At 30.6% G+C, this 72,089-nt stretch overlaps 2 protein-coding genes and 1 non-coding gene across 3 annotated transcripts; all 3 read left to right on the top strand.

Annotated features, from left to right (window-relative positions):
* The first annotated feature begins 36,300 nt into the window (after window positions 1-36,300).
* On the top strand, window positions 36,301-38,449 carry LOC110649646 (cytochrome P450 81Q32-like). Its single transcript, XM_021804312.2, has 2 exons — window positions 36,301-37,460; window positions 37,677-38,449. Exons 1-2 carry the CDS (start codon window positions 36,528-36,530, stop codon window positions 38,289-38,291), a joined length of 1,548 nt encoding a protein of 515 aa, XP_021660004.2. The 5' UTR covers window positions 36,301-36,527; the 3' UTR covers window positions 38,292-38,449.
* Window positions 38,450-48,148: 9,699 nt separating this feature from the next.
* LOC131178016 (small nucleolar RNA R71) lies at window positions 48,149-48,255 on the top strand. The gene has a single exon (XR_009147147.1). It is a non-coding gene; the product is annotated as a small nucleolar RNA R71 (small nucleolar RNA).
* Window positions 48,256-62,085: 13,830 nt separating this feature from the next.
* Window positions 62,086-63,927, top strand: LOC110649644 (cytochrome P450 81Q32-like). The gene is made up of 2 exons (XM_021804311.2): window positions 62,086-63,052; window positions 63,234-63,927. Exons 1-2 carry the CDS (start codon window positions 62,138-62,140, stop codon window positions 63,846-63,848), a joined length of 1,530 nt encoding a protein of 509 aa, XP_021660003.2. The 5' UTR covers window positions 62,086-62,137; the 3' UTR covers window positions 63,849-63,927.
* Window positions 63,928-72,089: the final 8,162 nt, after the last annotated feature.

The raw sequence follows: 72,089 nt of genomic DNA, 5'->3' as shown, positions 1-72,089 counted from the left end.
TTATGTCCAGTCGCACTAAACCTCAAAACAGATTATCTAGGCCAATAGTTATTTCCTGTGTCTTCTTTTATTTCATTCATAAATTCCATTTATCGTCATTTAGTCTTCATTTCCTTTGAGAGTAAACGTTCAAGTCACAGGCAACTTGTAGATACTCAAAAGAATATAGGTAGGGGAGTTTCGACATGAGAGTTTTTGGTCTAAAAAATAATAAAAATGACAAAGGAAGATAGATGTAGCATAGGTCGGATAAGTTAGAAACAAGAACAGGTCAAATAAACAAGCTATGAGATCGGGCCTCGCGACAAACCTAGTCGACAGGACAATAGATCGGGTATTAAGATAAGTTCAGGTCCCGGGCGATTGAGTATCACTAACCTAAGAGGTCTAATAAAGTGACCATGTGGAAGATCGACAAGGATTTCAGTCTTTCGTCCTCCATCTAGTCATAAAGTTTCGTAGGTTAGGAAAAGCTTTACATAGGAATCTCCTGTGTCTTTGGTACTTTATTCCCATAAAAGGGGTCAAGAAGGACCCTTTACCAAAATTATTAGTTCAAAGTTCTTACAAAACGCAATTCTAATAGACATATTAAGAGTTCGGGGGAGAGTTCTTACCCGAACTCAGTCTAATTTTTAATGCAACACATTAAGAGATCGAGGGAGAGTTCTTACCCGAGCTCGGCTTAATTTTTAAACATAGTATATTAAGAGATCGAGGAAGAGTTCTTACCCGAGCTTGGTTTAAATGCAATAAATTAAAATCGGGGGAGAGTTCTTACCCGAGTTCTTAAATACACAAAGAGACCGAGGGAGAGTTCTTACCCGAGTTCTCAATCAAAATTCTCAACACTAAGAGATCGGAGGAGAGTTCTTACCCGAATTCTCGGCCAAAATCTTAATAAAATACGTGGAGATCAGAGGAGAGTTCTTATCCAAAATCTCCCGCTTAAATTTTAAACAGAATACACTAAGAGATCGAGGGACAGTTCTTACCCGAATTCTCGGCCAAAATCTTAATAAAATATGTGGAGATCGGATGAGAGTTTTTATTTGAAATCTCCCACTTAAATTTTAAACATAATACACTAAGAGATCAGGGGAGAGTTCTTACCCAAATTCTCGGCCAAAATCTTAATAAAATATATAGAGATCGGAGGAGAGTTCTTATCCGAAATCTCCTGCTTAAATTTTACACATAATATATTAAGAGATCGGGAGAGAGTTCTTACTCGAATTCTCTTAGCTTAAATCCAAACTAAAATATCATAACTTCAACATTTAAATTAACCCCCAACAAAATCCATTGTGCAACACCTATTCACTGAGGGGTCCTCTTGTATACTCGTATCCTTGGGCAATCCTAAATAGTGAAATATCAAATATTCCTTTTATCCATACAAAGGATTAACATTGTCATTCCAACTCCCCTAATTATCAGTTTTAATTTATAAAGAGCATAACATTAAATCTGCTTACCCTCGTTGAGGGATGAGGTGGGGTGCCTAACACCTTCTCCACCCGTATACGGACCCCGAACCTAGAATCTCTATTTTTGAAGTGATTTTTTTTTTAATTTTAATTTTTACAAATGATTTTCTTTAATTTTCCCCAAAATTAAAGTGGCGACTCCTTACTTTTCCCACTTCTGTGAGAATTCATCTAGGCGACCACAAAATCCCTTGCGACACTTGTATTTTGAAAAATACATTAGTTAGTTCATGTAATTTAGTTCTGTTAATCAATTTTAGTGAAATAAATTAGTTTAGTCCATGTATTTTAAAAAACATATTAGTCAGTCCTTGTAATTTAGTTTTGTTAACACTTTTGTAACACTCTAAATTTTTAAATAATTATTTTGTGTTGATACTGATGAATTCATTAATATAATTGTTTAGGTGATCGTGGTCAGTCATCTTCCTCCACCCAGCCACCACAATAGTCCTTGTTGATCAGTGAGTCGATATTGATTTTATTTATGATTTTAATATTATTATATATTCAAGGCATGCCCATGCATCATTTACAAGTATTTATATATAGCTATTACTAAGCACGCCTTATGTTACATTCTTATTTGATGAAATCGATGTGGGTGTCGCTTTAGGGTAATTTAGAGTCGTGTGTGTGTTGGTGCGTGTGGCATGGTACTGGATATGGGTAGGACGAGCAGATCGGCTTGAGCTAGTCTCGCTTGGGCCAGATCCTTTTTGTGATAAGTTGGAGTGAGTACAGTTTTGAGTTGATCTTGCTGACTCTTGCATTTGGATTATTAAGAGAAAATCCAGCTCGAGTTAATCTCACTGGTAGGCATTGGATTAAGAGAGCTGTATAGGGGATCAACTTCCATATGTATACATATGATGATGTGACATATAGGTGTGTGAGTGCTTCAAATTATTCTTTGTGTGAATATTATTTGAATTTAGTTGAATATGTTGGTATTTGTTACATTTCATCCTCAGGGATGCATTAGTCTTAGGTAACTATAGAAATTATATTTAAAATCAATATCTTACTCTATGAGTTAAATGCTCACTCCTATTTATCTTATTTTTTCAGGCTACAAGTGGATCTCTTTTTCTGAGAATAATCTATCTTCTTTCTCACAGGTTTAGTCAAAGAAGTTTAATTGTGTTTTCATTTTCCTTATTTTCATTCTAGAACTCCGCATATATCAGTAGTATAATATTTATTTGAATTTATAATAACTAAATTCTGGGGTTGTAATATTATTTATATGAATGTGCATGGATGCATAGGATGGATAGTTCTGAGGATGAGGGAGCTGAGCTCCCATTTGATTATGTGCTTGATTGAGGATTGTAGGGGTGAGTTGAGCTCCCCAATGTAATATATTTTGTGTTCATAGGTCAGGTGAGCTAAGAACTCCTTGTTGGATAGTCCAATTTATGATTGGACTTCATCTATTTGATTTCTTGAAATTGGACTATGGATGGGCTTTATGGTTAGGCTAGGAATAGTTAGGCTTACTATGGGTTTTAGGGGCCTTAAGCTAACCCAAGTCTTAGTGTCAGTTCAACCCATAATTCAGGTCATAACAAAGTTGATATCAGAGCTTAGGCTCTAGATTTATAGGAAATGTTATCTTGGGTTTGTCACATGCAGAGTATAGGATCCTGTTTTGTCTTTTTTGTAATTTCTTGCTTTTAGTTTCAACATTTCCCTTAGTAGTATTTCTTGGGTTGTGTCTAATGTATCGGTTCTCATGGGACTATAAGTGATATAATTAGAGTTAGCGGATGTGCTGATAACTGCCATAGTGATATGTGCCCCAAGAGATGATATGATTAGTCAGTATAGGGCCATATGGCATGTCTAATTAATGTACGACACAAGTACATAGAATGAGTCATGATAGTGTAGTTGCCTTAAGTAAGGGTGTGGTTACCACTGTGAACTGCCTAGTTAGGGCAAGTTTATGGTATTAATTGAGTGTTCTATCAGGATAGTTTTCCATATAGTTTTTATGGAGGTGTTAGAGATGACAATTTGTTAGGATGTACCATAATAACCTATGTAGTGCTCTCGTTATTTGTATTTTAAGCTGTAGATTATAATATAGATATGAAATTATTGTGTACAGCGGTGTACATCCTCATTGTGCTTTATGATAAGGTTTTGCAAACAGCTTTTTTTTAGTACAGTTGCGCCATAATGGAATTCTGTTCTTGTAGAGGAGTTAGGAAACTCCTAATTGTGATTTAAAACCCTTAGGATAGAGTATCAGCTGTTGCTTTTAGGCAATAACTAGAGTCAGTGACTTGGTTATCCTAACTTAAGCACAACGTTATAACTTGAGTTACCATGAGATTAAAAGTTTTAGTATATTTATAGTATAATGGACCATTTAGTTTCTTGTATGGGATCTTGGATAGTTTTGGCATTATGATGGACGTTTTGCTTAGAGTTTATTGAGGTAACATCTCCTTGGTGCAGCAGCGAGGTGTAGAGTATGGCTTTACTCCCTAAAGGAGATCCAAGGTTATGAATAATGTTCATAGCCTATGAAACGACTTTTTAGAAAAGTTTATAGCATGATAAGAGAGTAGATGGCCTTACATAATTGTGGTAACATGATAAATGTAGTACCTCTCTTATAATCAGTTGTGCTGCAGACTATGGTAGTGTCTTTTTAAGAGAGACAAAAGGTTACTATTAGTGTAGTGACCTATGGAATAATGTCCTAGATGGGACTGTAGTGTGATAGAAAGTTGTTGGCTTGAGTACCCTAGGGAGGATACAAGTTCCATTATAGGAGTCATAAGTGATCAAATCATGATAGATGTGTTTCTTTTGAACTTAAGGATGGGAATTGAGTACCTAGTACCCTAAGTTTTGACTGATTAAGTAGAATGGAAGATGACACTCATGTAGATCCCTTTCTTAAGGTAGTTAATGGTATGAATTTTAGGATCAAAATAGATAATGGTGAAAAGTCATTATAAGAAGGGTGCAGGATATTTAAGGTTTAGTGACTGGAGGGTGAAAAGCTCAGGTACTTATGGGGGACTAATCAAAATAGTCAGAGGATCAATTCTAAGTAACATAGAAGCATAGATGACACAACATATATAGTAAAAAAAATAGTCAAAGTGTTAGTGTGGACAAGGTAAACGAGGTGAATTGAAAAGTAAAATTGCAGAGCCTAGGATAGGACCACATCAGTGAGAACAATTGTCAACATATATAACCCAGAATTGCAAGACTCAGAGTAGGTCATAGTTGGGGCAATGTGAAGGGCCAGAATGTGGAGCTTGAAGTTATAAGATTGAATCAACCTCTACTTGCTCCCCATTCCTAAGGTGAAGTGGATAGCAATGGGGCAAGATTCCTTTAACCTGTTAACGAGGTGAATTGAAAAGTAAAATTACAGAGCCTAGGATAGGACCACATCAGTGAGAATAGTTGCCAACATATATAACCCAGAATTGCAAGACTCAGAGTAGGTCATAGTTGGGACAATGTTAAGGGCCAGAATGTGGAGCTTGAAGTTATAGGATTGAATCAACCTCTACTTGCTCCCCATTCCTAAGGTGAAGTGGATAGCAATGGGGCAAGATTCCTTTAACTTGTTAACAGTATCGAGAAGGTTAGGTGAAGAATACAACAATAATAAGCAAAAGCTAGAAGGTGTGCAATGCTGTTCTGAATTATCTTATTAGTCAAAGAAAAGAGGTTAGTAAGCAGTAAGTTGAATAAAACTCAATCTAATGGATCAAATAGGCATGATGAGAGAAGAGAATGATAGATAATGACACATAGGCTTTAGGTTAGACTTTTGAGATAGCGAGAAGGTAGTTAAAGGTTCGTTATGAATGTTAGGCGAATGTCTTTAGTGTGACCAAAAAAATCACTTTGCAGTAAAGCAATAATGATAGAACAGTAGTAGGGGTAGAATGGGAAGAGATAGGTATAAATGTTACTCACAAGTTACTAAGAAGTACAAAGATCAAAGTAATGAATGGAAAACTAGAGATAGTTCCAGAAGGATTTGATAGTGAGAGGTATCTTCCAGAATACTGTAGAAGATAAGAACACAGGATAATAATACTAGGTATGAAATACAAATAGAGTGTAAACAGATATAGTAAATTATGATTATATGCCAAGCAAAGCAGTGGTGCAATAAGGAGTTAGTGCACTAAAATCCTGTTGGTAGAGCACAATAATTATGAAGAGATAAAAAAAAAATTAAAGAGGAGGATCAAGAGATATGGGTAAATTTGAAATTGAAGTCTGAAAAACTATAAGCAATAGATGTGGCTATATTAAGAAGAATGAATGTGTAAAGTATCTTGTCTGGGATTGTGGTACAACACCCATTTCTCACTACCATGATAGTTCAGGTGGAAATTATAGGTTCAAGAATACCTATCCAACCATGGTGAGTAATTCCCTACAAAGGGAGTAGGGAATGATAATGTTTTGATAATCATGTTAAGAAGGAGATATAGGAAGAATCATCCATGGTGAATAGCTTGTGTTCCATAAAATGAGTAGTAGGTTAGTACTATAGTATGATACTATATGGTGGATGTGCTAGTGAAAACCAATTGCAGAGTTAGAATTTTGAAAGTAATGGAGTTAGCAATCAAGTTAGAATTAAAAAATAATAAAAAAGTGTACTTCCGTATTCCTGAAGTGAAAGAGTTTAGCTTTGATGATGATAGGAGTATAACTCCATATAATCTAGTGTCAGTCATAAGTGCCAGAAAGATGTTAAGGCATGGAGGTCAAGGTTATGTGGCACTAATGAGGGACACATCTATTGAAGGTACTTGTGTGGAAAATGTACCTATTGTTAGGGAATTTATGGATGCTTTTTCTAATAAGTTTCTTGGGATGCCACCTGATAGAGAGATTGAATTCTGCATAGATACTGTGTCGGCTACAAACCCCATCTTTGTACTACCCTATAGGATGGTGCTAGCAAAGTTAAAAGAATTGAAAGAATAGCTGTAAAAGCTTTTGGATAAGGGTTTTATTTGGCCAAACACATCACCTTGGGTTGCTCCTATTTTGTTTGTAAGGAAGAAGGATGGGTCATTGAGATTATTCATTGACTACAGACAAGCTTAACAAGGTGACAGTTAAGAATAAGTATCCGTCCCCTCAGATTAATGACTTATTTGACTAGCTATAAGGAGCAAGATACTTCTTTAAGATAGACCTATGATTGGGCTATCATTAGTTGAGAATAAAGAGTGAAAATGTGCCAAAAATAGCATTCAGGATTAGGTATAGTCATTATGAGTTTTTGGTGATGTCATTTGGACTCACTAATACACCAGCAGCCTTTATGGATCTAATAAATAGGGTGTTTAGACCATTCCTAGATCACTTTGTTATTATTTTCATAGATGACATTTTGGTATATTCTCAGATCAAGGAAGAATATGCTTGGCATTTAAGGATGGTATTACAGACCTTAAGGAAGCATCAACTATATGCTGAGTTTTTAAAGTGTGAGTTCTGGCTGAAAAGTATTTCATTCTTGTGATATGTGGTCTCTAGTGAAGGCATTCAAGTGGATCCCAAGAAAATTGAAGCAGTAACTAATTGGCTTAGGCCTAATACAGTCACCGAGGTACGAAGTTTTTTAGACCTAACAAGTTATTACAGGCGCTTTGTACAGATCTTCTCTAGGATAGTAGCTCCTCTGATATGGTTGACTAGAAAGAATGTCTTGTTTTTCTAGTTAGATGATTGTGAGAAAAGCTTCTAGAAGCTTAAGGACTATTTAATTTCAGCTCTTGTATTAACTTTACCTGTGAGTGGAGAAGGGTATACAGTATACTGTGATACTTCTAGAGTTGAATTGGGGTATGTTTTGATGCAGCATGGCAAAGTGGTGGCTTATGCTTCAAGACAATTAAAGAAGTACGAGCAGAACTACCCCACTCATGATCTGGAAATGATAGCTGTTGTCTTTGCACTAAAAATTTGGAGGCACTACCTGTATGGTGAGGTGTATGAGATATACACCGACCATAAAAGCTTAAAGTATATCTTTCAACAGAGGGATTTAAATTTGAGGTAAAGGAGATGGATGGAGCTTCTAAAGAACTATGACTACACTATCCAGTACCACCCAAGTAAATCAAATGTAGTAGCGGATGCTTTGAGCAGGGAATCTTCTGACAGCTTGGCACATATGTTAGTAGAAAGGAGATCGTTGATTCGGGAGTTGCATCAGTTGATGGATCAGAGTTTGATCTTGGACATAATTGATTTGGGTGCACTTTTAGCACATTTCAGAATAAGGTTGTATCTACAGGACCAGATTAGGGTTTCCTAACACAGAGACCCACAATTAATGTGGATTGTGGAAAGAGTACTGCAAGGGAAAGACTGTGAATTTGGGTTTAATAGAGGTGGTACCCTTGTGTAAGGCTCCAGGATATGTGCCAGATGTGGATGACCTAAGAAATGAGATTATGCAAGAGGCACACTATATGCCCTATAGTGTTCATTCAGAATCTACAAAGATGTACCATGATATAAAAGACAAGTATTGGTGGAATGGCATGAAGAGAGACATAACAGGTAACTAGTCAGAAAATAAAGTTTGAGCATCAGAGGCTGTCAGGGAAGTTGCAGGAGATCCCCATTCCAGAGTAGAAGTGGGAAATGATCACCATGGACTTTGTGACTGGGTTACCTTTTACTACCTGAGGGTATGATTCTATATGGGTAATTATGGACTATCTAATTAAGTCAACTTACTTTTTACCTGTACGAACCACCTATTCTGTTGCTTAGTATGTAAGGTTATACATCCGTGAGATAGATTATATGGGATTCCTGTTTCCATAATATTTGATAGAGGGTCCCAGTTTTGGAGGAAACTTTAGGAAGCACTTAGCATATAGCTGAATTTTAGTATGACTTTTCATTCACAGATAGATGGACAGTTTGAAAGGATAATTCAGACACTGGAGGATATGTTTCGCATGTGTGTTATGGATTTTGGAGGTCAATGGGATGATCAGCTACCATTAGTGGAATTTGCTTATAATAACAGCTATCATTATAGTATTGGAATGATACCCTATGATGCATTATATGGTAGGAAATATAGGTCCCCTATGTGTTGGATAGAAGCTGGAGAGGCAAAAGTACATGATTTAGATCTAATGCAATATACTTCAAAGATAGTTTATTTGATTAGGGAACATTTAAAGACAGTTTTCAGCAAGTAAAAGAGTTATGCAGATTTAAGGAGGAAGGGTGTAGAATTTACAGTGGATGACTGTGTATTCTTAAAGGTTTCTCCTATGAAAGGGGTTTATGAGATTTGGAAAGAAAGATAAGTGGCACCCCGTTACATAGGACCTCTTAAGATCACGAATAGAGTGAGAGCAGTTGCCTATCAGTTGGAGTTGCCACTGAATCTTTCTCATATCCACCCAGTATTCCATATTTCCATGCTTAAAAAGTATATTCCCGATCCTTCTCTTGTGCTGCAACTAGATACACTGGAGTTAAATGAGGATTTAACCTTCGAGGAGGAGCCAATAATCATAGTGGACTATCAAATGAAATAGCTTCGGTCAAAGTAGATCCTTATAGTTAAAGTCTTATGGAGGAGTCAATCTGTGAAGGAATGCACCTGAGAGTTAGAGCGAGGTATATGTAGCAAGTACCCATACTTGTTTAATATATAATTATGTATTTTTATTTTGCTTTGTATAAAATTTAATGACGAATTTTCTATAAGAGAAAAAGAATATAACACTATATTTTTAAATAATTATTTTATGTTGATACTGATGAATTCATTAATATAATTATTTAGGTGATCACGGTTAGTCATCTTCCTTCACCCAGCCATCATAATAGTCCCTGGTTGATTAGTGAGTCGATATTGATTTTATTTATGATTTTAATATTATTATATATTCAAGGCATGCCCATACATCATTTATAAGTGTATATATATATATATATATATATAGCTATTATTAGGCACGCCTTGTGTTATATTTTTATTTGATGAAATCGATGTGGGTGTCGCCTTAGGATAATTTGGAGTTGTGTATGTGTTGGTGCATGTGGCGTGGCACTGGATAACGGTAGGACAGGCAGATCAGCTGGAGCTAGTCTCGCTAGGGCCCGATCCTTTTTGTGATAAGTTGGAGTGAGTACAGCTTTGAGTTGATCTTGCTGACCCCTGCATTTGGATTATTAAGAGAAAGTCCGGCTCGAGTTGATCTCGCTGGCAGACATTAGATTAAGAGAGCTGTATAGGGGATCAACTTCCTTATGTATACATATGTTGATGTGACATATAGGTGTGTGAGTGCTCCAAATTATTCTTTGTGTGAATATTGTTTGAATTTGGTTAAATATGTAGGTATTTGTTGTATTTTATCCTCAGGGATGCATTAGTCTTAGGTAACTATAGAAATTATATTTAAAATCAATATCTTATTCTATGAGTTGAACGTTTACTGCTATTCATCCTATTTTTCTAGACTACAAGTGGATCTCTTTTTTTGAGAATAATCTATCTTCTTTCTCGCAGGTTTAGTCAAAGAATATTAATTGTGTTTTCATTTTCCTTATTTTTATTCTAGAACTCCGCATGTATCAGCAGTGTAATATTTATTTGGATTTGTAATAACTAAATTCTAGGGTTGTAATATTATTTATATGAATGTGCATGGATACATAGGATGGATAGTTCTGAGGATGAGGGAGCTGAGCTCCCATTTTATTATGTGCTTGATTGAGGATTGTAGGGGTGAGCTGAGCTCCCCAATTTGATATATTTTGTGTTCATAGGTCAAATGAGCTAAGAACTCCCCATTGGATAATCTAATTTATTGTCGGACTTTTTCAGTTTGGTTTCTTGAAATTGGTCTATGGATGGGCTTTATGGTTGGGCTAGGAACAGTTAGGCTTACTAGGAGCTTTGGGGGCGTTAAGTTGACTCAAGCCCCAGTGATGGTCCGACCCATAATTTGGGTTGTGACATCTTTAGTGTATTCGATTATTTTTTTTATACTCCAACTTCTCTTGCTTGCTCTCTCTCCCTTATTTTTCTTTCTCCATGTTTCTTTCTTTTTACTCTCACTCCTTTCTCTCTCTCATTCTCTCCCCATTTTTTATTTTTTGATAGAAAATGGTATAAATTGTATGTGCAAAAAGATTAATCAATTCGTCTAGAATCTAGATGTCTACGCAATCAAGGTGATAATCCAAAAAAATTATTTCCTAACAGAGAAAATACAAAAATGATGTATAGAAAATTGAATTAAAATATTTGAACAATTTTTTTAAAAAAATGCAAATTCAAATTTAGCCTCCACTTAATAAAATTTTTATTTTCATATAGGAATATGTTTTTCTAAATATTGTGCTTTTCAAAGTGCAGGAACTAATTAATTAGTTTCACTAAAAAAAAGGATTAAATAGTAGTTTGACTTATATTAAAATTTATTGACTAACATAAAAAATTGATAAAAAAAACTAAACAATTTAATGGACTAGAAATTTAGGGACCAACTAGTATATTTTTTAAAATAGGAAAATTAAATAGTTACTTTTATTAAAATATAAAGATTAAATAGTAATTTTTTAAAGTTGAAAAAATGAAGAAAAATCAATGAAAAATACCCAAAACACTAAGAAAGAAAGAAATGGTTAACAAGATGTAGGAGGGGTGCTGCAGGCAAAATACAAAAGATCATAGTATTAATTGTTTTTCAAAATATAAGTATCTATTAATTTGTTTCACTAAATAGAGCATCTAAATAGTAGTTTGATTAATGTTAAAGTACATTGACTAATAAAAAATTGCACAAATGAGCTAAAGAGTTTAGTGGAAGAAAAATATAAGAACTAAATAATATATTTTCTAAAATATAAAAATTAAATAATTAATTTCGTTAAAATACATAAACTAAATAGTAATTTTTTATTTAACTTCTTATATTTTTCTTGAAATAATCTCTAGATCTTGTATTTTTTTAAGTTTTGTTCTCAGATATGATAGTTTCATACCTCATTTTAGAGTTTTATGTCTTCTCCATCTTGGATCTCCATCTTGGATGGAGGTTCTATTTTATTCGATCAATGTGTAGTGTTTATATATATATTTGGAGCATGGTTATGTGACCCATTCTTCCAATGGAATTTGTCGTTCTTACCTTTGTGTTCATTCATAATTTGCAGTTTGTTTATAAATTTTCAGGCTAGATATAGAAGATCTGAAAGTTGTATAGGCACTTTGAAGATTTGCTTATTTGTTTTGCTCATGATCCAATTGTTTCAGATCTGATTTCCGGTAAGATTAGTAATCTTTATTGTGTTATTACAGTTTATTCCTTCTGGTATGGTGTTTTGGAAAGGAATACTATCCTTCATAAATTATTTATATCATTTGAATTTAACGAGTGAAATCCTTAGTCTTGCTTGGTTGAGGGTAACTTAGCTCAAGAATTTCAATTTCTCAGAAAGTGTTAAATTTGACTTGTTAAATTGACCATAATCCTTAATTTTGGAATAGTTAATGTTTTCAATTTCTTCACTCTTTAGGAAGTAAGTTATTTATTCAATCTAATTAAGGTACTTTTTGAAAAATAAAATTGCTAAAAATTAAGCCATTTAAATCAAATAAGCCATTAATAAAAGAAAATAAAAAAAATAGCATCAGGTTCAAATTCATGCGAATTCTATTTCTCCTTTACAACCTACATGACTGTATATTGCTTCCCAAAAGATAATAGCACCATTTTTCACGTTGGATCTCAGCCATGCGTGCAAACCCAAATCAGGAAGTCCATCAAGTATTGTGTAGTAGGTATCTCACCTAATAACTTTAGGTTCCAAGTGAGTCAAAGCAGTCGTCATGGCAACAAGAAGAAAAGCCACCAGTCAAGGAATGAAAATGGGGATTCAAAGAATTTCTTCTTCTTCTTCTTCTGTGTATGGATACTGCATGCCATATACCCAGTGGTTAGTGGCCATAACCCCCTGGTTGGTTTGGCTTGTTTACCAATGATTTGACCACTCAAAACATCTGCTTTCTTTATGTATGTTTGCCTTTAATTTTTTGTTTTTCATGCCAAGCAACTGAATACGTGAACTCTAAGCAAAGATTATTATACCCATATTCATATCCTTGAAAATTTATAAAGCCATTAGCTCTGCATGAAGAAGAAAAAGGTCATTGAAAGTTGAAGAGAAAGAATAAGATAGTAGCTCAGGCATTTCTGGTTTCGCCATTTTTGAGGTGCAGACAGTACATTTTCTGGCTCAAGACCAAGCAGCTATAAAGAGTAAATTGACTATCGTCCACACCCGACAAACCTTACTCATGAAAAAGTAAAAAAATAAAGGGAAAAAGCACAAAAGCCAGCATCTGTATTTGCTTATAAATTGGGCCCAGTGTGAGCCTTATTTTGCGGGACTGAAAGCCAGAATAAAAAGCATTGATGAGAAGGAAAAGTTCCTCGTGAAAATACTGTAAAGAAAAACAAAACAAAAAGCTCCTTCGTAAGCTGTGTCCCTTGTTTGCAGGGTGTACTCAATGACGCACAGCATCCCCTTTTTTCTTCTCTTCTCTTCCTTTTGCCCAAACAAAGCCATTTAGCTTTCTCTGTTCTTTCCCCAACTGGTCCCAGTATTTTGCGCTTCTTTCCCTATTTTGAAACAGTTGAAGATCTCTCTCCCTCTCTCTCTCTCTCTCTCTCTCTCTCTCTCTAGAGAGGAAATCTCATTAACAGTCAAGACAATGAAAGTGCAATTTCAAGGGTCCCGGAAAGTTGGTATGCCGCAGAAGCTAATATTTCTGATTCTTGTTTCGCTGTTTGTGGTCTCAGGAGAGAAAGAAGGGACATTGGTTGTTAACAACACAGACAACCAGCAACCAGCAAGGCAAGAGAAGCAGCAACATCAACGCTTAAGGCACTCATTTGATGTGTTCTTTTCAAGCAAAAGAAAAGTTCCAAATGCTTCAGACCCTCTCCACAACCGCTGAGCTAAGTTCCGTTGTTATATATATAGTTAAGTCCTCAACATAAAAACTAGTAGCCTGAAGACAATTTTGTTGCTATAGTTTTGGAAAAGAACGGGCAGAGCTACAGTGTGTGAAAGGAGGACTTTCATCACCAAATAGTGGATGCTAGCTAGCTTTCAAAGTCCTCTCTCTGCATTTTTGTCAATGATGGTGATGGCTGTTGTCTTATAAGGTTGCAACTTTCTTCTTGCGCGAATTATGCATCCATGTTTTCAACTTTTGCGGGTTCTTTATTCAGGACTTGTGAATGATCAGTATATTTTTGTATAATTAATTTGAATATATTATTAATCAATTGAAAAGCTTTTTTCTTTATTGGAAATTTTGATTCAGGCCAGGGTAATTCAATTCCTTTTCCAATGCAAGAGCTTGCATTGTCTCTTCTATGCAGTTTTTCGCTTTTTCTTCTTCTTTTCTTTACTGCGTCTATTGTCTTTAATTTCCAATTTCACCGAACTCAATTCTAAAATGATTTGATAAGATTGTTCAATGCAATCAAAGGATTTGGTAGCAGCAGAGAATCTATAACTTCTTTGCAGGAACTTTTTTTTTTTAAACTGCTTTGCAGGAACCCTCGATTTTTTCTTCGGTATAGATGCTCTAAGCTTATTTGGTTCATTTTTAACGTGCCTTTGTCTTCAAGCGTCTGTGTCAGGCACAGAGCAATGAGAGCATGGCTACGCTACTTTTGTCCTAGTTCATGGCCCTAGCATCTCTGGCCTGGATTATACAGTCGGGAAATTCTTGACTAACCGAGTCCCATTTATCACGTTTATGGATAGGGAGATTCATATTTAAAATAAATAAAATTTATGCATTGAATATGTAACATTTATGTATTGAATATATATGAATATCAAACAAAAAATGTGACAATTTGGTCATTGTGGCTTTTACTTGTGCTCGTAGCTGATTAATAAACAAACGAGTTATTTGAATGGAACCTAAGTAATGTGATCCCTTTTGGGATTTGGTATGGATTAAGATGTTTCCTTTCTTAAGCTATAATTATTAGGGATGTTTGGGAATGTGGTTGTCTGAAGTTATGATATGATTAGTTGGCCACTTTGGAAATACGGATAGCAAATATCGCTTTTCTGTGTTCCTGCAAAGCAGCAGAGATAGAGAGAGAGAGAGCAGACGCAGCTTTTCTTTGATTGTTCTAATCCGTGAACAAACCATCCATTTGGTTCGGGGCCCATATGTTCTCCTTCTTTTAGAGCCTTCTTTTATTTATTTATTTTTTTAGTATCTTTTTAATTTTTAATTTCTTCTGTTGCTATATAATTAATATTTCTCTCTCTCATGCCAGATAAGATCATCTTTCAACTTTATTATTTATAACACTAGTAAAATTATCTTTCAACTTTATTATTTATAATACTATTATCTTTTAACTTTATCATTTATAATATTATTATCTTTTAACTTTATTATTTGTAATATTATTAATTTTTAACTTTTTTTTAACAATATTTTCTTTATTTTTTTAACAATATATTATTTATAATAAAAATATTATAAAAAAGTTAAATATATTAATAATAGTTTAAAAATATTTAAAAAATTATATTACTAAATAGATTTAAATCTATTAACAATAGGTTTTAAACTATTGTTATAACTAGTAAATTTGAAGATGGTATTGTTACACACGGCATGATAAAAGAAAGAAAATGCAAATTAAGTTAAATCTATTAATAATAGTTTAAAAAATATTTTAAAAAATTATATTTTTCAATAGACAAATTAAAATTAAAAATTCTAGCTATAGTATATTTATATTAAATGGGATCATGAGAATGTGATTTTAAATTATAATAGCGTTACATTGATGATTGTGTTACATTGATGTAAAGTTGTAGGACAATAGTATTTCAAAAAACAAAGTTGAAAGACAATGATATTACAGATGACAAGATGATGAAATTAAAGGATAATAGTATTATAACTAATAAAGTTAAAGAATAGTCTTGTTACACGTGACATGATAGAAGAAAGAGAAATGCTGATAAATGGCCATGTTGTATTTGTCCATGTCAACATTTAATTACAAAATTAGTGATTAGAGATCAGAGGAATTTTACTGTGTAAAATTTAAAAATTAAGAGTGTTTTATGTTATATTTTTAAGTTGAGAGACTATGGTGTTACAATTTCATAAGTTTAAGGATGATTGTTTAAATTTATCCGTCTATTTGAGATCAAACTTTATATAAATCTGCATAATCAATTAAATATAATTTTGATATATTAGAGGAATATAAGTTTGTATTTGTTATATCTCAGAGATATTAAGGTATATACTTAACTCCTTTTTTTTTTTTTTCTGAAAGTTAGAGGTAGATTTATGGATAAATTTTGATAACTATCCCTAAATTTATCTAATTGTAATATTACAGTTCCTCAAATTAAAAATGTAACATAAAACCCTATCAACTTTCAAATTTTACACAGTAAAATCTCTCTAACCCCCAATTACTAGTTTTCCAGTTAGACGCTGATCTGGACAGCTCCAGCATGGAGCATAGTAAGTATTTCTCTTTTCTCTCTCAAGTCATGTGTAAATTGAATCATTTTTTTCTTTATAGATAGAATAATTTTTCATGCGTAAAGACAATAATTTTACACTTTGCATAAGAGACGAGAGAGAAATATTTACTAAGCGTCATGCGGGAGCTATTCACATTAGTTTCTAACTGAAAAATCAGTAATTGAAAGTCAGAGGGATTTTACTGTGTAAAATTTGAAAGTTTAGGGGGTTTTATGTTACATTTTAAAATTAAAGGACTGTAGTGTTACAACTATATATGATGTGAACCCTCAAGTAATTGGTAACTTGAAAACCCACATTCAAGAATTAAAGGAACAATATGGAAAGCACCAAATCAAGATGTATGAATTTAATTCTTTGAACCAGCACAATCAGATTGCTGTGTAATTCAAAGAAAATATCAGAAATGATATTCTTGACCTAATTCATATGGAGAACGAATAAACCAATAATATTATGCACATTAAACCTTGCAAGATAGAAATCTCAGCAAGTTAATGAGCTTCACAAGAACAAAGGCAATAGCCAATTTACTCACTAATGGAGCAGAAACAATCTTTCATTAATATTCAAAGTGTGTCCTCCACCTCTCTCATTACACTTGTATTTATAGCCTCTTGGCCCCAAAGCTAAAGACAAAAATATCCCTACTTTAGTAACAGCTACAAGGAGCTTTAAGTCCAAACAAAAATTAATCTATCAAAAGACTAAAATGTCCTAACAAAAAGCAAACTTAATACAGCAGCAATAAGGGCATTTAAGTCCAAAAGAGAGGTAGTTATAACAGCAAGGAATATTCCTTCAAAAAGGTGCCAGCAGCATGGGTTGGATCTCGTGCATACATGTCCATAGGTTATTCCATGTAACCTAATGCTCCACATGACACCTGGTCACTTCTAAGCTTAATTTTCACCAAATTTAATCCTTTACAATTTTCTTCATGGCATTCCAGCTTATAATCCTTGCTCCTTAAGATTTCACAAATTAAATTCTAAAGTGATTTAGCTCTAGCTCTAGTAATTGGACCTTGGATGAAATCTTTTGGCGTGGATGCAGCTTGATTCTCATCATTCCCCTCCGTTTCAAAAGGATTTGTCCTCGAATCTGTTACTACATCAACACAAAGAGATAAATCAGCAACATTAAAGGTGGCACTGACATTATACTCACCAGGCAGGTTTATTTTGTAGGCATTATCATTAATTTTGGTCAGCACTTGGAAAGGTCCATCACATCTTGGTTGTAATTTTGATTTCCTTTGAGAGGGAAACCTCTCTTTGCGCAAGTGAACCCATACCCAATCTCTAGGTTGAAATATAACTTTCTTCCTTCCTTTTTTGGCTTGACTAGCATATTTTTTATTTTTCTTTTCAATTTGAAGCTTGGCTTGTTCATGGATTTTCTTCACCAATTCTGCTTTTCTTTTTTCATCTAAACTAGCAAGCTCGTTCACAGACAAAGGTAAAAGATCCAAAGGAGTTAAAGGATTGAAACCATACACAATTTCAAATGGAGAATAGCAGTAGAAGAATGCATATTTCTATTGTATGCAAATTCAACAAGTGGAATGCAATCTTCCCATGACTTCAAATTTTGCTTAACCACAACACGCAAAAGAGTAGTTAGTGTTCTATTTACTACTTCAGTTTGACCATTGGTTTGTGGGTGACTAGTGCTGGAAAATAACAACTTGGTGCCCAATTTTCCCCACAAAACCTTCCAAAAATGACTAAGGAATTTAACATCTCTATCACTAACTAAACTCTTAGGTATGCCATGCAACCTAACAATATCTCTAAAGAATAAATTTGCAACATTTGTAGCATCATCAGTTTTATGGCATGGAATAAAATGTGCCATTTTTGAAAACCTGTCAACAATAACAAAAATTGAATCATGGTCTTGTTTAGACCTAGGTAATCCTAACACAAAATCCATAGACAAATAAACCCAAGGATCACTAGGGGTAGGTAAAGGTGTAAACAAACATTGTGGCAAAACTCTAGATTTAGCCTTAGCACACACAATGCACCTAACACATACTCTTTCAACATCTCTTTGTATAGTCAGCCAATAAAAATGTTCCTTTAACACATCTAAAGTTTTGGCAACACCAAAATGACCCATTAATCCACCAGCATGAGACTCATTCACAAGTAATTCACGCATGGAACTCCTAGGCACACACAATCTATTTTCTCTAAACAAATATCCATCATGCCTATAAAACTTCTCAAAAGCATTCTTTTCACAAGCTGCATACACTCTAGCAAAGTCATCATCTTCAGCATATAATTCTTTCACATATTCGAATCCCAAGCATCAAGAAGGGCAAGAAGGTTATACCTTCGAGATAAGGCATCAGCAACCACATTTTCTTTGCCACGTTTGTATTAAATCACATATGGGAAGGTCTCAAGGAACTCAACCCATTTTGCACGATACCTACTCAACTTATTTTGCCCCTTGATATGCTTCAATGACTCATGATCTGTGTGGATGACAAATTGCTTTGGCCAAAGGTAATGTTGCCACGTTTCCAAGGCACGTACCAATGCATACAACTCTTTGTCATATATAAAATAGTTCAAAGCTACTCCATTAAGCTTCTCACTAAAGTATGCTATTTGTCTCTTATCCTGCATTAAAACGGCTCCAATACCTATTCCTGATGCATCACACTCATTCTCAAAAGTCTTAGAAAAATCAGGTAAAGCCAACACAGGAGCGGAACATAAAATGTCTTTAATTTTGTGAAAAGCATCATCTTGTTTCTATTCCCAAACAAAATTAACATTCTTTTTGACAAGATCATTCAATGGTACTGCAATGGTACTAAAATTCTTAATAAATCTTCTATAGAAACTAGCTAGTCTATGGAAACTACGTACTTCAGATGCAGACTTTGGAATGGGCCAGTCTTTAATAGCTCTAATTTTTTCATCATCAACTTCAACACCATTAGCACTAATGACAAATCCTAAAAAGACAATCTTTTCCATGCAAAATGAACATTTTTTCAAGTTAGCATATAATTTTTCCTTTCTTAACACATCGAATACAACTCTTAAATGATGCATATGTTCATTCATATCTTTACTGTAAACCAATATATCATCAAAATAAACAACAATAAATTTTCCAATAAAAGCACGCAACACATGATTCATCAATCTCATAAAAGTGCTAGGAGCATTAGTTAGCCCAAAAGGCATCACTAACTACTCATATAGTCCATGCTTTGTTTTAAATGCAGTCTTCCATTCATCACCTACTTTCATGCGAATTTGATGATATCCGCTTTTCAAGTCAATTTTGGTAAAAACACAAGCACCATAAAGTTCATCCAACATATCATCCAATCTAGTTATAGGGTAGCGATATTTTACAGTGATTTTGTTGACCGCCCTACAATCCACACACATGCGCCATGTGCCATCTTTCTTTAGTACCAAAAGGATGGGCACAGCACAAGGGCTCATACTTTCTCTCACATAACCCTTAGCTAGCAATTCCTCAACTTGCCTTTGTAATTCTTTAGTTTCTTCAGGGTTAGTTCTATAGGCTGGACGGTTGGGAATAACTACTCTAGGTACAAAATCAATCTGGTGCTCAATCCCTCGAATAGGTGGTAGTCCAGCCGGCATCTCCTCGGGTAGCACATCCTCATATTCCTGCAAAAGGGAGACAACAATACTAGGCAAATTGCGGTCAAGGTCAGATGTGGATAAACAAGAGTCCTTAAACACAATTAATGACATTTGCTTGTTGGCAAACATGGCATTCCTCACATCTCTTTCTTTAGCATACAAGCTTAATTTTCTCTCCCCTTTTTTCGCACAGCTCTCCTTTTGCACCGAATATTCACCTTTTTCAAGCACTCTTGGAATGTTTTCTTTACTCTCTTTTCTTTCCTCATAACCACCCTTGTCTTGCTCACTGACAATATGAGCAATCTCCTTGTTTATCCCATTCAAGAATCTAGCCATGGTGGCTTCTCTATCCTCCTCCACATTTGCTCTAATCATAGCAATTTCCATTTCTTTATGATAATCTTCAACACTTTTAGAACCTTGAGTCAATCTTTGTAATCTCTGATGTAGCTCTCTATAGTAATGACTAGGAACAAATCTCTTCCTCATTATAGTTTTCATCTCACCCTAGGTTGCAATTGATTGCTCATAATTTCTCCTCCTACTAATCAACACTTGATCCCACCATATTAAAGCATAATCAGTAAATTCTAATGCTGCTATCTTTACTTTCTTCTCTTCTGAATAGTGATTGCAATCAAAGATAGCTTCTACCTTCCTTTCCCATTCTAGATACACATCCGGATCATTTTTCCCTTGGAAATAAGGGATGCTCATTTTAATACTTTTGATATTGTCATCTATCCTATTCCTCTCTCTTTCCTCTCTTCTTATCCTCTTATCCCCATTCCTCCTATCTTCAGCTCTTCCCCGTCCTAGGTCTTTCAACCTCAGAATCATAGTTATCAACCTCATCTTCATCAGATTCAACTATTGGAGGTGCAAGATCCCTCTTCTTTGGCCTTCTCTCATTTTGCTTAACACTTTGCTCCAATCTTTCCAACCTATCTATGATTCCATTGCACACAACATTCATTCTTTCAAATTGTTGTTTGATAGCCTGTATATAGATGGATTTTCGCCTTCCCCCTCACTACCATCACCCCTTCTAGACATGTTTTCAGACTTGCAAGAAAATGGTTAGTGTAAAGAAAACACCTCACTCACTCCCTTACGTGTTTACACTCAACAGGGGACACTCCACTCGTGTTTAACTCAACAAGGCTTTTCCCCTCTTATGAACTCACCACTATGTGCCTTTTACCTCTCTTGGCTATGCCCACAAGTTCTTATCAACCTCAAGTAACTGAAACTAAGACTGTACTCATAAAAATTTAACACACAATAAAATTCTTGCATGTGATGGATCAAAACGAGTAATCAAGAAAGTAATAATGTGACTCAAGAAGTCAAGAAAAGAAAAGCTCAAGTATGGAAATGTAATGTAATAAGGAATCAAGAAAGAAGACACCAAAATAAAAGAGTAGTAAGTTGGAAAAGAGATAACCTAAAGAAGTGATATCAAGCTTAAATATCCAAGTTTATCACCAACTTATCACAACTACCAGCAGTTCACACAATACACCAACAATTGCATCAATTTAGGATCACCAAGCAAACGAGTGTATTTTGATATGAAATTGAGTAAGCAAATGCAACCCAATATTGACTAATTGCTGTTAGAATTTCAGGCTTTTCTTGGCAGGTTTACTATGTAAACTAAATTTAATTGTGTCTACCGCAAAATTTTGGTTTCCCACACAAACAGTTAAATTTTGAGCTGAGATTTAATTTAAGAATAGCTCAAATGTGGCACAAACAACCTGTAAATTTTCAGGAATTTTTGGGCTGATTTGCTATGTGAACTTAATTTGATTGAGTCTGCCGTAAAATTTTGGTTCCCCACACAAACGGTTGAATTTTAAGCTGAAATTTAATTTGGGAACTACTGAAATGGGGTGTAAACACCCTGTAAATTTTCAAGAATTTTTGGGTATATTTGCTATGTGAACTTAATTTGATCGAGTCTACTGTAAAATTTTGGTTCCCCACACAAACGGTTGAATTTTAAGCTGAAATTTAATTTAGGAACTACCAAAATGGGGTATAAACACCCTGTAAATTTTCAAGAATTTCTGGGTCTATTTGCTATGTGAACTTAATTTGATCGGGTCTGCCACAAAATTTTGGTTCAGCAGGCAAACAATATCAGACAACCCCCAAAATTTACACCCAACGTCTTAAACACACCCAAATAATGTGGTACAGTTTCAGGCCAAATAGGTAAGTCGAACTCAATGACCCAAATAAGCTCTCATGCTTGATATCAAAATAAAGGAAGCAAAATAGATAGCTAGAATAATGGCTTTAGGTAGATTAATCCAAAACCCTAAGACAAACTCAACAAAACAAATTTTTAAATAAACAAATCATACTAAACCCCAAGATTAACCCAAAACCCTAAGACAAACTCAACAAAATAAATTTTTAAATAAACAGATCATACTAAACCCCAAGCGCCAATTTCATTCAAGCATACAATGAATAAAAATGTGAATAACAGAAACACAATAAGAAGCAAAACAAAGTTTAGCAAGAAAGAACTAGGTGTATGATTAAGAAGAAGAAGAAGCAAATATGGAACTAGAGCCAAACAGTAAACATGAAAAAGGTAACAAACACAAAGAAAGCACAAAGAATAAGAAGCAAATAGAGAATCTACCTTGTTTGGACGTCCCTTTGCTCTGATACTAAATGATATGAACCTACCTAACTCCACCTAAAAAGCTAGCTCACAAGGGGAGGTTTGCAAACTTATATATATAACACCCAAGACCTCCTTGCAGAATTGATGTGGGACGCATCATTCCCGACCCCTTTAGACTGAACGTCCTCATGAAGTAACCATGGTCATGACTCGTTCATCCCGACCTCTCTCGAATAACGTCAGAGAATCTTTGTACATGGCCCACCGACCTATACAGAGTGAGACTCTGATACCAAAACTAATGTGAACCCTCAAGTAATTGGTAACTTGAAAACCCACATTCAAGAATTAAAGGAATAATATGGAAAGCACAAAATCAAGATGTATGAATTTGATTCTTTGAACCAGCACAATCAGATTGCTGTGTAATTCAAAGAAAATATCAGAAATGAGATTCTTAACCTAATTCATATGGAGAATGAATAAACCAATAATATTATGCACATTAAAACTTGCAAGATAGAAATCTTAGCAAGTTAATGAGCTTCACAAGAACAAAGGCAACAGCTAATTTACTCGCTAATGGAGCAGAAACACACCTCTCTCATTACACTTGTATTTATAGCCTCTTGCCCCAAAGCTAAAGACAAAAATATCCCTACTTTAGTAACAGTTGCAAGGAGCTTTAAGTCCAAACAGAAATTAATTTATCAAAAGAATAAAACATCCCAACAAAAAGCAAACTTAATACAACAGCAATAAGGGCATTTAAGTCCAAAAGAGAGGTAGTTATAACAGCAAGGAATATTCCTTCAAAAATGTGCTAGCAGCATGGGTTGGATCTGGTGCATGTATGTCCACAGGTTATTCCATGTAACCTAATGCTCCACATGACACCTGGTCACTTCTAAGCTTAATTTTCACCAAATTTAATCCTTTATAATTTTCTTCATGCCATTCCAGCTTATAATCCTTGCTCCTTAAGATTTTACAAATTAAATTCTGAAGTGATTTAGCTCTAGCTCTAGTAATTGGACCTTAGATGAAATCATTTAGCGTGGATGTAGCTTGATTCTCATCAATATAAGTTCAGAGACAGTTATTGAAAATTTTCCGTAGATTCATTAAAAAAGGCTAGAATTCCTAAATACAGGAGTAGACCCAAGGCCAACAAACAACATTTCTAGAAAACAAAACCAAATCCTACCCAAAATAAAACCCAAACCCATAACAGTTGAAACCTGAGCAGAATCTAGATATAAACTTGAAACTCATAACACTGAAAAAAAACAAACATTGTGTGTCACCATAGAGAAGACTTAGAGGAGCCCTGACAAACTGAAGCAAAATTAGCTCCAATCATCTAGTTGCCACCGGGGGAAGAGGTTACTGACTAATGTAAGCACTACCAAGGGACCATACATGGCTGGATGCCTGAAGAGTAGGTCCTTGGAAAAACAAAACCCATGGGTTTCAAGAAGTCATTTGGAAAAAATCAACCTAGAAAAGCACCATGATGCATAAAAGCAACACCAAACAATCTGCTGGAGAAAGAAGAATGGAAGAGTTCCTTCCTTGGAAGCCAGTAAAAACCAACCAAACCCAAATAGAGAAAAACTTGATTAAAATGTCTTACATCAAAGAAGAATCATATATTGCTAATAAATTTACATAAGAGAAGAATCATATATTAATGTTCTTATTTTATTAAGATATGGTACTTATGGACTTGAAAATTCTTCATCATTTCTCTAGGTTGGAAAGTATACTTTTTCTCATTAAGTAACCTCAACTATTTTCATATTCAATAGATGTGCTTTATCCATATAAAATCATTTTAGCACCTTTGTTATAATTTGATAATGTGAATGAAAAAAAATTCATTTATGAAATGCTCGCTCTGCAAGCTAAGAAAAAAATTTGTTTTGTCTTTATCCTAAATAATTTTTTTTTATTGTGCACCGCATAAACATATAAACTACAAATAAGTAAAGCAAACAAACTACAACAATAAAATTTATATGGTTCACTATCTCTATATAGGGTTACATCCATGGACATATAATTTTTCACTATCAATAAATAAATAGTACTATTACAAACTGAAAGCTAACTACCATAAATCCAATTACACCAAAAATAACCCTCACATCAAACTATTTATAATAAATATATTAGTTAGTTTATCTCATTCTCCCCCAACCATAACTATATACACTTACTATTTTAACTACCTTATACACCACAAAGGATATCCTCAACTATATGAGCAATAGTGCTCTCATCAATGGATAATAATTCACTTCTCTTAAATTTTATGCTCTTTCTCCACTTTAGGCCAAAGCCTTTCTCCCTCCATGGGACTGCAATATGCAATGGATGAAAGCCATTCACATCAATGGGCAAAGCCAAATAACCTCTTCACAATACTCCTATTTATAGTGTTAGCCCCCTCAATTATAATCTAATTAGAAATCTAACTTAATTTAGGAATACATTAAATTAGGAGTTCTATATAATATAGGAAAACTCCTCCATCCTATTATGGAATTTTTCTCTCACTCAAATTAAGATAAGGTCTCTTTCCAAATTCTTTTAAGATTTTGAGTCACATTTCTAATAATTTTAATGAACAGGTGTTCTTCAAGAATTTCAATAATATTTAAATTATCAACATAAACTACAACTACGTTAAACTTAGTTCCAGATTTCTTTATAAAAAAGCATGGACATATGGGATTATTTTTTATAACATTCTTTCAAGAAAAATTCACTAAGATAGTTATACCATATGAACCTAATTGTGTTAATCCATATAGATATCAATTTAATTTGATTGAGTAAAATTCTTGGGAACTTGAATTTTATACTTCAAGCAACTTAAATCCTTTGTGAATTTTTATATAGATATCTTTATAAGGAACCATATAAATAATTTGTCTTGGCCATTGAAGAACTTGTTTCGAAGAAATCCAAATATAGGGTTTCTAACATATCTGTGCAAAAAATTATGTCCCCTAAGGTCATTGATTGAAATTTGTATGGATATTTGGAGTCTAGGGTGCTAGAATGGATTAAGTTCCAACCATAGGAGAATTTTATGAGAATTAGGAAAGTCTTATATCCTAACTAAGTCCAATAGTTCAATAGAACTTTGAAAGTGGGACATTTTTTTTTTTTGTGGTTTTGAAGGGAAAGTTTTATATTATCTTTATTGGTAAGCTTGTTATTGCCTTTGGATTACCAAATGAGGAAAATATGATTAGGAACCTTAAAGCTGTTGGAAACGTGAGGGAGAGTTTATAAAATCCTTTGTTTTAGATTCTACCTTTTTAAGACCTCTTTAAGCCTTAATCATAGAATCATCCACTTCATTATCTTCTTTCTAAACCTTCGAAATGGGAGTCATTCTTACTTGAATAGTAATTGTTTGGTGCTTCTTATAGCACCTTTTGAAGATGGTGCCCTTTAATCTAACTTTTCTTATCTTTCATTCTATGACAAAAATTGCCAAACATAGAGGCTAGGCTTACTTTATGCCATGATTCTTTTTGTGTTATTTGATAACCTAGAAATTGATTTGAAAAAAGAAGAGGTTAGAGAATTAAAGAACAATGAGGGATTTTAAGAGTCACTTTTGATGAGTCTGATGATGAGGATGATTCTAAGAAAAAAGGGAACAAAGAAAAGCGAAAGAAGAAAAAGAAAAGGGAAAGATGTCCTCAAGGAAGGCAAAGAAAAAGAAGCAAAGGAAAATGAATGTGAAGCTGATGCAACAAAAACACTAAAGTAATGAAAATTCAAAAATTCCCTGAGTCCTTGAGTTTGGACATGGTTAAAGTAGTTAACGATGCTGCAAATATGGTGGTGTAGATTTTGGAAATGTCAACCAAACTACAACAAAGGATTCAGGCACATCATAATTTTTTTTTAAATAACATACTTTTAATTAAGGTATTATTTTATTAATATTTTATTCATTGTGTTAAATTGATTTTTTTTATGATGGTGTTTAAAAAAAAGAATATTTTTTAAAAAGTATATTATTATTATTATTATTAAAAATATTATTGTAATTATTGTTACTTTTATTATTTTTAAGAAATGCTATATGTAAAAATTATTTTAAATATTAAAATAGAAATGGGACTTAATTGAAAAGAGTTTTGAGACTTCATTGAAAAGAACTAAAAAGTTTAAGGATTTAAGAAAAAAATTAAAAGTTACAAGTGAGTGTGTGTGTGTATATATATATATATGTATATATTAAAGGCCACTGTGCATGGCTGGATTTGACAAATAAAAAAAAAATCAAAAGTTTGAAACGTTGAACAAACCTCCCCCCATTCTTCCTGCCTCTCTTTCTCTCACTTTTTTTCTATCTTTCTTTTTTCTTTTGCTCCAGTCGGTGACCATCCCACCATTAATCGACGAAGACCAAACGTCCAACATGCTTTGGCTACCATGGGAAGCAAAAAAAGGTGGAGTTAGGCAGTGGTAACAGTGGTTTTTGAAAAGAGAGAGAAATGGGTCTCAAAAATTTGAATGCTCATATTCGATGATCCGACCATCGGATTAATGATCCAAGATCACCGTTGAACTCAAATCGACGATACCTTCAAGATGGGGTTAACATGTTCTGATCGGACACCGTTTGGAAAAAGGCGATCATCGAACGGTTTATATCACTCGATGAGATTTTTTATTTTTTTTAATGCCTGCAAATTAAATATAATTACATGATAATTATTAATAATTTATGGGTTTCGTTTAGGTGTAATCAAATTGACGATAGCTCACTGGCACTCGAAACTGAGTTTTCAGGCCGGCCTATTGTCCTGGAAGGTGGTCGTGTTTATAGTTATTTTCAATATTTTTAGACGTCCCGGATGCATTTCAGGTAGCAAAATTTGCAAAGGTAATCCCAAATTCAAGTTATGTGATATTTACCTAGGATTTAGCTAGCTGATTAATAAAATATTCCTAGCATGTTAAAAATAATTGAAAAAAACTGTATGGACTTTAAGATGATGTGAAGGACCTCCAGGAATATTTTTGAAATTTTTGGAAGGTATTTGATAATTAATTGGACAGTAGTGAAGTAAAGGGACCTAAATTGGATATGGAGAATTTGACTTAGATTAGGGTTCTTGTAGGCCTCGGATGGGCGCTGTGTTTGTTGTTGTAGGCCTGAGTATTGCATTTTGATAAGTTTTTTTGCAAGGGGTTAGGTCTAGTTATTGGGGAGATTCTGCCAAAATTTTGGCAAGAACCTAGGAATAATTCTTACTTCTTTAGTTTAAATTAATTAATTATTTTATAAGCAAATTGATAAAGGTCAGTGTGTCCGTATAGGTGTTTGGTGCAGGTCATTTTTTTCTTTCTTAGTGCCAATCTTTTTTTACTTTCTTCCAGCTGGACCAGTTGCAGTCGAGTCAACTAGTTTGTGAGATAGATATTAATTATTTTTGTAAATTTTAATATTAATTATATATCTGGCATGCTCATATATTTTATAAATATTTAATTATGCACATAAATAGTTAATATATTAGGGGCATTTGGTTGCTGTATATTTAAGTGTTGTTATTTGTTTGTGATTGCCCCCCTGAGGATAAGTTGGAGCTGGGTGTGTTATTTATATATGGATATGGATTGGATCGGTAGTCTCAGTTTGAGCTAGTCTTACCGAAACTTGGTCTTTATGGATATGGAAAGTCAAGGTGAGACACGACTTGAGTTGATCTTGTTGGTCCCCGCATTTGGATTTAACTGAAAGTCCGGCTTGAGTTGAGCTCGCTGGCAGGATTTAGATTGAGAGAGCTGATCAACTCCCATATTTATGTATTAATGTGATACATTAGGTGTGTGAGTAGGTCCAAATTATCTTCTCGTGCGAATATTGAATGATATATGATGGATGTACATTTCATGGTAGGATTGCATTAGTTTTAAATAGTTATAGAAATTGCTTATATAATCAATATCTAAACTCTCTGAGTTGAATGCTCATTCATGTTCAAACATTTTTCTCAGATTGCAAGAAGAGTGAGTTTATGTTTTTAGTCTAATCTGCATTTTCCTCCGTAGATCATGATGCTTCTTAGTTTAATAGTTTTTATTGTGTTTATTTATTTGTTTATTTATTTATCTATTTGTTTAATTACTAAAACTTCGATGTGACATTGATTTATGAATATATTATATTAATTAATGAAAAATTAATGATATTAAATGGTTTGCTCATGCTGTGTATCAGGGTTGAGTTAGACTCCCCTAGTAGTGGATTTCTGTTAGTTATTGGATTGGATTGACCTAAATAAATTTAAAATATTTTATTTTATTTTATTCGCATGTTGTGCCTTGATTTTGGTCCTAGTTATAGGTTTAGAAATAATAAGGCTTACTTCGGGCCTCGGGAGCTTTATGCCGGCTTAGGTCCTAGTGCTCATCCAGGCTGTGGGATCGGGTCGTGACAATAATTCCTTAGTTACCAAAGTGATGGAAAAAGTAGAGAAGTTGGAATAGGATGTGAACATTATCAAAGCTCACATAACCAAAGCTAAAGCCACAAATATTGAGGTAGAAAAAGGAGTTGCAGATATAAAAACTAGATTACCACAACTAGCCCTTAAGCTAACCCAAATCTTTCTTTTATTGAACCAACCAAAGTGATGAAAATATGTTAAAACCCTTACTGAATCTTACTGTTCCCAAACCAACAAGGAAGTTTATTGCCAATAGAAGTAAAAGCACTCCTAAGACTGGTCCAGCCTTTGTTTCTAAATGGAAACCAAGCATGGAAACATAAAAGAAGTGGAAGTCATCTACCAAAACTTCTTCAAACACTAAGATCACCAAAAGCCCATCCCTATCCCACTATCTTGCCTAATCTCTTTTGAGTTGACTTTTTTTTTTTTTTATAATCTCCTTTGTGTTGACTTGACCTAGTTCTTTTTGTTTTGGGAAATTTTAGTGATTCTTTGTTCTATTTTTCTTGATTAATGATACTATTTAGTTGTTATTATTATTGGAACCCTCTTGATGATTGATAAAAGGTGGAGAACAATTTACATGTCTTGTGATAGTCCTAAGACATATACTTGTAATTGCTATTGACTTTTTTGAATGATATTGAAAATTAGTGATATCAGCTCACAAGAATTTTAATTCAACTCAAATTGGTGTTTAGAGATTTTTGTTATGTAATTGAAGTGGAGGGATTGTCGTAGTACACCCATCTAAATGTAGGGGCAGTAAGAAAAATTTATCATCAAAAGCACTATATTATTAGTTGTTTCAAAATAACTTGATATTTATGAGTTATGATCAAATCTTTAGATCATTAAATTAAATCGTTAAAAAAATTTTTTTTTTTTTGCTCTTTTATTTTTTCAAAGCAAAAAATATATATATTTATACATTTTTAAAATTAATTTTAAAGTAAGAAAATTGATTTTTATATCAATAAATTCTATTTATAAACAATAACAATTCAAAGTGATACAACCTCCTCCATCACCATCACTGCCACCCTACCACCATCCCACCACTTAGGGTTCAGATTTACGTTGGGTCTAAAGGGGCTTTGAGTCCCTTGAAAATTTAAAATTTTTTTAATGGTATAATGATAACTTTCAAGGAATTTATATTTTTTTTATTATTTTTATCAAATTTTTATGAGGCGCTGGACCATTTGAGTATTTTAAAAATCATTGAAGTGAAGTCTAATATATTTTTGTCATCATTTTTTTTATCAAATGTAAAATTATAGTAGTTTTCTTCTCATAATTTTGGAACTATTTTTGGACTCTCTCATTTGTTGAAATTTTGTTCATACTTAGATTAGAAAAAACATATATATTTTTCCATAATATTAGAAGCTACAAACATGTTATTTATTTTACTTGCTTTATAATTTTAATTAAACTTCGCCTAAGTAGTTTGGGCTTAGCCTGTCCCAAGCCCGGATAAAGGAGGAGGGTTGCGGTAGGTGACAACTAGCGTAAAAATTTCGTCACACCTTATGATATGGATTCAAATGATATAAACGTTGGGGCGTCCTCTACTTACGACGCGCTACATCGAAGCTCGGGTGTAGTGAGAAATATGCAAGGGTGTAGGGAGTTCATCGAAAGTGACGTGCCATGTCGGCGCCTGGGTGTGGTATTAAGTGAGCAAGGGTTCCCACATCATGGATGGGTGTGGGTAAAAAGTTAGTCTATAGGACAGATAGTATAACAAATAGTGGAACAGAGCACAAAATAGACATAGAAAACAATAGAAGATATCATAGAAGGAGACCAATTAGGAAGGAATAAGATAGAAGGAGGATCAGGGTTAGTACTTGGAATGTTGGATCACTTACAGGAAAATTAATGAAGCTTGTGGATACTTTAGAAAGGAGAAGGGTGAATATTGCTTGCATTCAGGAGACTAAATGGGTAAGAGAGAAAAGCAAGGAAGTGGATAATTCAGGGTGCAAACTGTGGTTTACCGAAAAGGAGAGAAACAAGAACGGAGTGGGCATAATCATAGACAGGACATTAAAAGACGCTGTAATAGCTGTGAAAAGAGTAGGAGATAGAATTATACTAGTAAAACTAGTACTAGAAGGAGAAACAATAAATATAGTTAGTGTTTATGCCATACAAATAGGACTAGATAGTGAGAGTAAACAAAGGTTTTGGGAAGATATGGATGATTTAATGCAAAGCATACCGAATGAAGAGAATATTTTTATTGGTGGAGATTTGAATGGACATGTAGGAAGTGATAGGCAAGGTTATGAGAATGTTCATGGAGGTTTTGGTTTTGGCAGTCGAAATGAGGAGGGAAAAAGCATCCTGGATTTTGCTATGGCATACGACCTAATACTAGCAAATACCTACTTTATAAAAAGAAAGTCACATTTAGTGACTTTCAAAAGTGGGCAACATAGAAGCTAAATTGACTTCCTCTTAACCAGGAAGACAAATAGAGCTCTATGCAAGGATTGCAAGGTCATTCTAGGAGTGGCTTTAACAAGTCAACATCGGTTAGTGATATTGGATGTCAAGTTTAGGAACAATTCAAGTAAGATCAGAAGAAATAGTGTAGCTCGAACAAAGTGGTGGGAGTTCAAAGGAGTAAAGCAAGTGAAGTTCAAAAATGAGCTTCTCGAGTCTGAAGCATAGAAGCTGGATATGGAGGCTAATGATATGTGGATACAGATGGCATCAAAGATTAGAGAAGTAGCTAGAAAAGTACTTGGAGAGTCTAAAGGACATGGACCACCCTCTAAAGAGAGATGGTAGTGGAATGAGGAAGTACAAAAGGCAGTGAAGAGAAAAAGGGAATTGTATAAGAAATTACCTAAATGTGATAATAATGAGGCATATGAACTGTACAAGATAGCAAAGAAAGAGGCAAAAAATGCAGTTAGTCAAGCAAGAGCACAGGCCTTTAAAAAGTTATATGAGAAACTTAGAACTAAAGAAGGAGACAAAGATATTTATAGATTAGCAAGGAGGAGAGAAAGGAAATGTCAAGATCTCAATCAAGTTAGGTGCATTAAGGATAAAGAAGGAAAAGTGTTGGTGAAAGATGAGGATATTAAAGAAAGATGGAGAAATTATTTTAATGATTTCTTTAATAATAGTCAAAATGGTAATAGCGTGAATATAGACTATAGAACAATAGAAAAGAATGTGAATTATATTAAAAGGATTAGATCTTTAGAAGTAAAGGAAGCACTTAAGAGAATGAAAGTGTATAAAGCCTGTGAACCCGATGGAATACCAATTAAGGTGAGGAAGTGTTTGGGAGATATGGGAGTGGCATGGTTAACTAAATTATGTAATAAGATTCTAAACTTAAAGAAAATGCCTGATGAATTGAGGAGGAGTATTTTAGTATCTATTTTTTAAAAATAAGGGAGACATACAGAGTTACTCAAACTATAGGAGAATTAAACTCATGAGCCATACTATGAAGTTGTGGAAGAGAGTTGTGGAGCATCGACTACGTCATAATACTTCTATTTCTCTTAATCAATTTGGCTTCATGCCCAGTCATTCAACTATAGAAGCGATCTTTCTCATTAGACGTTTGATAGAGAAATATAGAGATGTGAAGAAAGATCTATACAAGGTTTTTATTGATTTGGAGAAGGCTTATGATAGTGTTCCAAGAGATGTCTTATGGAATGTGTTAGAACAAAAGAGGGTATCTATTAGGTACATGCAAGTGTTGAAAGATATGTATGAAGGAGCAACTACTATTGTGCGCACAGTGGGAGGGGACACAAGAGATTTTCCGATCTCAATTGGATTACACCAAGGATTAGCTATAAGCCCTTACCTTTTTACATTAGTTTTAAATGAATTAACGAAAAATATACAAGAGAGTATTCCTTGGTGCATGATGTTTATGGATGATATTGTTCTGATAGATGAGACGCGATAAGGAGTCAATAGAAAGCTAGAGCTTTGGAGAAGTACTCTAGAGTCAAAGGGCTTTAAGTTAAGTAGAACGAAGATAGAATACATACATTGCAAGTTCAATGAAGGCCAAACTGGTGATAGGGAAGGAGTTAGTTTGGATGGAGTAGTACTGTCCCAAAGTAATCACTTTAAATATCTCGGCTCAGTCCTTCAAGTATATGGGGGATGTGAGGAGGATGTTAGTCATAGGATTAAAGCTGAATGGTTGAAGTGGAGACGTACCATGAGAGTTTTATGTAATCACAAGATTCCCATTAAGTTGAAAGGAAAATTTTACTGTACAGCTATACGACCCGCTATGTTATATGGTAGTGAGTGTTGAGCACTGAAGGAGTCGTATGCATCTAAGATAAGAGTTGTAGAGATGAGAATGTTAAGGTGGATAAGTGGCCATACTAGACTAGATAAAGTCCGTAATGAGAGTATTAAAGAAAAGGTAGGAGTGGTGCCAATTGAGGATAAGTTGAAAGAAGGGAGATTGAGGTGGTTTGGTCATGTGAAGTGTGGATATACGGAGGCTCCATTTAGACAAGTTGAGCACATTATGTTAGAGGATAGAAAGAAGAAAATGGGTAGACCTAAATTAACTTGGAGGAGAGTAGTAAAACATGACCTAGAAGCATTACATATTTCTGAGGCTTTAACCCAAAATCGTTAAGAGTGGAGAAAACGAATCCATATAGCCGACCCTAAATTTTTGGAATAAAGGCTTAGTTGAGTTTAGTTTAGTTGAGTTATAATTTTAATTTAATTTGATTTTCATAATTGTTTTTTTAAATAAATTTAAAATAAATTGCGCAAGCTTTTTAAATTTAAGTTGTTAATATATTTTAAATTTAGTAATTCATAATATTAAATATTCATTACATATTTTAATTAATAGCAATTTCATTTGATTTTTAACAAGTAAAACTTACTTAAAAAAATTAAAGTGCTTATTTTTGTATTTATAATTATGTAGCCATCCTATCATTGTAAAACTAGTATCATCAGTCAATCAACTTATTTAATCAAAACTTAAACTCAAGTAAGTGATTAATAAATCACATATTTTAATTGGGCTCAATTGAATTTCTGCATCTGTCATTGTGACCACCACCTCTACCTATCCTCCCACCTCCATCATATTAAATGGATTAATGTAATAAAAGTTTAAAAAATCATATATTTGCCGAACATATTTTCTATTATCATTTTTATTTTATAGAAAAAATAAAAAAAAAATTAACAAAACATAATTTTTAGAAGGTAATAATTAAAAAGCGAAAAAATTAAACTTACATCAAATTACAATCATTCTACCTTGATCCCATCTTCTAATATATTAGGCTCACATTTCTTAGAAATTTACGTGCCATTCAGTCAAAGACTTTGGATATTTAAAAAAATAAATAAATAAGAAGTCTAAGCTCCATTTTGTTTTATACCACTAAAGATATATGCTTTATCCTTTCAGTTTTTGCTGCTCTGAAACTTGATTTTAAAGAGCCAAATTAAAACATCTTGAATTCGAATAGACAGCCACAGTGGCAGAAATTTAGTTTAGACTTTAGAGGGTCGATTAAAATATATAATTTATTAATAAATTATTTATTTAGATATTAATAAAAAAATTGATTGAAATTTTATAATAATTAATTGATAGAATTATTTCATAACTATAAAATAAAAATATTTAATAAATATAATGATAAAAATAAAATTTTTCATTTTTTATAAAAAATTAATTTAATAAAATTAAATGAAATTATTATTAATTTAAAAATATAATAAATTATTAATGTCATGAATTATTAAATTTAAAATATATTAATGATTTAATATTAAAAAAATTTATTTAATTTATTTAAATATATATATTTTTAAAAAATTATAAGAATTAAATTTAATTAAAATTATAGGTTAAATAAAATAAATGATATGATTTAACTACTAATATTATAAAAAAAATTCTAACGTGAGTATAAAGACATTTCAACATGAAAAAAAATCTAAAATAGGAATGAAATTATAAGAAGAAAATTATTAATATTTTAAATTGATAAAAAAATGATAATAATATTATGTTAGACTTTTTTTTAATGATATTGTTTAATAATTTAAAATTTAAAAAATAAAAATTAATGATTATAAATTTATTTGATGAAAAAAATAATAAAATATAATTGATGAAGAATACGAGGATAAAAGATAATAAGAATTTAAATTTTTTTAAGTGAATTTATATTTTACTACTAGTATTATTTTTTTAATAAATAATTTAAAATTTTTTTTATAAAATTACTATTACATCCTTTAAAACTTTTAAAACTCGTAAAGATTTTTTTAATTTTTAAAAAATTATCATTAAACCCGAATTTCAAAATTTTAGGGGGCAATGCCCTTTGGCCCCAATGTGGCTCCGTTTGCGGGTAGATTTCTTTTTTTCTCTCTGTTTTAGAGTTTCCTTTCAGGGCCATAGTTTCCTTTTCTCTGCCGTTTAGCAGCTATACCCTACCCCTTTTGGATAGGAGATGACATTTAACCTAAGCCGGAAGTGAGTTTCTCCCTTCCCACCTTTGGATTGGGTTGTTGATAGTTTTTGCTTGGATTCTTTTGCGGTTTGCTAGTCTGGTTCTTCTTTCGAGAGGGTTCTTTATTGATCTACTTTTGTCTTTGCGGACCCATAATACCAGTCGACTAGGTTGTGCATGTCTATGCTCAATCACTGTGCCAGGCTTTGAGGCTGTGAATGGTAACTTTGAGGCCTTCTTGCCAATGACTGGTGTCTGGCCCTCAAGACTAGATGAGAGTCAAATGCCATGAGCCACCACTTCGAAGGCTGCTAGTTCTATACATGGGTTAAAGGGCTGCTGAGATTGAGGCTAAGGGAAGAACGGCTATGGTTTTTCTTGTAAAATCTCAAGTTTCTAAATCAGCTTTTCAATAGTAGCATCTTACTTTTCTTCTTCTGGTGTTGCGATCTTCCTGTGTGTTTGGAGGAGCTGATAACTGACATGAAGCTACCTCCTTCAAGCTCTGTTCCTAGCTCTAGGATTTTTATGGACTGGGTCGTGGGCCTTATATTTTATGAGCTACGTTTTTTCGTCTCCTTGCGCCTCTATTTGATCCATTTCTTGTTGTAAGCCTTACGCCTATGAGCATATTAAGGTTATTGTATGGAGGCCTATACTTATAAGCCTTTTACTCTTAATGGAAACTACCTTCATCTTTTAAAAAAAAAAATTGCCGCCCTGAGATTCTCTCTTCTTTATTTTTATCTTTTTCCTTTTATTAATAACATTATTGCCAATTTAAATATGGAATTTGCCCTTAGATTAATTGGTATAAGTCTGAGTTTTTGTCTTCAACTTTATTGATTTTTTTAAATTTGATTTGTTAAGATGGAATGAATACAATCAGATATGCACAAATTGATGTTCGGCAAATACAAAGACGATTAATTATTATGTCACATCACATGAAACAACTAATCTTTAATGTTTAAACCCCACAATTACAGAGAAAACAATGTACCTCTGAACTGTTTCCTACTAAACAATGCACCCCTTTCAGTGACGCTGTGGAGCTGTAATCGCTTTGTGATTCTTTTGGAGTTAGGGTTTTCCATTTCTCATCCAAAACAGTAGACATTCCAGGCAAATGGAGGTAGCTCAATGGTTGAAGTTGGCAGTCCTAGTAGTAGTCCTCTTTGTGTTTGCAGCTAAGTTTACATTCCACAGACTTGGAAACCCCAAGAACCTCCCACCTATTCCACCAACCCGTCCTATAATAGGTCACCTCCACTTGCTAAAGCAACCAGTTCACCAAACTCTACACGAACTTTCTTTGAGGTATGGTGACATCTTATTTCTACAATATGGAACTCGTAAAGTCCTAGTGATCTCCTCACCGTCTGCAGTTGAAGAGTGCTTTACTAGAAACGATGTCATATTTGCGAACCGTCCTCACTCGCTTGCTGGGAAGCATCTCAATTACAACTCTTCGACTATGGGTTTCTCCTCCTACAGCGACCACTGGCGCAATCTCAGGCGTCTCACAACCACAGAACTCTTCTCTACTAGCCGTACTGCAATGTTCTCTGGTATTCGAACAGAGGAGGTTCGGTTGTTGCTCAAACAACTATTTCAGGACTCAAGAAGAGAATCAGCTAAGGTATTGCTCACATCAAAGTTCTTGGAGCTTACTTTCAATAACATGATGAGAATGATAGCAGGAAAGCGTTATTATGGAAAAGCTGTCATGGATCAAGAAGGAGAATTGTTGCAGGACACCATTAAAGAAATGGAGGCACTTCGTGGAAGTTCAAATCTAAATGATTACTTTCCAGTGCTACAGTGGGTGGATTACCAAGGGGTTGAGAAAAGGATGCTGAGATTGAAGAAGAAGATGGATAAATTCTTGCAGGCCCTCATTGAAGAGCATCGGAAAGCAAGGAGTGACTCATATTCATCAGAGAATCTGTCTGATGCAAGCAAACAGAAGAGAAACATGACTTTGATTGATGTTATGTTATCAGTCAAAGAGACAGAACCAGAATTCTATACTGATCAAACCATAAAAGGTGTTATACTGGTAAGTATGCAAACTTATGATCCTACTTAAACTGATTGGCTTGAGTGCAGCTCACTTTGGCAATATTTGATTGTGAATACAAGATGAGCGTTCATTAAACATTAATTACAGAAGTTGGGCATTTGACTCTTCTGTTACTGAAGTTTGCAAACTAGTAATTTGGATATGCTCCTACTTTTCAGAGACTTTATTAACCATTTCAAAAATTATGCCCAGTCAACACTGACTGCAGGATCTCAAACTTCAGCAGCTACTCTAGATTGGGCAATGTCGCTTCTCCTAAACCATCCAGAAGCAATGCAAAAGGCTTTTGCTGAAATTGAAGCCGTTGTTGGACAAGAGCACCTATTGAATGAAACTGATGTACCAAAACTAAGTTACCTGCAAAACATAATTAACGAGACATTTCGACTCTTTCCACCTGCGCCGCTTTTATTACCACACGAATCATCCGCAGATTGCACTGTTTGTGGGTTTTATGTGCCGCGCGGAACGATGTTACTGGTCAATACATGGAGCATGAACAGAAACCCCAAGCTTTGGGTGGAGCCAACAAAATTCATGCCAGAGAGATTTGAAGGTGGAGAAGGAGAAGGGTACAAACTGCTTCCATTTGGTGCTGGAAGGCGGGCATGTCCAGGGGCTGGTCTGGCCAAGCGAGTGATAGGTCTAACATTAGGTTGCTTGATTCAGTCCTTTGAGTGGGAAAGAGTTGGCAAGGAAGAGATCAACATGGAAGAGGGAACAGGGCTTACCATGCCCAGAGCTATTCCATTGCAAGCACAGTGCAGACCTCGAAATGCCATGATCAAACTACTCTCCACACTATGAAGCGCTGCAGTGTACAAACTAGCTCCTTTGTTATAAGTTATAGGATTGTTTTCTTCCCGGTGTGAAGGATGGCTTCTTTCTTTGTAACATCATATAAGTAGATCACTCTTGAGGTGCGCAGTTCATTTCAGGTGCACCAGAACAACACCAATAAATAATTGAACAAGGAAATTCACTCACTAGTATGCATGTCACTAAATTTGGTACACTATCCTAACTCCAACGAGTTCACTTACCACACGACAGCCATGACTCAGTAAATCATTCATGCTAGGAGCTTTCCAGTCGTGTAACTAGACGACATTTGTCTATTTTCTAAGTAGGAGGGATTTGGCCGGCAAGTGATGACCATAATGACTTCTAAGCCCTTACATTAAAAATCTGCGAACAGAGAAAAGTTCAAAGAGGATCTTGGGTTGTTACTCGGATTCACTTTGATACCTAAGAGAGGGATGATTTTATTCGAGATTTGAGAGGGATTAGATTATCTGTAAAATCATACATGAGAAGAACTATTGATATAGGAGTCATAATTTAAGGAGATGTTATGGAGGCTAACAATGTAAATCCTATTTGAATTTGTCAAAGACAATCTATTAGAATATTTGTTTAGAGAGAATTTCCATTCCTAGTCAACTACTAAAAATCCTTGATTTTGGCTCCGAGGAAACCTTAGAATTTATACAGTGTAAATGTTGTATGTACAGTAAATATATTCTCGTTTAAATGAGATTCATCATGATCAATAGTCTTAATACTGGTATATATGATGATTATATTTAAAAATTTCTTTGAATAATAAATCGTATTTACTTTATTGTTAAACGGCCCTTATAATATTAATTTTTAATTGAATTCCCTCGAATGAATTGCTCCACAATTTTATTTTTATTTGTACAGAGCTTTTTGACATTTTAAAAAAAAAGAGCACTTTAAAAAATCAAATTAGTAACGAATTTAAAACTGTCACTAATAATTAAATATATCAACAAAGTTTAGAAACATTAACAATTGATTTTATTCGAAGTCAATAAATGACAAATCAACGATGAAATTAAAGACGAAGTTTAATCCTTCGCTAATCCATCAGACATATCGATAATTGAAAACTAAATCCCTAATTTCATTGTCGCATTTTTTTTTGTTCATTTCTCTTTCAACTTTCTCTCTTCCCATTTTCAATACTTTCTTTCACTGTTTTCCATTCATGTTGCCATCTTCGGCCGTTGTCAAAACCCATTGCCATCGTCATGGCCGACATTTCCCTTTTGTTGGAATAGGGATGCTTGATCTCCTTCCATGTGCTAATTGACTTTTTTTTTTTATAACTTGAATTTGTAATTAAAAAAAAATATGTTGTGGTTTATTATTTTGTGTCGTGACTTGATTTCTAAACTAGACCGGTATTAGACTTAGATCGGCATAAGGTCCTTGAAACTTATAGTAAGCCTCACCCAATATTAGATTCAAACTCAAGACCCAACATACAGAATAAAATATTATAAAACAACTTGAGAAGTCTAACTCAACCCAACATACAACACAATAATTCGGAGAGCTCAACTCAACCCTGATAACCAAAATCCATTTAATATCATTTTTCATTTTCAATTATCACAATCTATGAAAATATATTAATGTCATAGCAAAGTTCTAAAATAAATATATAAATAATTCTATATAAACAATATATACCCTACGGAAAAAAATATAGATAAGACTATAAGAAAAATGCTCCTCCTAAAACCTAGGAAAAATATGTTGAATAAGAATGAGCGTTTGACTCGGAGAGTTTAGATATTAATTACAGATACAATTTCTATAATTACCTAAAACTAGTATAATTCTACCACGAAATATACATCCAACATATATAACAAACAAATTCAACTAATATTTGCATGAGAAAATAATTTGAAGCTATGTACGTACCTAATATAACACATCCATATATAAATATGGGAGTTAATTTCTTATAATAACTCTTTTAATTCAAATCCTGCTAACAAGTTCAACTCAAGCCGGATGCTTAAATCCATGTGTGAGAGCGAGTGAAATCAACTTAAAATCGTGCCTATTCCGTCTTTCCATATCCATAAAGATCAGGTCATAGCTGCGTCTATCCATCCAATTAATATCCATCATATACCATATATAATATAATATATACAGCTCCAAATTATTCTCAAGGCAATAAACATAAGTAAATATCAAAAAATATATATGCAGCAACAAGAATGCCTAAAATTTATTTTATTAATTATATTCATATCTATATTTATAAAATGCATGAACATTCTAGAATATAAATAATATTGAAATTATAAAAATAATCAATATCTAACTCACAAAGCTGATGACCTGATTGTAAATGGTTTAGTTGGAAGGAAAAAGATGGCGAGCTCCGTTCATCTTTGCCAAATCTACCATTTGGAACGAGTCCAAAATGTATGAAAATGTTGGAATCAACTATAATCTTGACTATTTTTCGAACGAGCTGTTGGGTGTACGAATCAGCCCAAAAACTCAATCCTGAGTCCAATGAGCTATTGCTAATCTGAGTACACTTATGGAATTCATGAAAATGGCTAGTCACAGATCTTAAAGCGGTTTATTGAAATTCCTTTCCTAATCGTCCAATATCAGCTGATAGAGTTTAGGCTTTCCGATGAGCATCTTCTTCATTCGATCTTTGATCAAGACATAATTGGTGTCAAATTGAAGCTTGTGAAGTGTAGATCACAATCCTTGGGTTTGATAGTCCAAACTAGTCACCGATTGGTCGGAATCTAGCCAAAAAACTATGAAATACCCATTTTATCTCTTTAATTCTCTCTCCTCCAGCCACTAAATCAAGGTCTATTGGTCAAAAATAAAAATTGGGATTGAGGGGAGTCCAATGCCATCGAAATTGCATCAGTTGGCTATCGGGATCTCTAGATTTTAGCCAGGGAAATTCTGTTCACCTTTGCTAAATTTACTATTTGGAATGCATCTGAAGCATCTAAAAACTCTAGAATCAACATTAATCTTTACTATATTCCGAGACGGGCCATTAGGCATTCGGATCAAGCCTCCAAAGATTACTGGTCATAGATTTATGGTTGCAAGTATACGGGTCTTTCAAGTAGTAAAGAAAAGATATCATCTCACAGAGATTTGTTGTTTGAGTACCAAACTATAAAAGTCACGATTATTTGGGCTATCGATAATTTGTGCCAAAAATAGAGTAAGAGATACAACAAATTAAATTAGGAAAATAAGAAATTTATAATGAATTAAGCAATTAAAATTCTAAGCACTATACTAATTTGCTATAATTTCAGCAAGTAATTAAGAATTTAATTGATTAATGGCAAAATTGATTCCAGAGTTGATGTTCATGAAGTAAATTTTATCAGGATTTGGATAGGCAAAACCAAGATTAAGGGAAATACAAGTTTGAAGAAAGTTGATTCTTATTTCCTTTAATTTCTCTTTCAAGCAAACTAAAGAGTGTTTTAAAGGAAACTAAACCCTATTCTCATGCGATATTTAATTACCCAAAACCCTTTAAGCACTTTAATCAACTTGAAATTCCTCTTAACCCGCTAGTTTATTTCTAACACTAGGTGATTAAGTTTATTATCTTGATTATCTATCATAGATTTTCACCTCTCGGTCCTTCAATCTAAGATTAAGAATAAAACCCAAAGGGTACCAACAATGGGTATGTAAATAAGCACACAAGATAAGAATTAAAACTTATATATACTAAAATCTGGTTAAAACCAGTTCAAATCCACAAATAAAACTTAAATCATTACACCCAACTCTGAAATCCTAGGTATCTACTCACTCATGCTTGTATTTACAAGTGGTAAGCATGAAATAGAGCAAGAAAATATGAAAATAAGACTAAAAATAAAAGAACCTAGAAGAAGAGAGTCCGAATCAATGAAAATGGAAGCTGGAAATGACACTCTGCAGGTGTTCTTCCTCCAAAAATGGTGTGGTTCCTTCTTTCCTTCCTCTTTTGATTTTTCTCTCTCTTTCTCCTTATGGTAAAAATGAGAATATGATACTTATATATCCCCTCAAGCTTTGCCCTAAAAATGATCTCTAAAGGGATAAAGACAAAAGGTGTAAAAGGTATGAAAAGAGAAAAAATTTTTATGTCAACAAATCTGCCAGCGCCATCCCACATGCCTCATGTTGATTTAAGTTATTTTCCACATACCTCATGTTGATTCAGAGGAAGAGCCTTTAGATTTTGCATGACCAGCTACACGGGGCATGTTGAAGTCCTTGAAACTTTCGGTAGACTTTGTTCCAAAATCTTTGGCCGCACAACCCGCTACATGGAACATGTTAAAGTTCTTGAAACTTTTGGCGTGTTTTGTTCCAAAATCTTTGTTTACACGACCCAGTGTTGAATTTACATACCTCATGTGGATTCCTGCTAGATGACTCTTTTCTTCACACTGCTAGATGACTCTTTTCTTCACACAACCTTCAACACGGGGCATGTTGATGTTGAAGCCCTTGAAAATCTTGGCTGGTATTCTTTCTTAGGCAAATTTTCTTCATTTTTCACACTACTTCAAGCTTTCAAATCACTTTGAATTTCTTCTATATGGACCTTTTTGCCTTTAAATCTTATTAAAACCTATCAAAAACATTAAAATTCTAAAAATCAAATATAATGAAACTAAAATTAATAAATTAACTAAAATAAGTATTAAAAGCATAAAATTACTAAACTAAAAAGGGCAAAATGGATGCAAAATTATCCTAAAATACCTATACAAAATGGGTTTATCAAATTCCCTCAAACTCAAATCTTTACTTGTCGTCAAGCAAATTAAAAACAATTATATGTAATTGGGGTACCTTTTTCTTAGATTCATGAAAATTACTCATCAAAGCTCTCAAACTTACCTCTAGCCACCAACAAACCATATACCCACCTTCAAGGTATAAGGAATTCAATTTTCACCAAAGTTATCACCACTCAGCCTTGGGTCAATTATTCATTTCATCAAACCCAAACCAATCAATTACATAGAGAAATCATGCTCAAATAGGCTCTAAAACAATCCATAAACTAAAGAGTCTCAAATAATAATGGAAATAATTAAATAGAGGAATAATGTGCCAATCCCATAGGCAAACCACCCATTCCAATCTTTATTAATATAGCAAAACACAATCAAGAAATCAAAAAAACTTTTAATAGTTGTAATGGGGCTAAGGGGTAATAATATGGCTAACAAAGAAAAGAAAAAAGGGAAGCAAAATATGATAACAATTAAATTGTTAAGAAAGATAAAGATACACTTTTCTTATATATTTTTATTTTTATTTTTTTATTATTATTTTTTAAGAATTAAATGAGAGGAAGAACTTTACAATAAATCACTAATGCTAGCATACAATTTTTGAACTCTTTTAGGGACTACATAAATAACATTGAATTTTGCATTGCAATTGTCCCTTTTTAATCCACCTCCAAACTCATTTATTTGTATACTTGGGTGGTAAATAATTTTTTTTTTTTAACATTATATGATTGCTAGCCAATTTTACTTTAGTACTTCTCCCACTTGATTGATATATACCCTTTTTTTTTTTAGATAACATATCTATCACTTAATCAAATTATTCTCATAAAGGGTAGGCAAGTGTTTAGGTTTATGGCTAGGTAAATTATGGGTGCCAAGGAAATAAGGGGTATAAATGAAGGCTCAAATTAGTTTCAAAAGGAAATTTTAAAGTGGAGTTGGTTAAGGCTAAAAATGTGGATTTAAAATTCAAAGAATGCCTTGATCATTTCTCTTTCAAGTGAATACTAAGATTTCGCCTTGAAATGTCTAGAAGGCTTGTTCTAGGATTGGTGAGACACAATTAGTTATTTCTTACTTTAGAGTTTTCCTTAAGCACTCAAAACTCAATGTAATTAATTAGGTGGCCCTTGGCTAAGAAGATATAAACCTAGATAAGAATCTTATAACCTTATACCAATCTGGAACCTTCAATCCATCAAATCCATCTAGAGGCAAGCTTAATCGCTTTTCAAAATGATTATCAATCTTCTAAGAATTAGGTAAATATTTATTTTTTATGTATGCATGATTCCTAAAATAAATGCAAAAATGAAATAAAAACAAAAAAAAATGAAATAAAAACTATACATAATCTATATGATAACTATATGCAAGTGTATATATTTACATGGTGTAGGTGTATGGTGTATGTGAACTAAGTAACTAAGTATAAATAAAATGGAATTTAAGTAATGCAAATAAAAAGGATTAAAAATTTTGCAAAAATTTTGCCTCCCCCAAACTCAAATGAGACATTGTCCTCAATGTTTAAAATGAATGCATAGATGGACAAACAGTGAATAAAGTAATCAGCTCATACAGTATGTACAATTAGGAATTAAAGCTAAATAAGAATAATTAATTCAAAATTAAGCTCAAAATAATATGAACAATGTAGCTCAAAGAAAACATGTGCAAAAGTATCCCAATTATATCAAATTAAATAGAAGCGAGTGAGGTGAAAAAGGGAAAAGTGAATTGGAAAATTTTAGAGTTTAGGTTTTTAGGTGAACATGTGCGCTGATTGAGTAGCATGAGGCATGTTGAAGTAAAGTTAAATTGGCATGCCCTGTGTTGAATGCTGATTAACTGACACTGGGTACCAACATGGGGCATGTCATGCCCCCTGAAAATTTCGGTGGGTTTCAAAAATTTTACAGTTTTAAGCAATTCAAATAGCTCACATAATAGCATAACCCTTAGTATGAGGCATGTCATACTCAATACTATCAGACCTGATATAAAACTCAAGATTTCACTCTAAAAACCCAAAATTCTAAAAATACTCTACTAAGGAATAACCAAATCAGCATGAATTATTTCCCAAAACACTTCAAAATAGATCTCAATCGTAGTTCACATCTCAAAACACAAAAGTTTAACTCAATATCATATATTGTCAACCCATATACTCATACCATCAAAGCATATTCAATATATCCAATAAAAGTCAAGAAAGTACTGTTCGCATGATATGCAACAAACTTAATCTTTAATGCATGCTTGACACTCAAAATAACAAAAATCAATACCTTGACACTTTATATTAAATTTCCACCAAATTAACACTTCAAAACACATATATCAACCAAACTTCCTCATTCCAGCAAAGTATATTCAACCTAATAGCAATTTGGCATTAAAAAAAATACTATTCATAATGAGATAAAAGTGCAGAATAATTCCCCAAACAACAGTTACCCTTCATTCTTGCAGCATATTACTAACTTCAAATTATAGCAATCATCCCTTCAAGATTAACAAATTTAAAATAAGCTGAATTGGTCAAACTAACACATATAAATAAACATAGCTAAAACACTGAAATAAGTCAAAATTAAATACAAACATGTTAAGCATCATTGCACAATCCTAGAGCAAAATTTAATTCTTATCATCAATTTCTCTCAACTAAATTTTCTAATTTCATTCTAGCTCAAACAACACATCATCATGGAAAAAAATTTACTGTTTACCAACAAATTAAAAGAAACACAGAAAACTTCCCATAAATCAGCAACATAGTTTTCTTTGCCGCATTTTCCAAAACATCCAATCTTTGCATTTCGCCTACAAACAAAAAATTAGACAAATATCAAAATTTGAGTTATAAGGGATGAAAAAAAGAAAATTAGTAAACTGCTAAAAATAAACTTGGGTTACCTCCTAAGAAGAGCTAATTTAAGGTTATTAGCTTGACCCCTTTTCAGTTCATAGTGTTTGGAATTTGGAAAGTGTTACCTCCCTTCTCAACAGGTGATGCAATAAATTTGTACTTCAACTTTTTCCCATTGATTATGAAAGCACCTGTTGCTTTGTTTAGAATCCCAACCACACCTTGCAAATTACTCTTACAAACTTTAGATGAACCTTCTACTTTGAGTTGTTTAGATGGAGCCTTAAGTTTTACTCTTAGAGTTTCATTCTTATCAAAAGGAGGTGGCAAAGGTGACTTTTTTTTTTTTTTTGCACTGTATGCTGATTATACTGAGAATGAAGAGTAATTTGACTTCCCTCCAACTTAATATCTTCCATTCTAATATCATTTTCTATAACATCCGCCCTATTGTACGAATTTACCACACTAATTTCTTGGATTCTTGGAATAAATTGAATTTTATTTCCTCTTCTCCCACTTTCAACTTCAATTTCCCATTCTTCACATCTATATTAGCTTCTACAGTAGCTAAAAATGGTCTTCCAAGTATGATGGGTGTTCTTACATCCTCCTCCATCTCTAGAACCACAAAATCCACAGGAATAAAAATTTTTCCAACCTTCAATGGCACATTCTCCAAAATTCTCACTGGATATTTGATAGATCTATTAGCCAATTGCAAAGAAATGGTGGTGGGCTTCAATTCTCCAACCTTCAACTTTTCACATTTAGATAGTGGCATCAAACTTACACTAGCTCCAAGATCACACAATGCCTTTTCAATACTTGTCTCTCCAATATGATATGGAATAGAGAAACTTCCAGGATCTTTAAGCTTAGGAGGAAGCTTATTTTGTAATATAGCACTACATTCTTTAGTAAGTGCAACAATTTCATAATCCTCCAATTTTTTCATGTTTGACAAGATTTCCTTTAGGAACTTAGCATATGAGGGCATTTGAGAAATTGCATCTGTAAATGGAATGTTGATGTATAACTCTTTTAAAACTTTCAAAAAATTTCCAAACTGCTTATCTAGCTTTGCTTTCTAAAACCTCTGAGGATATGGCAATGGTGGCTTGTATGGTGGTGGAGGCACATACTTTTCCTCTTCTTCTTTTTCAACTTCCTTCTTTTTGTTTGCTTCCTCATCAACTTCATCATGATTTGAAATAGATTCATTCTTGTCTTCATCTTCTTTCTTCTTTTCCTCATCTACCTCATCTTTCTTTTTATCTCCCACAATTTTCTCACTCCTTAGGATCACTGCCTTGCAATGTTCTCTAGGATTCTCTGATTGACTTAGAAGTTTTCCTTGTGCTTTACTAGAAGAACTTACTTGTTGAGCTATTTGATTTTCCAACATCCTGTTATGAGTGGCAAGCTGATCTATTCTTAAAGTTAATTATTCAATCATTTCTCCTCGTTTCTGTTAAGCAGCTAAGAAATTCTCCATCATAGACTTTAAAATTAAATCTTGGTCTGAAGATTGAACTAGTAGTTATGGAATAGGTGCATTTTGATTCCTTTGTAGTGGAAATCCAGGTGGTACTCTATTTTGCTAAAAATTCTGCTATTGCTGCTGGAAATTAGGAGGTTGTTGATAATTCTGCTGCTGCTGTACTTGTCGACCTCCCTAAGAAAAGTTAGGGTGATTTCTCCATGCTGCATTATATGTAGCAGAAAAAGGATTACCAACTAGTTTCTGATTGTAATTCCCAGTGAAATCAACTTGCTCATTTCCAAACTCTTGCCCACATGAAGGAAAATTATTGATACAATGCATATTTCCTGCGATAACATCTTCTACATGACTAGATCCTCCAATTGAAGAATCAACCTTCACGTTTAACTTATCCATTTTTCTCGTTAAAGCATCAAATTTGGCATTGAACATATTCATGGCATCTAAATCATAAACACTAGCTGATGGCTTCTTCATTTCATTCCTTTTATAGCTTTATTGATAATTGTTGTACGCAATTTTATCCAATGTTGAATAAGCTTTGTCTTCTGACTTCTTCATAAGATCACCTCCTCAAGATGCATCAATTATACTTTTAATTGCTGAAGAAAGACCATTATAGAAATGTTGAACTAACATCCATTTAAGGATTCCATGATGTGGACATCTCCTTTGAAGATCCTTATATCTCTCCCAAGCTTCATAGAGACTCTCATCATCCCTTGGTCTGAAAGAAGTTGATTCATTTCTCAATTTTGCAGTCTTACTAGGAGGAAAATATTGAGCAAAGAAAGCTTGTGACAACTCATCCCAAATAGTTATTGAAACCGGAGGTAGTGAATGCAACCACTCCCTAGCACGATCCTTCAAAGAAAAAGGAAATAATCTCAACCGGATGGCATCATCTGACACTCTATTTATCTTCAGCATATCACTAATTGCAAGAAAATGTGCAGGTGCACATGTGGACTCTCAATAGGACCTCTCCCAAACTATGATTGTTGAACCATTTGACAAAGTGAGGGCTTCAACTCAAAGTTGTTTGCTTCCACTCTAGGCCTTGTAATACTTGGTCTAAAATCTTCAAAACTAGGAAAAGCATGATCCTTAATTGATCTGTTGTTGTTATTTGCCATAGCTTCTATCACTTGTTGCTCTTGATGTTGCTCTTGCTATCTTTGAATTCTGAGTTCAGCTTTTCTTCTTTTAGATTCTGCTCTAAAAGTTTTAGCTATCTTTTCAATCTCAGGGTTAAAAATTAAGTCAATCTCTGCACTTTTTGTTCTTCTCATATAAAAGATATGTACCTAAAAAACTAAAATAAGAAAATCTCAAAGTAAAATAATAAGAAAAGAAATTAAAATAAAAAATAAAATGCCCAAATTAACCAAACAATCAATCGTTTAATATCAAACAAAAACAATCCCCAACAACGGCACCAAAAACTTGGTTGTGTACTCCGCAAGTATACGGGTAGTTCAAGTAGTAAAGAAAAGATATCATCCCACAGAGATTTGTTATTTGAGCACTAAACTATAAAAGTCATGATTATTTGGGCTATCGATATTTTGTGTAAAAAATAGAGTAAGAGATGCAGCAAATTAAATTAGGAAAATAAGGAATTTATAATGAATTAAGCAATTAAAATTCTAAGCACTATACTAATTTGCTATAATTTCAGCAAGTAATTAAGAATTTAATTGATTAATGGCAAAATTGATTCCAGAGTTGAGGTTCATGAAGTAAATTTTATCAGGATTTGGATAGGCAAAACCAACATTAAGGGAAATACAAGTTTGAAGGAAGTTGATTCTGATTTTCTTTAATTTCTCTTTCAAGCAAACTAAAGAGTGTTTTAAAGGAAACTAAACCCATTCTCATACGATGTTTAATTACCCAAAACCCTTTAAGCACTTTAATCAACTTGAAATTCCTCTTAACCCACTAGTTTATTTCTAACACTAGGTGATTAAGTTCATTATCTTGATTATCTATCATAGATTTTCACCTATCGATCCTTCAATCTAAAATTATGAATAAAACCCAAAGGGTACCAATAATAGGTATATAAATAAGCACACAAGATAAGAAGTAAAACTTATATATACTAAAATCTGATTAAAACCAGTCTAAATCCACAAATTAAACTTAAATCATTACAACTAACTCTAAAATCCTAGGTATCTACTCACTCATGCTTGTATTTCCAAGTGGTAAGTATGAAATAGAGCAAGAAAACATGAAAATAAGACTAAAAATAAAAGAACCCGAAAGAAGAGAATCCAAATCTCTGAAAATAAAAGTTGGAAACGTCACTCTGCAGGTGTTCTTCCTCCAAAAATGGCGTGGTTCATTCTTTCCTTCCTCTTTTGATTTTTCTCTCTTTTTCTCCTTATGGTAAAAATGAGAATATGATGCTTATATATCCCCAAGCTTTGCCCTAAAAATAGTCTCTAAAGAGATAAAAACAAAAAGTGTAAAAGGTGTGAAAAGAGAAAATTTTTCCATGTCAGCAAATCTGCCAGCGCCATCCCACATGCCTCATGTTGATTTAAGTTATTTTCCACATGCCTCATGTTGATTTGGAGGAGGACCTTTTAGATTCTGCATGACCAGCTACATGGAGCATGTTGAAGTCCTTGAAACTTTCGACAGACTTTGTTCCAAAATCTCTGTCTGCACGACCCGCTACAAAGGGCATTTTAAAGTCCTTGAAACTTTCAACATGTTTTATTCCAAAATCTTTGTTTGCACGACCCAGTGTTGAATTTACATGCCTCATGTGGATTCTTGCTGGCTGACTCTTTTCTTCACATGACCTTCAACACGGGGCATGTTGAAGCCCTTGAAAATCTCGACTGGTCTTCTTCCTTAGGCAAATTTTCTTCATTTTGTACACTACTTTAAGCTTCCAAATCACTTTGAATTTCTTCTATATGGACCTTTTTGCCTTTAAATCTTATTAAAACCTATCAAAAATATTAAAATTCTAAAAATCAAATATAATGAAACTAAAATTAATAAATTAACTAAAATAAGCATTAAAAGCATAAAAGTACTAAACTAAAAAGGGCAAAATAGATGTCAAACTATCATAAAATACTTATACAAAATGGGTTTATCAATTTAAAGACAGTTCATCAAAATTTCTTCCCAATCGTTTGATATTGCTCAATTTAGTTTAGGTTGTTTGATGATCATCTTCTTTATTCAATCTCTGATCGAGACATAATTGGTGTCAAATTGAAGCTTATGGAGTGTAGATCATGATCTCTAAGTCCGATTGTCCAAACTGGCCATTGTTTAGTCGAAATTTAGATGTTAAGCTACACAATACCCATTTTCTCTCTTTAGTTCTCTCTCCTTCGGCCACCAAATCAAGCTCTGTTGATCAAAAATGAAAGTTTGGATTGAGGGGAGTCCAATTCCATCAGTATTACTTTAGCTGACTATTTGGATTGTTGGATTTTAGCTGGAGAAGTTTTGGCTTTTATCTTTCTCACTCTCTCTCTCTCTCTCTCTCTCTCTCTCTCTCTCCTTCGATTTCATCAAATAGGGAAGGGGACTATAGCTCACCATTTCGGGGGCCCAGGTGGTCATTGGTGTGCGCTAGTCATGCTAGGAGTGTTGTCGGTTGATGGGTCTTCGCCTGTAAGGAGAAATAGGGAGAAAGAGAGTGTTGTATGGGATAGAGAAGAGAGATAAGATTATTGTGCTTTCAAAAAAAAAGTTAACTTTTAGATTCTCCTTAAGTCTGTGAACTTTTCACAATCTTTTAATTAAGTCCAAAATCTTTTCAGTTAAGTCCAATCCCATTTTAGTTCATTTAAACAAGATTTTAAATGAAAATAACAATAGCAATAGGAGTTGCAACAACAACAACAACAATAACAATAATAATTATGTTAAATTTAAAATATTTAAAAACATTAAATTATAGAATTTCAACAATCAAGATAATTTTAATTCAAAGTTCTAAAATTAAATTTTAGAGTTTAAAATAATCTTATAAAATATGTTTAAGCAATAAAATAACATTAAAATAATCTTTTTTACAAATTATTTATTTTTATAATTTTACAAGGCATTACATTTTGGACTCTATTTCCATCTCTTGTGAGCTCACTTGCTACGCTATTGCTCTCATTATCTCTCACTCTACTTTGGCTTCCACTCTACAAATTTGATCCTAAAAATTGCTAAGGTATGCATTCATACCCTTTTGTTTCTCCTCTTTTACCTTAGATTTTGAGAGTTGCGCAGATTTCTTCTTCACTTCCTTTTTATCGATTTGATATTTTCACTTCATATTATATTTGCCAATTTTTCTTAATCTCATTAATTTAAGTGGTAATTGTAAGCTAAAAATGCAATTTCTTTTGTTAAATTTGTCAATGCTCTTTAATTTTGGATTTAGAAACTTCTCCTCTTTGAGTTTTTTTTTTTTTTAATAATTCTTACTTGAAGAAAATTAGGATTGGACATTTTTATTTTTCATACAATGTATTAGAATTGAAATGAGGTAGATTGATGCTACTATTTTGCTATGGTTGTGGTTATGGGTAGTTTATTTTGAAACAGAAGATTTGGGATATGGTAAGTTTTGTCCTTCCTTCTTTGGGCTTTCTATATTCTATTGGTTTTGATTTTTATTGTTAAGAACCTATGCTTTTGCTTGTTTGTTTTAGTATTCATGTTTTGCAACTTATTTATGGATTGCATAGCCTATTGACAATCACTTAACTTTGTAAGACCTTTATAATGTGATTTCTATAAGCTACTTAACTTTGTAATACCTTTATAATGTGATTTCTATAAGCTACTAGATCTTGATATAACTAAGCACAAGTCGTACAACAGAATCTATTATTGAATGCAGTCCTAGATTAAGCCTTAAAATTAAAACTTTGAAGTGTTTTTTTTTTATCAATTTCACTTGGTAATGAGATTGGATCAGAAGCCTAAAAGCTTTTGTAATAATAGTGATTTGTTTTTTCACACAAACCCACTATGTAAGAATTTTAGGTAGTAAGGGTACTCTTGTATAGGATTAAGTTGCATATGCAACCTTTCAAATTTTTCTATTTAAATCTTGAATTCTTATTAATTTGGAAATTAAGAGTGACTATGCAAAACAAAGAATATTTTTGATGTCTTGGTATTGAATGTTAATGATATAAATTGTTATGAAGCTTTATAAGCTTTACTTGTTCACAGATATTACTAATTTAACACTTTGGGCTAAAATTAACAAATCTCAAAATACAATTCAAATTCTACCTACTAGTTGCTTTGCTAATTGTTAATTGCAATTATATATACTTAAATCACAATATATGTGTGTGTGTGTTTATATGTATTTGCTCATGTTTTTAGTATAAAAGATTCGCTTTTTTTTTTTTTTTTGGTAGTTGGCACTATTTGTAAATATCAATTGAACACAACTATAGGGCCTTGAATTTGTGGGTAACTTTTCTATTAATTATATGACACTTTAGCATTGTCCACATTAGTGTATGGTATCATTTCCAAGACTCGCTTTTTTGTTCATCTTTGTTACATCTCAATATGTAAAGTTTGAAAAATTTTAGAAATGCAATAGATGTAATTGTTACTGCATTTCTTAAGATACTCCTCTAATCTTTAGTGGCGGATACCACCATTGGCCAATTAAAATTTCAATGAGATTATATTGCATTTTCATTGTTGCCCCCACTAAAATAAGAAGGCTTGCTCCCATTATCCCATTATCAACCCATTACTATCATGGCCCATTAGATAAATTTATTTCTTAGCCTTTTCGACTAATTTTTTTCATTTCACCCATTCCCTTCATTCTCTTCCTCTTCTATTCTTTTATGGCTTCTCTTCTAATCTCATTTTCTCATCTTAAATCCTATTGTATTACTAGAAATAGAGTGAATTTAGCTCACTTTTCTTCATTACTGGATTTGTTAAGGCCTCTTCATACTTTGAGTTTTCAAATTTCTCTTTGCTTTCACTTTAATATATTTTTTGTTTTGTTCTTCAATGCCACTTTTAACTAATTTGACTCTCCTTTTCTAATTTTTTTTCCTACTCAATTTCATTGAATATGAACTAAATTTAAGTTCCATTCATTGAGATTTCTATAATTTTATGAGGAACTTTATTGGGTATATTCTAATGGATTAGGTTTTTCTGTTATATGACAAAGCTAAAAAGAATAGAAAAAAAAATAATCCCAAAAATGTTCTTGTTAGACAGGTTGTGTTATTTAAGGAAAAAATAAAAATAGAAATTTAAATTCTTTGTCTTACTAATATATATTTTTGTTCTTATTATAAAAAGAGGTAAAGACCTTAAGTAACACAATGGAGGTGTAGTATGCATCTCAATTTATTTTTTTGATGAATATATATAACTAATGAAGCTCAATTTATAATTATATGGTTCATTTATTGATTAAATAATGAAAAATTAAAGATTTCTCCTAAGAATTATTATTGTATTGCCAAATCCCAAGCTGTTGTGATGACCTTGCATTGTTGATCGCTTTCTTTATTTTTTTTTATGATGTTTTGGTGGTTTAACCAGTTGAGTTGTTTGTGCTTATACATGATTTTAGTAATTCTTTATGTTGTGCTTTTTAGGTTTTCTTGGGTTATGAATCTTAAGCAATAATGCTATTTATAGTTTTTTTAATATCTAATTACTTAAATTTAATTTATTTATGGAAAATTTTCTCAAAAGATCACTCATAAACAAGGATTCGAATCCCAATCCTTCAAGGCATTGTCATTTTGAAAATCTTTATAGATAATCCTCCTTCTGATCTAGGATTATGGAAAAGAATGTCAGATTATCACCCTAATGATCGTGATAAAATGTGAATGGCCTATCTGCAAGAGGGGCCATGTCAACTTTTAACCATGATTTTCTACAAATAAGAATTGGGAATATTATTATCAATTTGTTGCATCTTTATTTGAAGAATATAACAATTAGTTAGAATATAGTGTTTCAAAGGATACGGCTTTTTGTTTATGTTGTTGTCTTTTTGAAGCTAGTTATTGGAGCGCAACCAAGTGATGATACTTTTGTTATTGATGGATTTATCAATTGGAAAAAAAAAGGAAAAGAAATTATAAGATGTCCAAGTAGTGGTCATAACAAAGCTTTGAGGAAATGTCAAGATTTGATGAATATAAAACGACATATCCAAGTTGCTTATGCTACATAATCTAATCAAGCATGAAGGAACTAACGTACTCAACTTATTGTGTCAGTTGATTGTATTTAGTTCCTTTTGCGTTGAGGACTAGCTTTTCGCGGGGAGGTTTATTGGCTGGGGTTTAGAATGAGGAGATCCATGCTAAATTTTTCTTGACCTTTTAATATTTTAAAAAAAAATATTTGCTTATAAAAAAAAAGACCAGCTTTTCATGGTCATGATGAGTCAGAGACTTCCAATAAGGATGGTGATTCTTAGCTTATCATAATCAAGATATCAATGATTTTGTTTTAAAAAATGCTCGTGGTAATCTCATAGTCATTGATCTGATGCACAGAAGGATATTGTCAAAGTCATTGCAATTGAAAGAACTAATATTATAATTGGCCATTGTTTTATGTTATGTGGATGCAATGGATGTGTGCTTGAGTGGTTTATTGGTATTATTAATGTTAGTGATACCGCTTCTTCATCACTTAAGTTTGCAATAAATGGATTATTTTCAAAGTGTGGATTGAGCTTATCGTCTTTATGTAGGCAAAGCAATGATGGAGCTAGCAATGCAAGGAGCAATTAATGGTTTGAAGACTTTGATTATGAAAGAAAATAAATCTGCATATTATGTACAAATTACTATGTTGTTTAACTTAGTCTCAAGCTTAGTGAATGTAGTTAAAGCTTTTTTGTGAGAAATAACTTAATAAGATTGTTGAAGAACTAAAAAAAAAAAAAAAATTTGTGAAATCTCAAGCGGTTAAGGTTTACATCAAGAAATTTCTCTTCAAAGACATAGTGACACAAGCTTGTATTGTGGATCATTAGCAAATCTAATTGTTCCATAATTGATGTGCTTGAGATCATTATGGAAAAAGGCACAAATTTAGAGCCAAAAGGTGAAGCACATGCTTTACTTGATTCCATTCAATCCTATGAGTTTGTGTTCAACTTGCACAAAATGAATTAATTGAAACATTATAAAGAAATTGATCAAGACATTATCTATGTAGTTTCCTTAATTAAAATTTTCAAGCAACAACTACAAATGATGAGAGATGAAGGGTATTAGTGCTTACTTGATAAAGTTTCTTCATTTTGTGGGAAACATGGATTTACCATTCCAAGTATGGATGATAATTTTGTACTTCAAGAAAGGTCATGACAAAAGCACAACAAATAAAAAATTTGCATCATTATCAAATGGAATTATATTATACTGTGATTGATATGCAGCTTCAAGAGCTCAACAATTACTTCAATGAGGTTAATACAGAGTTGTTTTTTTGTGTAGCATACTTGAATCCAAGTGACTCTTTTCAAGCTTTTTATAAGAAAAACTTAATTCAAATATTCTTTTAATTTTTCAAAGTAGAGCTTGTTACTCTTGGCAATCAACTTGGCAATTATATTTTTGATATGAGATCTGATGATCAAATTTCAATGCTAAAGGGGATTGGTGATCTTGCAAGAAATTGGTTGAATCAAAAAAAGATATTATGTATCCTTTGGTGCTTTTACTTGTGAAATTAGCTTTGATTTTGCCAATTGCTATTGCGTATGTTGAAAGGTTATTTTTTTGCAATGAAGATAGTAAAAAATCGATTACGTAATTGAATGGGAGATTCTTGGATAAATGATTTTTTTATCACATATGTTGAGAAAGATATCTTCAATAATATTAATAATGAGAAAGTTTTACAACAAAATCAAAATATGAAGCTTGGAGGGAACAATTATGATAGGTTATACATGAGAAGAATGGGACAACAATTTTTTTTTGTGCTAATTCATATATTAAAATTCTTTTTGTAAGAATGAATGATATTATGGACATAATCTTTTTGCTTTGGTCCATGTTTTGTATTTCTATAAAAGATAGAAATGTATTGTGACTTTTCAATAATATAAATTGACTTTAAATTATCCTATGAAATATTAACACTTTGTTTATTAGTTGTTACTTATTTATCTTTTTTGTGTAATATTGATTTACGCATTTTATGATTGCTTTGCCTTCTTACACCATTATTTCTCGGTGCATTCTCAGATCTAAAAATTGATATTATGTTATGAGAGTTTCAAAGCATGTAAGGTATGTGTTTATTTTTAATATTAAATTGAGTTATAAAATAGTTTTACATATATTTTTTAATTTTTTTAAATTTTAGCTTTTATAATTGCATTTGGTAATGTAGATTTTCTTACCACTTACATTTGTAAATTTTATCATAGTCAATATGAATTTTTATTATTAAAAAATATAGGATGTGTAAGTTTGCCCCTTTTGAAATTATATCCTGGATCTACCCTTGCCAATCTCCTTTCTCATATCCCTGTAGTTTACTTGATTGTCATTAAAACTCTTTTATCTGTATTTTTTAATTTCATTAAGTGTGTGTTGCATAAAGAGTCTTTCTTTCTTTCTTATTAGATTTTACATTTAACTGATCAAAATATCATATATTGCATGTCCTATGAATGGAGTTGTTGATTTTTGAAGCATTTGATAAGTACACAAAGGTTGAATATAGTGGGTACTCTCCTTGGAAAAGAGACAAGATAGAGGCCTTCTATGTGGGACAGACATTAGAGTATCTTTACTTGCAATTTGTATTTTGATCTTAATTTTAATTGTAAATTCTGTAAGTCTTTTAATTTAATATATGATCTTAACTTTTAATTAATAATTTCTATAAAAATCTATACTTTCTATGAAATATTTTAGTTTAATGTATTTATGAATTTTAATTATATAGTATAACTACTATTGCAATTGAATTAGAATTAGCAACAAATTAGTTGTGGTATTAACGATGACCTTATGCATAGAAATTCATTTGATGGTCCTGAAGATTTAGCGACAGCATTAGTGTCGCTAAAAATTAGCTATGGTAATTTGATATTGCTAATTTAGTGATAACATCAAGACATCCATCACAGAAATTACCTTATTGATAGACTTTTGTTTGTCAGAAATCCATTAATTCATTTGATGGTCCCGTAAGATTTAGTGACAGCAATAGTGTCGCTAAAAATTAGCTATGGTAATTTGATATCACTAATTTAGTGATAACGTCGAAAAATCTGTCACAAAAATTACCTTATCGATAGACTTTTGTTTGTCAGAAATCCATTGCTGAAACTTTCAACAACGGAAAAATGACTTTCAATGATGGAAAAATCCATCGCCAAAAGCCATTTTTTTGTAGTTTGAGAAAAACATATTTAAATGCCACATAGATCTCATGACCTTGCAACTTTCATACCATGTAGTATTCGAGGTTTTATATAGTGCTCCCAAAGCACATTTCCCTCTCTCATATTGAGATGAGACCCACTTATATGGCACACTAAATTTTAGTGCATTGGGAACATCTTATAAATTTCAATAATATTCTATAAATATAAAGGGATGCCTTTGCATAAAGTAGCTTGTTTATATAATTTTCACATGAAATGGCTTAGACAAATGTTGCCTACAACTAATCAATCATGTACATAAATGGTTCTTTCTTTTTTCCAAAAACAAATTACATAAATAATTGCTTTAATACTTAAGGAGGAAGATTTATGACTACTGATTGCGACTACCATCGTGATGGTTTAGAGCAAATGACAACGCTTGAGAAAATAGCATTGTAATGTATGAAGGAGACCTGAAAGCAAGGCCCATGTTTTTGCTTCTGAAAATACACCATTAGGTTGGGAATGCATATAGCCTTATGTTGAGTTATTCGAGCCCACCAACATGCATTGTGCTTATCTTATGGTGCTTCTGGCACTCACACATAAAAATCCTCTCAATCATCAAATCATGAGTTAGATATTTTATCATGACAAAAAATAAAATATTGACTATTGGTATTTATCTTCTTTGGGTAATTCTATTGATATGTGAGGTATGCCTCAAGTTACCCCTGGTTGGGAACATAGATTCTTTATTACGATTGCTTTAGAAGGGTTTGACTTAGCCTTATCTAGGTTGGCTATGTTAGCAAATGATTCCAAGTCTGTCCTTTCATATATATACACAAATACGCCTCAATTAACTCATAAAAATATCAAATTAAATCAAGTTTATCCTTTCCTTAATCTTTCTTCTTTCTTATTATTTTTTTTTTTTTTACTGAAACAAATATGCATTACATTTCATGCATGAGCTACATGTAACAAATTCTTTCATGCGCAAGTTACAAGCGGTAAATATCTTTTCATCTTTCAAGATATAAAATAATCTACATGTGGCAAATTCTTTTATGCATGAGTTACAGGTGAACATGCATGCACATATTAAGGTATGGAAGAATCTCCATATAAGCGTCCAACATGCAAGGGAAATGTGTCACAAGTTTCAAGACACTTTAACAAAATGGACCTATGACCTTGGATTATATATATACATAAATCCACCTCAAATAGCTCATGGAAACATAAAATTAACCTATGCCAAATATGGATGAGATATGGTTCTACTTCATGTTTGTCCTTTCCCTAATATTTCTTTTCTCAAAGCTTTTTTAACTAAAATAAAAATGCAATAACACTTTTATGTTGAGATAAATATGGTGAATTTTATCATGCATGAGTTACAAGTGATGAACATGCATGGGTCTTTGAAGATATGAAAGAATCTCCATAAGTGTTAAACATGATTGATTGCAAATTCCAAGAAACTTCAACAAAAAAGATCTGTAATTTCGAGTCTTTTTTTTTTCATATACATATGCAAAGGCACCTCAAATAGCTCATAGAAACATCAAAGTGATATATGTCGTGTATAGACACAAGAGATGTGGTTTTACTTCAAGTCTGTCCTTTTCTCAATATTTCTTCTCTTGAAGCTCTTTTCACTGAAACAAATAAGCATTAATATTTCGTGCATGAGCTACATGCAGCAAATTCTTTCATGCATGAGTTAAAAGTGGAGAATACGCATGCATCTTTCAAGATATGAAAGAATCTACATTTGGCGAATTCTTTCATGCATGAGTTACAGGTGATGAACATTCATATAACTTTTAAAATATTGAAAAATCTTCATACAAGTGTCTAACATGAATGAGAGATGAGTTACAAGTTTCAAGACACTTCAATAAAAAGGAACCTATAATCTTGGTTCATGTACATAAATCTATAATTTCTATAATATATTAAAAAGTAGGAAGGAGGGAGGAATAACGGGATGGTCATAAAAGGACATAGTTAAATTTTATAATGATAAATTACCCTCTATTTTGATTGGCTAAAAATTAATATAGGAATTTTTTTATTATTTCAACATTTTGAATTTGATTGGTTAGATTAGTTTTCTATTTAAATTTATATTTTATTGTATTAAAAATATGATTTTATTAAAATTATTTTAATTCAATTTAAAATTTTATATATATATCCAACTTTGCTATTGTTATATTATCCATCTTTTATAAATTCTTTTCTTTATAAGAAATATTACCTAAATTAAATTATTTAATAATCTGTTTCAACTGAATTTGTTTTAATATATTTATTTTTATAATTTTTATATAGATTGTGAACTTATAAAAAGTGTATCATTTATAACATCACAACAATCATAAAGATTTTTTTAGTATAATAACTTTAAAAAAATTTCAATATTTATAATTTTCAATATTTTGATTTACTTAATTAAATATTTATGTAAAAAATTATTTATAATTATTCAAAACTTATAAGAATTATAAGGTAGAAAATGTAAGAATATAGGATCAATAAACATCACTTAATAGTAACTATTGTTGCTTAGTTCAAGATCTTGCAAAAATCATTTTTAGTACATTTAGGCTCTATTTATTTTATGAAAAATATTTTTCTCATTTTCTAGCATTACTTAAGAAAATAGGTTAATAGAAAAAAATTTTCTGATCAAAGGAAAATTAAACTATTTTTAGAGAAAATAACTTCATCCCTTCAAAAAGTAAGTCATTAGAGGAAGTTATTTTTTAGGTTTTGACAATTTTAATAAAATATGAAAATACTTATATATGCATGATATAAACACATATCATTAATTTAATATTGCAATCAAATAACAAAAAATATTTTCATGGAAAACGTTTTTTTAGAAACCATTTTCAAATTATTTTCCGAGAAACAAAATGAAACTTTAATTAGAAAAACTTTATATCAACATAATTTATTTAAATTACTATATATTAAGAATAACATTAGTAATTGTTGTCTTTAATTTGTCACATAAAAAAAACTATTAAACATTTATAATCTTGTTGTAATTATTTATCTAATTAGAATATTTAAAGTTTCACAATAATTGTTTGAATTTTATTAAATTTAAATTAAAATAATTAAAATGTAATGATAATAAAGTTGATAAGAAAAATTATAATTAAAAAAATATAATAATTGAAGAAATATAGTACTTGAAAAATAATAAAATTACTGAAAGAGTTAAATTTTGGAATTTAAAATTATACCTTACAAAATAGATTGTTGATAATGAATTTTAATTTTTATGTTATGATTATTTAAGGACAATAATACAAAATAATAGTTAAAATTTCATAAAATTTATTTGTAGACACATTAATTAAATTTAAATTCAAGTATAATAATAATAGTTAAATTCAGATTTGAAATAGGATTCAATAAATTAAACGTTAATTATTTTAGATTGTTATATCTACTTTTGCTTAGATAGGTTCTTTTAGGAAAAAAAAAAAAATTTTTTAATGATTGTTTACTTGCATATATACGACTAGAATATAATGAAGTATTTTTATAGTTTTGGATTAAACATTTGCTTTAGCTTTTTTTTTTTTTAGTTTTATCATATTATTAAATTTGCTTTGATAAAAATATATATATATCTATTAGTTTTAAGGTTTATTAGTTAATTATATCATGGAAATTTTTTAAAAATTGCAAATAAGAAAATAAATTACAAGTACATAGAAAGAATACAAATAACGTGCAATACATGTATGAAAAATACTAATACACCTTAATAGCTCATCGAAATATAAAATTAGTGTATGTCAAAGATGGAAGAGATATAGGTTTATTCATGTTTCTCCTTTCCTTAATCTTTCTTTTCTCAAAGTTCTTTTCACTAAAATGAAAATGCACTAAACTTTCATGCATGAGCTACAAATGGCAAATTCTTTCATGCGTGAATTGCAAGTGGTGAACATATATGCATCTTTCAAGATATGGAAGAATCTGCATGCAAGGTATTCTTTTATGCATGAATTACATGTGATGAACTTGTATTCATCTTTGAAGATATAAAAGAATCTCCATACAAGTGTCAAACATGCATGAGTGATGGGTTACAAATTGCAAGAAACTTGAACAAAAATGACCTATAATACTGATATATATACACATATACTCACTCACTCACTCACCTCTAAAAGCTCATAAAAACATCAAAAAAAAAAAAATCATATGTTCAATATGGATGGAATATGGGTTTACTTGATTTCCATTGTTTCTTCAATCTTTCTTCTCTTGAAGCTATTTTCACTGAAACAAACATGGCAAAAAAACCTCCCACCTAGCCCCCCTGCACTTCCCATAATTGGCCATCTGCATCTCCTAAAAGGACCTTTCCATAAAACTTTGCAAAGCTTATCAAATCAGTATGGTCCAATTATATCCCTTAAGTTTGGTTTCCAAAATGTTCTCATCATATCATCTCCAGCCTTACTCGATGAGTGCTTTAATAAAAATGCCATTATTTTTGCTAATAGGCCTCGCCTTTTGGCTGGCGAAATCCTAAACTATAACTACACTACAATAAATTCTTCTCCATATGGCCACCACTGGCGCAACTTCCGTCGCATTGCTGCTCGTGAAATTTACTCAACGAATAGGCTCATGATGTGCTTGAGCATTAGACAACAAGAAGTTAGAAACCTGCTCAAAGATCTATTTGAAAATTCACGCACAAGTTTCCAGAAAGTAGAGATGAAATCAAGGCTATCGAAGCTTTCTTTTAACATTATAATGAGGATGATTTTAGGGAAGCGATGTTTAGGAGTACAAGGGGAAATTTTAGAGGAGTCTAAATGCATTCGTGATATTATAAGTGAGATTTTTGCGGTGAGTGCTTCATCAAATCTAGGGGACTTTCTGCCAATCCTACAATGGATTGATTTCCATGGAATAAAGAAAAGGATGCTGAGATTAAAGAAAAAAATAGATGAATTTGCCCAAGGTTTGATAGATGAGCATCGAAATCACAAGAATTCTTGCACAAAAGTACAAGGAAGGACTAAGACAATGATTGATAATATGTTATCTCTACAAGAATCTGAACCTGAGAACTATTCTGATGAAAGCATCAAAAGCCTTTTACTGGTATGCATTATCTCTTTTTTTTTTTTTTAGGAAGCCACATCAATTAGCATCTAGCAACAAGTTAATTACTTCTCATGATTTTTAATCAACTATTGATAGTATTCTAGAAACAATAGTGTACGCAAAAGGTAATCATCTGTTTGTTAGATTAAGAAAAATAACATGTTATTTGTTCATGTAGTCAATTATTGTTGCGGCCACGGATACATCAGCAGCCACAATGGAATGGACTATGTCGCTTCTGCTTAACTATCCAGAGGTACTGAAGAAGGCTAGAGCCGAGATAAGCAAATTTGTTGGTGAAGACCGATTGGTAGACGAGTCCAATTTTCCCAACTTGCCATACTTGCAAAGCATTATTAAAGAGTCAATGCGATTCAAGACGATAGGACCACTTCTAACGCCCTATGAATCATCTGATGATTGCATTATTAGGGGTTATCATGTACCGCAAGGCACAATGTTAATAGTCAATGCTTGGGCTATTCACATGGATCCTGATGTGTGGGAGGACCCAACAAGTTTTAAGCCAGAGAGATTTGAAGTTTTAGAAGATGAGGCTCATAAATTGATTCCATTTGGGTTGGGGATGAGGGCATGTCCTGGGGCTGGCCTGGCAAATAAAGTGATGGGCTTGGCCTTAGCTTCATTAATACAATGCTTTGAGTGGGAGAGACCTAGTGAAGAACTAGTGGATATGTCTGAAGGGTCAGGGTTAACCACGCCTAAAGCACAACCATTGGAAGCCATGTGCAAAGCACGTGAATCTATGATTAATGTGTTGGAGAAGCTATAATTGGTGTTTGATTACCTTTTTTTCAAGTGGTTATGAAAATAAATAAATAAATGATTGTCTACAATCATTGTTGTTCAAATTAATTTTCTTATTTGTTTGTTTCACTTGTGTGATCTTATTAGTGGGAAACTTTTTTTAAAGAATAATTGTGATGCGTTTGGTTTGGCTAAAATTTTTTTCCTTTTTCTTCAATCTTGTTTTGAACTGGTTTTTCCCTTCTATCTTCACCACCCAATATTGAACATGATCATATGTTGACTCATAGTCATTTGCTATAAAAATTACAAATGATGAAGTATTACATTTCTTCCAAGTAACACATCACTATCTCCAACTCATTTTTGTGGTGATTTTTAAATTAAATAAAGATAAATTTAAATAAATATTTTCACATTTTTAATAAATGAATTTAGTAAGCATGTTTTCACTCATAGTGTATATTTACTTAACTATTCCTTCAAAACATAGCAAGAAATTATAATTTATAAGTAATTAACCATACATTATTAAGATTTATTTTTAATATGAATAATAAAAAAAAAAAGCTTCAACTTATAATAAAAAAAATAATGTGGGACTTGGAAGAAAATTTTTCCAAATCAAGGTTAAATAGTTGACTTTGAATTTAAATTTCAAACTAAAATAAAATAAAAATCAAATATGATCACTTTTGATTCTAAATAATATATATATATATATATATATATATATATATATATATAACGGAGTATAATTCTCAAAAAAATGATACATCACACTTTTCTTGAAAAGTTAAATTTTTTATTTCTCTTTTACTTATTATTATTATTTACAATATTACCTTAACATTTATGATTTAAATTATTATTTTATATACATAAAGTAGAGAGATATTTTTAAGGAAATGACATGTGACACTTTACTTGAAAAACTTGTCACCTGTCACTTTTCATAAATATTCTCCTTTATACTAAATGTTATTTAATTTTTTTTATTTCTTTTTTAATTATCATTATTATTTACAATACTATATTAATATTTATTATTTAAATTATTATTTTCTTTAAAATTTAATTTTTAAAAAATTAAGACCGTAATATTTTAAAATTATTTATATTATTTTATAAATACTAATTATTATTATTATTTATTTCTCTTTTAATTATTATTATTATTTATAATACTATCTTAATATTTATTATTTAAATTATTATTATTATTTTTTAAATTTATTTTTTAAAAATTAAGACTTTTCATAATTAAATGTAATATTCAAAAATTATTTGTATTATTTTTTTTATAAATTTATTTATACAAAAATATTATTTACCATATGTTACCCTCTATTATTATTATTATTATTATTATTATTATTATTATTATTATTATTATTATTATTATTATTATTGATGGCCATTAAGTTAAAAAAATTAACAATTATTTATAATGTTACAATCAATAATAAATATTCTTCTTTATGCTAATTATTATTTATTTTTTTTATTTATTTTTTAATTATCTTAGTTATTTACAATACTACCTTAATATTTACGATTTAAAGTATTATTTTTCTTAAAATTTAATTTTTAAAAATTAAGACATTTTGTAATTAAATATAATATTTAAAAATTATTTATATTATTTTATAAGTACTAATTATTATTTAATTTTTTATTTTTCTTTTACTTACTATTATTATTTACAATACTACCTTAACATTTATTATTTAAATTATTATTTTATATACATAAAGTAGAGAGATATTTTTAAGGAAATGACATGCGACATTTTTCTTAAAAAGCTTGTTACCTGTCACTTTCCATAAATAGTCTCCTTTATATTAATTATTATTTAAGTTTTTTATTTCTCTTTTATTATCGTTATTATTTACAATACTATCTTAATATTTATGATTTAAATTATTATTTTCTTTAAAATTTAATTTTTTAAAAATTAAGATTTTTATAATTAAAAGTAATATTTAAAAATTATTTATATTATTTTATAAATACTAATTATTATTTAATTTTTTTTATTTATCCTTTAATTATTATTATTTACAATACTACATGACCTAGATTATTATTTTTTTCAAAATTTAATTTTTAAAAATTAAGACCTTTTATGATTAAATGTAATATTTAAAAATTACTTATATTATTTTTTTATAAATTTATTTATATAAAAATATTATTCGTCACGTATTATCCTCAATAATAATAATAATAATAATAAAAGGCCATTGATGGCTATTAATTTAAAAAAAAATAATTATTAATTTATAATCTCATATTCAATCATAAATATTCTTTTTTATACTAATTATCATTTAATTTTTTTTATTTCTCTTTTAATTATCATTGTTATTTACAATACTACCTTAACATCTATGATTTAAATTATTATTTTCTTTTAAACTTAATTTTTAAAAATTAAGACATTTTTATAATTAAATGTAATATTTAAAAATTATTTATATTATTTTATAAATACTAATTATTATTTAATTTTTTTCTCTTTTAATTATCATTATTATTTATAATATTATATTAATATTTATCATTTAAATTATTATTTTATTTAAAATTTAATTTTTAAAAATTATGACATTTTATGATTAAATGCAATATTTAAAAATTATTTATATTACTTTTTTATAAATTTATTTATTCAAAAATATTATTTACCACGTAGTAGTAGTAATAATAATAATAATAATAATAATAATAATAATAATAATAATAATAATAATAATAATAATAATAATAATAATAATAAAAGGTCATTAATGGCTATTAATTTAAAGAAATTGACCATTAATTTATGATCTTATAATCAACTATTGTATAGTTTAATCAACTTTAAATTATTTTATATCTTTAATAAATATTTTTATTACATTATTATATTTTCTATTATTTTTATTATAAAATTTTTGTTAAAAAATTTGAGAGACAAAAATATAGTTTGCATAAAATATTATAAAAATAAAATATTGATATTTGACTTGTTTATAATTAATATGTATTATTTTTTATGTTAATAATTTAATATTTTTTTATTTTACTTTCCTAATATTATTATTATTATTATTATTATTGTTATTATTTAATTAAAATGATGAAATAAATGAAAAATATTTTACTATTATAAAAATTGAATTTGAATACTTTTGTTTCTGTTTTTTTATTAAATAATATTTAATTATAAATGAATTTTTTATTTAAATAGTTTTCATTTATTTATTTATATATAATATGTCATATGAGACATTTGATATATATCAAGCACTCTCCTCTCACCAAGTATTTTTATTTCACCTAAATGCTCTTATATTTTTTTTTAATTTAGACTATTTTTTTATTATTTTTTTCAAAAGTTATTAGTTATCATTTTTTTTATTATTTCGTTTAAAAGTTATTAGTCATTATTCTCAAAATTTATTTATTTAAATATATTTAATTAATATTTATTTAATTGTTAATTTTTTTATAAATTTCTTATCTAATATTTTTTAAATTTTTAAATAATTTATTTTATTATAATTATATATTGAATGCAATAATAACTAATATTTTGATTATCCATATTTTATTATCATTAATTTTGAGCATAATTATTTTTATATTTCAGTTAAATATCTATATTTTTATGCATAAATTATCTCGCAACTATATTTTTATATAGAAATAGAATTTTAAAAATAAATTACAAATATAATTAAAAATAATTAAAGTTACAATATAAAAATTATGAAATCTATCTTTTGAAAAATAGTATGTATTTTTAATATTTATTATATTAATAAAAAATGACGATATTTTAAAATTTTAATTTTTATGAAGTATATTTATTTTATATTATAAATTTATGTAAAGTGATAACCATTTTTGTCAAAAAATTATTTTATAAAAATATATCAGATTTATAAAAAAAAATTACACTTAAGTATAGTATTTTTAAAAAATAATATAATAGAATGATATTTTTAATCAATAATAATGTTATATATTTTCATTATTATTAAATTTAAATAATTCAATTTATTATTAATAATTTATTTTTTTATATTAATAACAAAAAATATTATTTTTATATAATATTATTTTCTAATTAATTTAATATATTTTCTATAATTTAAAAAAAATCAATTTACATAAATTATGAAATAAAATATAAAAACATCATGAAATTTAAATTATTTTTTAAATAAAATATTTTTATTACATTTTAAACGAAATAATCATGAAAAATATTATTAATATATATATAAATAATTAAATATGCATTTTAATTAATTAAAATTTATTGTTATAATAAATAAAAATTTATTCAAATTAAATTAAATAAAAGAAATTTTTTAATTTAAAATTAATTTAATAATAATAATAATTTAATTTACTTAAAATGTAAATAAAAATTAAATTAAAAAATAAAACTATAAATCTCCCATGCATAACATGAATATTATGCTAATATATATATAAAATATGTGCATATTTTCAAGATGTTGACACGTGGCATTATTTATCATGATATTGCCATATATCATTCTGCATAAAAAATTTACCTTATTTAATAATTATTATCCTTTTATACTAAATTTAATTATCTTTTTATTTTTCTTTTTAAGTGTAATGATTATTTTTTTAACAATTAATTGTCAAAATTCAAGGTTTTTTAATTGAATTTGTTATTTATAAATTATTATATTATTTACTTTTAATAAAAAATAAAATTTATAATATATTTATTTAATGTTTATATATATATATATTTTGCAAAGTGACGATTTATTTATAAAATATAATTTATTTATTTTCATTAATTTTTTTTATTTTTTATTAATTAATTATTTAATTATTTTAAATCATAATTAATTTATTAATTTTTTAATTATGTATATATAAATTACAAATTATTTAATAATTACCCTCTTAGTACTGTAATAAGTAGCCATTATTATAAAATAAGCTATAATATATTAACATATATTTATTACATAAACCTCTCTATATATATATAAATAAAGCAAAGAAATATTTTCAAGGAAATGACACAGAAAAATTTATCAAGTGTCACCTCACATAAATATTCTCTTTTATACAAATTATTATTTTTTTATTTATCTTTTAATTATCATTATTATTTATAATACTACCTTAACATTTATTATTTAAATTATTATTTTCTTTAAAAAATATATATAAATTATTTTTATATATTTTTTTAAATTTATTTATGAAAAAATATTATTTATCACATGTTACCTTTTATAATAATAATAATAATAATAATAATAATAATAAAAGGTCATTGATGACCATTAGTTAAAAAAAAATTCACTATTAATTTGTGATTCCATAATCATTCATAAATATTCTTCTTTATACTAATTATTATTTAATTTTTTATTTTTCTTTGAATTATCATTGTTATTTACAATACTACCTTAACATTTATGATTTAAATTATTGTTTTATTTAAATTTTAATTTTTAAAATTTAAGGCATTTTGTAATTAAATATAATATTTAAAATTTATTTATATTATTTTATAAATACTAATTATTATTTAATTTTTTATTTCTCTTTTGATTATCATTATTATTTATAATACTACCTTAATATTTATTATTTAAATTATTTTTTTTAAATTAATTTTTAAAAATTTAATTTTTTAAAAATTAAAACATTTTATAATTAAATGTAATATTTAAAAATTATTTATATTAATTTTTTATAAATTCATTTATGTAAAAATATTATTTGCCATATTTTATCCTCCATAATAATAATAATAATAATAATAATAATAATAATAATAATAATAATAATAATAATAATAATAAGTCATTTATGGCTATTAGTTTAAAAAAAATTGACCATTAATTTGTAATCTCATAATCAACTATCATATAATTTAATCAGCATTAAATTATTTCTTATCTTCAATAAATATTTTTATTATATTGTTATATTTTCTATTATTTTTATTATGAAATCTTTATTAAAAAATTTAAGAAACCAAAAGTGTAATTTATATAAAAATTTATAAAGATAAATTATAGAGATTTAACTTATTTATAATTAGTATATATTATTTTTTATGTTAATAATTTAATATTAGTTTTATTTCACTTTCCTAAGTTTAATTATTATTATTATTAATAATATTATTATTGTCAACTTATGATGATTTAATTAAAACGACCAAGTAAATAGAAAATATTTTACTGTTATAAAAATTAAATTTGAATATTTATTACCGTTTTTCAATTAAATAATATTTAATTATAAATTAATTTTTTATTTAAATAATTTTTATTTATTTGTCTATATATAATATGTCATATGATATATTCAATACATATCAAACACTCTATTCTCACTAAGTATTTTCATTTTACCTAAATGTTTTGTCACGACCTAAAATTTTGTATCGTGACCGGCGTATAATTTAAGTATTATTAAATCATGCAAGCCTTATCAAAGTATCTTGAATAAATATATTGTCACTTACTAATCATAAAAATAGATAAAATCTAAATAAACAAAATACTAAATAAACATCATGAATATCTCATAAGTAAACTGCGGAGTCTCTACAGATCTCAAATAAAAACTTAAACTGTTCAATAAACTAAACTAATTATTAGCCTGAGGAAACATGAATTCGGGCATACCATGAGAACAAATCAAAGATTTTCCCTCTCCAGAAAATGGATTGAATATTTAGATCAGCTGCAGAATTCTACTAATCTGAAACAGATAACAGACAAAGAAAATGTGGTTTGACCTAATGCTCAGTAAATGATAATTATAGCACACAACGGAACGAGAACTGGCAGACATTTGATTAATTTCATAATAAATTTTCTATTCAATAAAATCATGCTTATGCTATCAAAATCATTAATAAAATAATGTCATAAAACATATATATAATAAAAATTCATTCAATAAAATTTTATGGTACAGTACACCAGGGTGATGATACCCACATCACTAAAGGCCAGATGGTAAGTGCGTTACCAGATATTAGATACCTTTCTCCTCCTTTACAGATATCAATGCATATGATACTAATGCAAACCATAAATTACAATGATGCATGACTCAACAATGCAACCTAATACCGTGATAGTCTACAAAGTGGGGCCATATAACAGATACAGATATTGGGCACAAGTACCAATTCAAAACAGGAAATTAATTTGTACAAATCAATCAAAATCAACAAAAAAAATTTCAGATAGCAAATAATAGCTGATAGTGCAATTTCAACTGTTTATTTTAATAATTTTAGAGAGTCAATAAGATAAATCAATCTCAAATCAATTCAGTGTAATACATCAGTAAATTTTATAATCAGATATCAATCAATATAAAGACATTAAATACCTGTTCCCAGAATCCTAATGGCTCTAATGTAGAGATAATTGATAAAATCAATTATTTAATCAAAATCGGAATAAAATTCAATAATAAAATAAAATTCTAGAAAATCACAAGTAAAATAATTGTTAAAATATTGATTTAAAGTTTCATTTAATAACAAATTTAATGCTAAGAAATTTTAAAAGGGACTAAAACGGTGCCATGTATTATAATTATCACTAACATAAAATCTCCAAGATAATAGTTATATTCAATGAAAGAGAGACGATTTCAGCTGACAGATTGAATATTTGAATCTCCTTGAAAATAGAATCCAAGGTGATGAATAGAGAAGTAAGAATTTTTGGATTCTCTGCACTCATCAGATTATAAATCGTAAATTTTTATATATTTATATATATATACACACACACACACACACACACATATAACAATAATGAAAGATGATGAAAATACCTGTTGAGAGTATTTGGTAGAAAAAGGAGGTGAAAAACAGACTTTGAGAGCAAAGTTTAACAGAAAGAGATGATTAGGGTATATATATTTCAAGAGTTCTATAAGGTATAGAATGAGATAAAAGTTATTATTAAACTGGATTGTTCAGATTACAGATATATATTTAATTTCAAAAATAATATATATATATATATATATATATATATATATATATATATATATATAAATAAGCAGGTGATCCAATAAAATATTTTTCTTTTTTTTAGAAAAATATATTAAATTATTATTAGCTAATTAAAATAAATAAACAATAAATAGATAAAATATTTGGTTTTCACATACTTCCCCCCTTAAAAGATTCGCTTCCCAAATTTAAACAGACAAAATTCTAACTTGAAGAATTAAA

The sequence above is a fragment of the Hevea brasiliensis genome, chromosome 2 (assembly GCF_030052815.1).
Source record: "Hevea brasiliensis isolate MT/VB/25A 57/8 chromosome 2, ASM3005281v1, whole genome shotgun sequence".
In the NCBI taxonomy this organism is placed as follows: Eukaryota; Viridiplantae; Streptophyta; class Magnoliopsida; order Malpighiales; family Euphorbiaceae; genus Hevea; species Hevea brasiliensis.
The sequence above is the reverse complement of the archived record's forward strand: the minus strand, read 5'-3'. Positions and strand labels throughout refer to the sequence as shown.

Coding starts and splice junctions, on each gene's coding strand:
- LOC110649644 (XM_021804311.2), top strand. CDS start 62,138: ATGTTCAATATGGATGGAATATGGGTTTACTTGATTTCCATTGTTTCT. Junction 63,053..63,233: donor GCATCAAAAGCCTTTTACTG/GTATGCATTATC, acceptor TTGTTCATGTAG/TCAATTATTGTTGCGGCCAC.
- LOC110649646 (XM_021804312.2), top strand. CDS start 36,528: ATGGAGGTAGCTCAATGGTTGAAGTTGGCAGTCCTAGTAGTAGTCCTC. Junction 37,461..37,676: donor CCATAAAAGGTGTTATACTG/GTAAGTATGCAA, acceptor AATTATGCCCAG/TCAACACTGACTGCAGGATC.